The sequence below is a fragment of the Quercus lobata genome, chromosome 11 (assembly GCF_001633185.2).
Source record: "Quercus lobata isolate SW786 chromosome 11, ValleyOak3.0 Primary Assembly, whole genome shotgun sequence".
In the NCBI taxonomy this organism is placed as follows: Eukaryota; Viridiplantae; Streptophyta; class Magnoliopsida; order Fagales; family Fagaceae; genus Quercus; species Quercus lobata.
Window position 1 is genome coordinate 14,921,567 of NC_044914.1, and position 72,089 is coordinate 14,993,655.

General features: G+C 34.5%; 5 protein-coding genes across 6 annotated transcripts in view; 2 read left to right on the forward strand and 3 right to left on the reverse strand.

The window, feature by feature from the left end:
- The first annotated feature begins 6,061 nt into the window (after positions 1 to 6,061).
- Positions 6,062 to 6,997, forward strand: LOC115967395 (ankyrin repeat-containing protein ITN1-like). Its single transcript, XM_031086481.1, has 2 exons — positions 6,062 to 6,318; positions 6,391 to 6,997. The coding sequence occupies exons 1-2, from the start codon at positions 6,091 to 6,093 to the stop codon at positions 6,799 to 6,801; spliced, it is 639 nt and encodes a 212-aa protein (XP_030942341.1). The 5' UTR covers positions 6,062 to 6,090; the 3' UTR covers positions 6,802 to 6,997.
- A 20,118-nt stretch (positions 6,998 to 27,115) lies between these two features.
- On the reverse strand, positions 27,116 to 29,460 carry LOC115966438 (zinc finger MYM-type protein 1-like). The gene is made up of 3 exons (XM_031085673.1): positions 29,263 to 29,460; positions 28,888 to 28,957; positions 27,116 to 28,512 (listed from the first exon to the last, which is right to left on the reverse strand). The coding sequence occupies exons 1-3, from the start codon at positions 29,458 to 29,460 to the stop codon at positions 27,116 to 27,118; spliced, it is 1,665 nt and encodes a 554-aa protein (XP_030941533.1).
- A 3,188-nt stretch (positions 29,461 to 32,648) lies between these two features.
- On the forward strand, positions 32,649 to 35,964 carry LOC115966439. Its single transcript, XM_031085674.1, has 4 exons — positions 32,649 to 32,830; positions 32,964 to 33,069; positions 35,179 to 35,358; positions 35,428 to 35,964. The coding sequence occupies exons 1-4, from the start codon at positions 32,649 to 32,651 to the stop codon at positions 35,962 to 35,964; spliced, it is 1,005 nt and encodes a 334-aa protein (XP_030941534.1).
- LOC115968787 (pentatricopeptide repeat-containing protein At1g05600-like) lies at positions 34,330 to 45,543 on the reverse strand. 2 transcript variants are annotated; one of them, XM_031088286.1, is made up of 4 exons: positions 45,335 to 45,543; positions 39,543 to 41,064; positions 36,717 to 36,883; positions 34,330 to 34,563 (listed from the first exon to the last, which is right to left on the reverse strand). In XM_031088286.1, the coding sequence occupies exons 2-3, from the start codon at positions 41,010 to 41,012 to the stop codon at positions 36,860 to 36,862; spliced, it is 1,494 nt and encodes a 497-aa protein (XP_030944146.1). In that variant the 5' UTR covers positions 41,013 to 41,064; positions 45,335 to 45,543; the 3' UTR covers positions 34,330 to 34,563; positions 36,717 to 36,859. The 2 variants fall into 2 exon arrangements, with proteins under 2 accessions (XP_030944146.1, XP_030944145.1); XM_031088285.1 differs by lacking the exons at positions 34,330 to 34,563; positions 36,717 to 36,883 and adding an exon at positions 38,499 to 39,111 and having other exon boundaries at positions 45,335 to 45,542.
- A 23,662-nt stretch (positions 45,544 to 69,205) lies between these two features.
- Positions 69,206 to 72,089, reverse strand: part of LOC115967589 (probable LRR receptor-like serine/threonine-protein kinase At3g47570) — a 6,272-nt gene continuing 3,388 nt past the window's right edge. Inside the window, exons 3-4 of the mRNA XM_031086710.1 lie at positions 69,982 to 71,979; positions 69,206 to 69,838 (exon numbers count right to left, since the gene is read on the reverse strand). Coding sequence (XP_030942570.1) covers positions 69,483 to 69,838; positions 69,982 to 71,979 — 2,354 coding nt within the window. The 3' untranslated portion in view covers positions 69,206 to 69,482. The remainder of the gene's footprint in view (positions 69,839 to 69,981; positions 71,980 to 72,089) is intronic.

Consider the following 72,089-nt stretch of genomic DNA (forward strand, 5'->3'; position numbering starts at 1 on the left):
AACCTCAATCCCCAGTGGGTTACCGTGTAGCCCAGAAACTTGTCTGACCCCACACCAAAAGAGCATTTGGAAGCATTAAGGCACAACTTATGTTTCCTTAGAATTTCAAAAATGTTCCCGAGATCTCCCACATGCTCGAACACTACTTTACTCTTTACCACCATATCGTCTATATAGACCTCAATACTCTTGCCCAACTGTGGTTCAAACATCCTAGTCATCATCCTTTGATAGACAAACCCTACATTTTTCAAACCAAATGGCATCACTTTGTAATGGTAGTTTCCAGTGGGAGTGAAAAAAGATGTTTTTTCCTGATCATCTAGGGCTAGTGGTATCTGGTGGTACCATTAAAAGGCATCTAAGAAGCTCATCTGAGGATGGCCTACAATTACATCTACCAGCTAGTCTATCCTAGGCATAAGGAAGGGATCTTTTAGGCAAATCTTATTTAGATCTGTGAAGTCCACACACACTCGCCACTTCCCATTCTTCTTTTTCACCACCACAGTATTAGCCAGCCACTTAGGGTAGAATACCTCCTTGATAGCCCCTGCCTGCTTAAGCTTCATCACCTCGTCTTTGACAGCATCATAATGATCCTTGGACGAGCGCCGAGGTGGTTGTTTCTTGGGGGTGACAGATGGATTAACATTTAAATGATGACAGATGAAGCTCGGATCCACCCTTGGGGCTTCATAGGCGTTCCATGCGAACACATCAACATTTCTCCTAAGGAACTCTATTAGCACTTCCTTCTCTTGAGGAAGCAGCTGAACTCTGACCTGAAAAAACTTCTATAGATCATCACCCACAACAAACGTCTTTAAATCATCAAATTTCGCCTCCTCGACTGATCCATTGACAGGCAACACCAAAGCTTTTAATTGCTATAAGCCCCTTTCAGCAAGGGTCGAGGACTCTACTTCGGGCTGATGTAATATGGCAGCCACTAGGTATTGCCTAGCCGAGGACTGACTCCCAACAATCTCTTCAATCTAACCTCCCGACTGATATTTCACCTTCTGGTGCAGAGTAGAAGAGGTAACTCTTAGGGCATGAAGCCAACGTCTAGCCACAATAGTCATGTGGGGGGAATAATCGTCCACCACGAAGAAGTCCACCTCTACCGCTTTTGAACTAGCCCACATGGGTAGTCTAATTTGACCCCTAAGAACAACAACCTTTCCATCAAAACTCACCAAAGGAGAGTTGTAGGCTGTTAAGTTCTCGGGTCTTAAATTCAGCCCCTTATACAAGTCGAGATATATAATCTCAATGCCACTGCCTTGGTCCACCATCACTCTCTTCATGTCGTACCCTTCAATCCTAAGTGTGACCACCAAAGCATCATCATGAGGCTGTATGGTTCAAATCTTATTCTCGTCCGAAAAACTTAGTGATAGTTGGATATCCACTCTAGCCCTTTTTGGCTCTGGATTAGTGTCCTCAGCGGACAGCTGAGCCACAGACATCACTCGGGAGGGATAGAAACTAGTCCTCCCTGGAGTAGCAAAGATGACATTTATCGTGCCCAATGGAGGTCTTAAAGAAGCATCTCTCCAGGGTTCTGAATTTGCCTAGCCCTTCTGACCATTGGAATGATGCAAAAAATGCCTCAATTTTCTTTCTCGGGTCAATTAGTCCAGATGATCCCACAAATTTCGATAGTTCTCTATGGTGTGCCCCTAGTCTTGGTGGTACTGGCAATAAAGACTCTGATTACGCCTCAGTTGTTATTGTATCGGTCCAACCTGAAATTCCTCCTCTTTTGAGGGATAACCTTACCCTTACCTTTCCCCTGCTGCTGGTCTTCCTCAACCCTCTTATACTTGTCAATCCGGTCCATGAGTTGGTGCACATTGGTGACAGGCTTTCCCATCAAAGACTTCCTTAAACCATGCTCGGCTGGAAGGCCGACCTTGAAAGTACTGATGGCCATGTCATGAAAGTCACCATCTATCTCATTAAATATCTCCCAATATCTGTCTGAGTATGTTTTCAGGATTTCCCCCTATCGCATGGATAAGGATAGTAGGGAATCCAAAGGCCGGGGAACCCTGATGCAAGTAATAAAACGAGAGCTAAATGCTTAGGTGAGCCCTTTAAAGGAACTTATGGAACTTGCCCCCAAGCCATCAAACCATCTCATCACCACGAGTCCTAGACTAGATGGGAACACCTTACACATCAAGGCCTTATTCTTGGAATGGACGACCATTCTCTAGTTAAAATGGCTAACGTGCTCCACAGGGTCTGTTCGACCATTGTAAATGGTGAACGTTGGCTAATTGAATCATCGAGGAAATCTTGCTCCTTTAATTTTGTGTGTGAAGGGCGATTTGGAAATCTGGTTCAACGTCTTGCTCATAGCATCATTTTCCAGGCCTTTGCGAGGCGAGCTCTTATACCTACGTTTATGATGGTGCTCCTCATCGTAGGAGAAAGACTCGCTAGGTGGGGTTCTTGACCTTCGTCTATAACTAGCATCCTCTCCATCATCAGAGGAAACATCAGAGTTGGAGGGGGTTCGCTTTCGTTATGCATGGCGCAACTTCCTCTTTAAATGGTCAATTTCCAGTTGCATGGCTCTGTTATTCTGTTCTTGAGAGATGTCACTTCCAACTTGAGAATGGCTTCTACTTATATGTGTAGTATGCACACTACCCTTTCAATCTCTCCTGTGTTCAAGATTAAGGAAATCATCTTGTTGTTGGAACCCTATGGATTTTTACTGATGGGGACCTGGTTCTACCATAATTAACCATTACACTCACTATCACATAAGTTACTTCCCACAGACAACGCCAATTGTAGGGACTCGTTTGGATCTTAGGTCCAAGGTATGATTGGATTTAAGCCCAATAAGCCCAATACAATGAATTTGTAGAGAATAGATTGGAAAACCAGGTTCTAATGAATAGGACAATAGTTAGAATGGAGTTTAATGGATAATCAAACAAAAATGGACTAGATTTCTCAAAGTAAATTGCTCATTAGCACAATCCGAGGAGGATTGTTCTAGTATATATTAATTGGAAATAGTTACAAATATGGTTCAAGCTGTTACAATGCTTTCTCTTACAAATTTCCGATCCTTTCTCTATAGAGGGTCTCTTGCATTATATAGTTCCCTTTGGATGATCTTGACCTTACACTTGTTGATCATTTAAGCCACTACTTAAGTGTTTGTCCCATCGGACACTTCTTCAGGCCTTCTGTGAGTGAGGTAGCCAAGGCAGCACTGTTTCAGGGGTCTTCTCCATATTAATGCAACTAGAAAGTTAGTTGCAGAGCATTTAATGCGGTGGCAGCAACCTTTCCTCAGATATTTCTGGATTTCCATTCCTCTCATAAGTTCATTATGCACTTCCCCATCAATAGAGTTTTCCTGGAAGATCACTTTGGACAAAAGGATATGCATTTGATCTGTGCTTCACTTATCTGAGAAGACGCTCCTTCTCGAACTATTTCCCCCAACCTTTCTATTTGCAACATACTTAAGGGACTCTAAGCTTATCACCCTCACTACCGTTTATTCGTCCTCGGATCACCCCACATTCTCGCCCAAGGCCCAAGGCCCAATATATAATTTAGGCCCTCATCCCTACAGCCCCTGTTTTGAAACTCTATTTTTTAAAAATCAAGTTTTAAATGTATAACTCAATTTTTGGAATATCAAGTTATAGCGAACATGGACTTAGAATTTATTTTTTATTTTTTTCCTGGAACTTAAGTTCCATGTAAAGTACTCGAGTTCATGGAACTCGAGTTCCACTTAAATTTTTTTAAGGAACTCGAGTTCCAAATTTTATTTATTTATTTTTTTTTTAATTTTTCAGTTCGCTATAACTCGATTGTCCAAAAATCAAGTTTTAAATTGAAACTCGATTTTCTAAAAATCGAGTTTCAAAACAGGGGCATTTCCCTAAATAGTTTTAGATATGGGCATTTTGCTGGATATTTTTTTTAAAAAAAAGTGTAAAAGCTCATTTTCTCCGCCTTCTCACTATTTTCCTGTATGGTAGACAGTGATTGAATATCAATCACTTTTACACAAACTTACCAGTTTTTCTTAACTACTAATAGTTAGCCACATAGGATAGTTGTGACAAATGGTGTAAACTTGTATGGTTTTTTTTTTTAAAGGTTTTGTGTGTGTGTGTGTGTGTGTGTGTGGAAGGTTTGGATTTCTTCATGTGCATAAATCTTTTTAATTTCCTTTTCTTATTCATTCTTTTTCTTATTTGAAAATAAAGTAGTCACTAGCATAGTTGTCAAATCATGAATAGTATCGTTTTTTTTTTTTTTTTTTTTTTTTTTTTTTTTTTATATATCATAAGATACACAAATACTCAATAAATTTTTAAAAAAATTATAGATACACACATACACACACATAGGGTATATATTCGTTATAAAATTTGAAAATATTTAAATCATGATTAATTTATTCATAACTTATGTAATAATATTTTATAAACAAACTAAATAAATCAAACTAGTATGTGTTTCTAACATGCACATTCAAATTGATTAAACTCGAGAGTAATAATACATTAAAAATGACCCAAAGTAATAATTTATTTTCATCATATTCATCATCTTGCCTTATAAATTATATCTAAGTCAATGTTATCATCATGTTCATCATTTTGCAAACTTATTTCTTCATTGAAATTTTCTTCATTGTCATCAATATTTTCTATCTCTTCTTCTTCTTTTATTTTAATAAATTTAAAAAAAAATATATATTTCCTTTTGGCATTCTAGCTTTTTAAACTTATAACAATAATGATTAGAAAAAAATTATATTTTCAGATAATACCTTATTCATAGTATAGAAAATATATTTGTAAATACGAATAGTCCAAATTTTGTAAGAGAAAGAAAGAAAGAAAGAAAAACTTATGAACATGTTATTTTATTAATTAGGCTAAATTAAGTAACTTAATAATTTTGTATTTAAAACAAGTCTAACAACTTGTTAGATTCAAATAAAAATACAAATTTTAACCAAAAACTTATTTTAAAACATATGTTTATGCATAGTGCGATATATACAATTTTACGATATGATACGATTTATATAATATGCACACTATATTATATGATTCATGAGTATTTCTCATACGCCCTTACGATACAAAACTTTTTACACGATACAATACGTATCATACGATACTGACAACTATGGTCACTAGTCATCCAATTAATTAGCACAACCAACAAGAAACGAACTTCTAAACTTAGTTTTTAATCTCATTGTGCTTTGAAATTTTATTTTGAAAGATCAAAATAAAATTTACTTTAAGTTAGAATATATATATTTATTTATTTATTTATTTATTTGAGAAACAAACACACACACAAGGGAGACAAAATAAGGTTCAAACATAAATGCATACCACTAATTCCACGAAAAAATCATTATAACTTTTATGGGAGAGTAAGACAACTACACACAGCACTATCTTTTATAAGCAATGTGGGATAATTGTTTCTTCCTTTTTCTTTTTTGCTTTTTTTTTTTTTTCTTTTTCCTTTTCTTTTTTGAGAACCAAACATACACACAAAGTAAAGGAAATGAGATTTTAATACAAAGGCACACTACAAATTACACTAAAAAACCATGATAACTTTTGAAAGATAATGAGGCAAGTTATATTACATACAACACACTTTTCTTAAGTTTTAAGCAATGAGGGAATGAGGGTCAAATATTTCATTTTTTTTTTTTTTTTTGATAAAACAAATCTTTCAACATTATTTTTTGATATGGATTTTAAAATAATCTACCCAATGTTTCCGTCTTTTCATAGATTATATAATTAATATTTCTTTTAGACTGAATGATCTTTAAATTGATTTTTTAACCAATATCTAGGATTCAAAGGTATCCGTGACAAAACTAACAGAAAAGCATTAGTCCATGAAATGGTTACTCGCGTCTGGATTGCGGTTCAACAATTCAAGGGCAACCGGTTCTCAAACATTTTTCTTCGAACTCCACTTTCTGATGCTGCAGAATTTGGGAATGCTGAATTTCTCATTATACTTATTCGTACTTATCCTGATCTGATATGGACTATGAACAATTTCCATCGAAGTTTATTTCACATTGCTGTTATAAACCGGCAAGAGAGTGTCTACAAGTTGATACATGAGATGGGCGCTATCAAGGAAATAATTCTAACTTCTGTTGATGCCTATAAACAAAACATCCTGCACTTAGCAGGAAAATTGGCTCCGAAAGCCCGATTAAAACTTGTACCAGGAGCAGCCCTTCAAATGCAACGGGAGTTGTTATGGTTTAAGGTTGGTGTTTGTATTATTTAAATTTCTTTTTGTTTTGGTTACACTTGTCAATTTACATGTCCAAAATTGTAGGAGGTAGAAAAGATTGTGCCGCCTTCATACCCGAAGATGAGGGATAATAAGAACCGAACACCGTGGGAATTATTTACAAAGGAACATAAAAAACTAAGGAGAGAAGGTGAAAAGTGGATGAAGGATACAGTAAACTTTTACATTATTGTGGCAACACTGATTACCGGTGTGGTTTTCGCTGCAGCTTTCACTGTACCGGGTGGCAGCAATCAAGACACAGGGATCCCTATTTTTTTGAAAAGTATTTGGTTTAGGGTATTTTTCATATCAGATGCAATAGCACTGGTCTCCTCTTCGACGTCAATATTAATGTTTTTGTCAATTCTCACATCACGTTTCACGGAAATGGATTTCCTTGTGTCATTACCAACAAAGTTGGAGTTGGGAGTCAGCGCACTCTTTCCTCTATAGCAGGCATGCTGGTAGCCTTCAGCGCAACCTGCTGTTTGGTCTTTAAAAGTGAAATGACGTCGCTTCCGATAGTTATAATTGCTTTGGCTAGTGTCCCAATTATTTTGTTCGTTAGACTACATTATCAATTCTGGGTTGATATCATACGCTCAACATACTCTTCTAGGTTTCTTTTTGGGCCACTTAATGATCCATTTGAATTGAAGAGAGAAGGGTTTGAATTGAGAAGAGAAGGAGAAGGAGTAGAGGAAAGTAAGGTAAAGTTGACTGAAAATTAATGTAGACTCTTTTAATGGAAGATGACAACTGGGCAATTGTTTGTGTTTCTCAAAGTAACATCAAGTATGCGCTTTTTAATGTTTCAACCTTCAAGTGTACCACGGTTTGATAATAAAACTAAATTCGTGTGTTGAGATTGTGTTCTGATTATCCTAATCAAATTTCATTATTGTCCTTTTCTTTTTTGTTGATTCATGTTTATCAAATTTCAGTTGTATTTTAGGAATTTTAGGGATGACAATACTAACATATCTATGGGTATGGATGGTCAAAGGTCCGATTTGCTGCATGGTCCAACAACGGCATAATTTTTTTTTAAAGGGGCTGCGGGGGGTGCTCAGTCATGTTGAGAAACTTTGAGATATAAAGATATAAGACCATAACTTTAAATGACGTCGCTCAAAAAATAAGACAAAAATACTTTCTATTTTTTTTTTTATTAAATCAATAATATCATTTTGGCTCTACATTTTAGTAGTAATTAATTTGGTCTATATTATTTTCAATGTGCAACTAATTTGGTCTCTAATGTTAACTCATTAATTGAAATTGCCTAAATGACAAACGAAGTGTATTACCGACACACTTGAAGTTTATGTGATTACTAAATTAACAATTAAAAAATAAAGTAAATTACAACTTACTTACTTATGATTTGACCGAAATTTAAGTTGTCTACCTGTAATTTAAAAGTTAGCACTTGACACTTTGCTTATATAAGGTTCACTCTGTTAGGCTTTCGTAACCCACCTATGTACTTTCATCATTAAAAACACACAAAAATAATAATAACAAACTTAAAATTAAAAATTAAAAATTAAAAAAAAAAGATCAAAAAATGTTTTTTTTTTTTTTTATATATATATATATATATATATATATATATATATATATAAAATGGGAGCTTCAAGAGTTAAAACAAGAACACAAAAACAGGATCAAAATTTCTTTTTTCATGGTGCTTTGCTCAAAAACTTTTATGCATCTCCTTTACTCTCTATTTCCTTTCTCCAACCCCTGAATATGGATCAAGGCAAGCAATGATGGTACTTTTTTTCTTTGGCGTTCAGAAATTCATTTTAGATCTTGGAGTTTGTTTGAGTTCTGATATGATATGGTTTGATGCGTGTTTATTGTGGCTAACTTTACTTTTGCCTCGGTTGAACTGCAGAGAGAGGGTTGTTGTTATGAGCAATGAGGCGGTGGTGTGACAGTGGAAGATTAAGACTTGTGGGAGAATTGTTGCTGTTGTTACTAAGTCTGACAAGGCTCCTGAAGGGCTTGTTGAGAAGGTTACTGCTGATGATGTCAATATTGGGCTTAGCTATGTCTGCGTTAGGAATCGGATAGGAGAAGAATCTTATAAAGAGGCGCGAGTGGAAGAGGTTAGACTTTTTGATTCACATCCTCTGCTTTCCAAGATTGATAAATCTATTGTGGCGATTTCTATTTTGGCACAAAAGCTAATGCGAATTCAAGCAGTTAGTATAGCGAGAAATTTGCCTGCTACTGTGAAGACTGAAAGATTTGAGCTTGGATTGTGTATAACAATTGTGGAAAGCGAGAGAGAGCAAAAACTGAGTAATTCTGAAATTGTATTTTCCAAGCTCTCAACTATACAAGATACATTAGATTCTATATATATACATTATACATCAGGAAAGGTTCTAGAAAATCCTACTCTAACTGAATTGCAATAGACTCATAACAAACTGTCCAGCCTGGCATAACCGTATCTTGATCATCGTGAAGCTACCAGAGAGTAGAGATCAGAGTGAATCCAGGCCAAGTCTCCTTGAGAAGATATTTTAAACACTATGCTCAAAACGTCACCGTTTCTAGGCTAGTGTTTTTATGAATTTAACTTGATTAAAATGACGCTGTTGCCACTAAACCAAACGTCATCGTTTTGATCTAGATGACCGTTGGTTACTAGCCGTTGCTGCTACAGCTGTCTCTTTTTTCCCCATTTGAATTTGGGTCTTCTTCTTTCTTCAAATCATTCAACTGAAACCCAATCTTCTTCTCTCCATTTCCAAACTCAGAATCTCCTTTAACAAAGACAAGTTGAACTTGAACTCTGCTGAAGCGAAAAGAATGCCCCAGAAGATGTCATCTCTTAGTGATAGTTCACCCATGTCCTCTTTCAATGGTACTTTTTGTTTTTGGTTGATGCAGCTGAAATGGATAGTCATGTGTTGCCCTGTGGCTTTATTCTTGGGACTCATGACTCGTATGAGTGGGGGCGGGGGTGTGGCTGTTGAAGTAGACAACTTTTACATTTCGGCAAGCGTTGAAATTAAAAAAAATAAATAAATAAAAAATAAAAAGAATCCTAAGGCTGAGAATAAGGAGTATTGGTATGTTGTATTTTAAGAGTTCTCTGCCACCATTCCTACAAAAGCTTTCTTTTTTGCTGAGCTCATCTCCCAAAAATTTGTCATAGAATAATTAGGAGAGAAACCCTTTAAACAGCTCATTTTATCTTTTTATTAGATGTGAATTTTATAAATCCACTCTTAGATTGCATTTTCTTCTTATATCCTCAATACTTGCAAAATTTCAAAAATATCAAAGATCAACAATAGCTATATTATTAATCAAATATTTAAATTTCAAGTTTGTATTATCTTAAATTGTGCAAAAAAAAGAAAAAAAAAATACATTTATGGATCGAATGCTATGTAACATTCGATTTGAATGATATTTGACATATATGTTAAGAGCATATATAACATTTAATTTAATGGGTAGATTTTCAAAATATATAGCTATGTTAATTTTTTAATGGAAGTTTGTAAAGTTGCTCTCGAAATTAGTTTGAAGAGAAATTTTGTTTATTTAAAAACAGTAGACTTAAGTGACTAACATGCCGATTGACCATCTAAACCTCGGGCAAAAAGTGCAAGAGAACAGGAGAGACATAGAAGACAAATTTATATATATATATATATATATATATATAAAAGTTGAAGCGTAACATTTATTGTTGCTACGCTCTTGTTGAGCCACCTCTTCGTCACGTCATTGGCCACATAATTAATCTTTTTCATTTTTATTTTTTACCTTTAATTTTTTTACAATATTAAATATATAAATATATTGGCTTTCCAAATTCATCTTAGGCGGTTTTAACTTTACATATTCATTTACTTTAATTTTGATGTTATAATCTATATAATATATCAATGAAAAATCAAACAAAAGTATTGTTTATATATATTCATCTTTGGCGATTTTAATTTTACATATTATTTTGCCCCTTCATCTTTCTTTATTTTGGCTCTTCTTATTCTCATCATCTTACTATAAATTTGCCACTCTCCCATTCTATACATATTTTTCCCATACAAAAAAAAGGTTATTTCTCTCACTCTCTCTCTCTCTCAAATTTTTTTTTTTTTTTTCATTTTTTGTTGATTTCATTTTTTTTTTCCCTATATCTTTACCTTAGATTGATGAATATTTTTTTTTTAGAATTCTACTTTTTAAAAATTTTCTATAAAAAAATATTCAGTGCCTATAGGAGGATCTCCTACTAGAGGTTCGTTTCCTTGTTGTCCTATTATTAACTAATTCATATGTGTTCCTTGATGCAAGTTTTTTTTTTTAATCATTTTATTTACAACACTAAATACTTTTAATGAATGGTGTTTGATGTTGATCTGAATTAGGGAAAAATCATATCAGTGACATTAAGAGAATACCTCCAAAACATCCCTTTTGGAATGGCCTTTTTGTGCCCATTTGAATATACTTCAGCATAATAAAAATCATATAGATACAATGAATGAATGAAATAGTACATCATATCACCATAAACAACTGTCCAATTCACAAGTAACTTTGAAAATTATTTTCTTCTTTCATGGGCTATTTTGATGACCACAACTTTCCCCCTCATTTAAGATGATTTTTTTTTTTTTGTACTTAGAATGCAGTAAAGTTGATATTTTTTGTATTTACGTATTATTTAAGTAAAATAGTAGACTCTAGAAGAAAAGTCCAACTTCACATTTTAATTAACAATTACTTCAAAGAAATTTCATATATCTTAAGATAATTTGTAATTTAGATATACCTAATAACTATGGCTGTAGCAAATAATATGCAAATTCACCCAAAAAAGAAAAAAGAAAAAAACATTGAATTTTTAAAATTTGGAGCCTTACCTGCTTGTTATCATGTAATCAATGCAACTTGAGTCTTGAGGTTACTAAGATCTTTTGTTAAATAGGTCCGAAATGGTCACATCGTCAACCCCCAACCCCCAACCAACTCAAATTACACACAAATTAGCCACAAACCAATAAACAGCCCAATAAGCTTCATCTAAAAAAAAAAAAAGTTCCCCAAAACTATGCCAATAGACAACCATAATAATACAATAGATTCAAAAATAAAGAATTAAAGGCTCAACCTATATGAAAAATATACATAAAAATTAAAACAACAGTGGTCTTTCTATAAACAATTATTGTGAATGTTGAAATTATACTGGGCACATTGATAGATCACTTTTTACATTATCATTGGTCTTTATTTTGTCAGTGAAAGTAAATTGTGTGTGGGTGAAAGTCAAATTATTGTGTAGCACCTCCCAACTGGTGGTCATTATATGTGTTGCTTGACATTTGGATTTTCCCCAGAATACAGTCATGATGAGCAGGAAAGCTACACTCTGCACAATAGTAAAACCATTGCTTGGGATCTCGTTCTTCTTCACAGATATCACAATAATATTCACCGAAGTCATCTTCAGGAGTATAATAGAGAGTGAATGGATGTTCATGTTGGTTGTACCATGTGGTTAGTGGTAGTGTAGCACATTTGAAGTCAAGAACAAAATCACAAGTGGCACAACGAAATACTTTATACATTTCAGAACTACAACTACTACACTTTTGTCTAATGCTTGTGCTAGAGAGGTAAAGACGATGCATATGACAAGCATGAGTAAGGGTGTCTGATAATAAAATACATTGAACATTGTAATTATACTCGCATATTTGACAGTTGTATTTTAAGCCATTGCAGCACTGGGCACAGGTAACACAGAAAAAAGAATCTTGCTGATAATTGAGGGTGAGAGGGTGAGTATGAATAGGGTGTCGTTTTATTTTGGGTAATTTAGAACAAGATTTATGAAGAAAGAAGCTACATGGGGCACAACTATAAAATGGAGAAAGAATGGATTGTACGCACCCGTTGCATTTTGTGTTATTTGGTATCTCATCAGTAAGCTTCAAATTATGTTCGTGACTGAAGTGTTTGATTTTTGTGGCTATTTCAGTTCCGTCCTCCCCCACAGTGGTTTTTTTGACTTTGCAAATTTCTGAGTCAAAGGATTGATGGAGCTCTGAATCTTCAGATTTTGACTCAGTGGTCTGCTCCTCTTCAAGTTCTTGCAAATTTATGTGCTCCCAGTTCCAGGAGAGCATAGAACAATAGAGGTGGGCAACAAAATCGCATCTTGAGCAATAGTAAAGCCAGAGTGTATCCACTTTTTGAACACAAAGTAGGCAAATTGGAGAGTCGAATTGATGGACTTGAAGCGAAGGGGTGAGGTGGAGAAGGTGGTTGTGACGATAAACTTTCAGTATGCGTGGGCAAGCAGCACAACGTGAATGTATACCGAAATCACATTGGACACAACAATAAGGCAGATTGCCTTCTTTGCCACAGAAGTCGCAAGTGAACTTCATTAGCTTCCAAATGCTACGGGTCAATTGGTGGTCATGGACTTCAGTTTGGATGGTGAGTGATAAAGACGAACATTTGATGTGAATGTTGAAGTTGCAACGGTAACAGCAATAACTATATTCACTACTCTTTTCTCCGCAGACGTCGCATTTGCTGAATTTGTCAAATTCTTCTTTGTTTTGAAGATATGTATTTATGCCAAAGAGAATAAGAGGATGATTTGGGTGTGAGGGATGGTGCAACCCAAGGGGTAGTTCTGCACATGATTTATGATGAATGTACCGCCCTCTACATTCTTTACAACTGTAGCTAGGACCAAATACTGGTTCGAAGCACCCATTACAAGGTCGTCCACTTCTTTCGTCTTCATTAAAGACCAACAGATGCTTCCAATGCCACCAATGTTGAAGCTCCATCGTCTGGACAACATCAAATTTGGTTAGAAAATAATGACAGTGCAAAACAAACTAAGAAAGAGAGAGAAACACATGAGATGCTTGATTGAAGTCTAGTAGCATTTGTTTTCGGTCTAACTATCATCAAGTCACATGGAATGATTAGTAAAGTTTTATAAAAAAAGTAAAGACCAATACCAAATAGACAATCTCGCACTTCTCCACTAAGCTTAGACGCTAATGCTCTCGCTGGCTGGGCTTGCTCAAATTTGATTTGGAAATCCAATTTTTAATGTCAGCTTATGAGATTAAAGGTGTGAGGATTCTGGGATTTAAAGAAAGATAGGAGACATTTTGGTTCATTCGGAAGTGGATGCTCTCAGCATTAGGGTTCAAGTGAGTGTTGCACTTGCACGCACATTAGGTGTTTGATTTAGGTCATGTAAAAGAAAAGTTGTTGGATTTGAAAGAAGTGATTAATTAAAAATAAAGTTTATAAAAAAAATTAATTACAAATAAAAGGCCGTTAAGAAATAATTAAATATTAAATAAAGCTAGTGACTTGCAATGCATATAACTTAATTAATCCAAACAATCAAGTAAGTCATGCGCAATACATATGACAAAAGGTAAAGTATAACATGAATACTTCCATTAAAAAAAAGTATAACATGAATATTTGATAAACATAACAGGTTTAAGTAACCCTTTACAAAAGAATTTGGATTTGAATTGGTCTCCATCTAAAAGTTTTGAACCAAATATTCCCTAATTTTGGTCGTCTCACACTCCAATATAAAATTATGGAATTAAAGAAAAAGTGCCTAAAGGGTAGGGATAAATAATAAGACATTAATTCTAAGGAAAAAAAATAGAGACATTATTCTTGCACAATACATGTTCCAATCATGTCATTAATTGATATCACAATTATTATTATTATTATTATTATTATTATTATGTTAGAGAAGTGGAATTTGTTTCATTTTCTTTTGTTTATGTCAATAAATATTCCCCCTCAAAAAAAAATGTCAATAAATATTCATTATAATTAAAAAAGTTAGACTTGGTTAATTTTACAAAAGTTGTTCTACTAAATAACTTTATTTTATAATAATAGCTTTTTAAGCCTAAGTAAATATTCTACATGTTGAGAGTAATGTTCTTTCCACTTATATAATAGAGGGTACTACTATTTAAATTCATGGTAGGAACCCACCATTCTTGAGGGAAATGATTATTGCTCCATAAGTATTCAATATTTTTCATCAAATCTAATGTTAAAATAAATTTCTTTGCATAAGTAAGATGGAAGGCATTTGGATTCATTTGGAGGTGGATGCTCAGTCTTTGGGCTTGGTTGGAGTTCTGTAAAAATAAAGTTGTTGGATTTGGAAGAAGTGATTAATTAAAAATAAAACTCATGGTTTGTCAAATTTGGGGGTGGACCGGGTGGAGGTGTATTTTCACTATCTTGTCACCTGTTAATAAATATTAAATAGAGCTAGTGATTTAGTTCCCTAAAGTAAATGTTTATTGCTTTTTCTTTTCTTTTTTTCCAATGTAAAATGTGGAACACAATATTGAAAAGTTTTAAATATTGAGATAGAAAAAAGTTCTTTAAAATGAGTAAAAAAAAAATTATAAATTTTCAACTAAGATTATTAATAATAGATAAAATGAATATTTAATAGGCACTATGTATAAGTTTTTTCTTTTTTTTTGGAATAAAATGTATAAGTTATTCCTTACATTACAAAAGGAATGAGTTTTTATTAGGGTCCTCATGTCAAATTCTTTACACTAAGGTTAATGTTCCTTCCTCCCACATAATAGTAGGTCACGCTAATTAAATTCTTTGTGAGGATCTACATTTATATGAGAGGAGGGATTGTTACTTTTGGAATATTAAAAATTTTCTACTTAACTCATGGTTGGAATGAATTTCTTTCCAAACTATCAGGTTTACCAAATAGTATTATGATCTATCATTCTTTCTGAAAATCGTAGCAATTAGGCATTAGAAACCCATTAATTTATAAAGAGATCTTATGGTTTTTTGAATTATTAAATATATTAAACAAATAACCATATAGATTTAACAGTAGATCGCAACTGATTGTTGTGAATTCTTGCATGTGATTAACCTATAATAGATATTTAATAAGAATGTGAATTCAAAAAAATAGTAATTTAAAAAAAGTAACTAATTGATGTAATTTTTATGAAAGCAAAGTCAAATGTAGCATGAACCAAACCCATTTAGCAATGATATATGTCTCACAAAATATAATGTTAATCCAGGTACTAAATAAGCCAAAAATTATACTTTATTTAACATCTATACAAAAAAATTTAAGCAATCAAATCAACATATTATTTATGAAAAGTAATAGAAAAACACACATGCATATAAATAAATTTGCAAAAACAACCATCATTACCTATTGTAAGAATAATCCAATATTAACTTCAAAACACACCTAGGAAAGCTTCCAAATTAGTATCAATATCAATTTTGACAAATATATGTTCATGTGAAGGTCATTCATAACCTCTTCTATTTATAGGCTTATTATGCTTTGGGCACATAAAACACCCTCCAAAACAAAAGAAAGAACATGAGAAGAAATTGGGCAAGGAATTTAATGCTTACTTGTTTAGATGTTTATACTTATCTTTCTCATATTCTCTAATCATTTATTATTATTATTATTATTATTATTATTATTATTATTATTATTATTATTATTATCTTTTCTTTATCATATCTAGACTTCATACTAACATTTCCTCTTTCTTTCTTTTTTGTAAACATGTCCATACAATCAATTTATTTCTCATTCATTTATTATATTTCTTTATGCATCTCTATTTAGGTTATACACGCACACATGAAACTCTATCTATTTGTTCCTTAGATTTATTCTTTGAAAACATCAAGATGTGCTAGTTGAGATGCACACCTTTTGGCGATAAGATAGTAATTTGATAATGATAGATCAATCCTAATTATGTCATATATTCAACACCCAAAAGGAGCATCATATATTGTATTATATTTTATTAATTATATGTGTAACTATATTAAAACATAGATGACAATCTGTTAGTGGTTCTAATCTGGACCATCAAAGACATCATTTATTTACCAACTATTAATAGTGTACCACCTATTGTGAATATATTGTGTGCCTAGCTTTAATCATACGACTTAACTAATTGAATTTATTTTGTTATCTTTTATATGAATTAATGTATAATTGATTTCTTTTAGATAAGTAGATTAGTAACTGTAATAAATATGTAACTTGGGTTCTAGTACAACGCTTTTGCTTCAAAAGTGTAATAGATTGTTTTCCTTTTTGTGTGTGTTTCCTCTTTCCATTTCCTTTGTCTTTGAAAAACATAAACATTGAGGCCAAAAAAAGAAAAACACAAACATTAGATTGGCGTAAAAGAGAAAAAGAAAGAAGATTGAAAAAAGAAAAAAAATAAAGACAAAAATACTTTAAAGAAATGAACTTCTTTATCTTTACTGTACATTTTTAGACCCCTTAAACACAAACAAGATTAACCTAGTTATTTAGCCAAGTGATTAACTTAGGTAAATTATGTAGATCTCGGTTAACATAGATAAATCATATCATTGAAACAGTGCGGAAAAATAAAAAACACAACAATATGATAACCCAGGAAAACCAAACCCGTAAAAAATCTGAGGAGGATTTAATCTAGCTATCCTCAAGGTAAAACAGATCCACTATGAAAGAATTGAAGTTTTACAATAGCAACTTAGACCACTAACACCCTATTGCTACCTTGAGTAGAAAACTTACTACCACGACCACGTGATAGCTCCAAGTCTATGGACTACTTCTTTCTTGGATTCACAGCAACCACAAGTACACCCACTTGTGTTTCTCTTTAAGCTATTTGTGCAACAACTAAAACAATCACCAAGCTCTCGACATTAATCTTGATCTTGATAACCCTAAGTATGTATGAAGGCAAACACCTCCAGATCTCACAAGAGATTCATACACACAGCATAAAAAACAACAATAAAACGTGGCTATGATTTTTCCTTTTATTCTTAAGGCAAAACATAAAACCCTACACGTCATATGAGGTTGGGCTTGAGTTGGAAAATTCTGCAGAAAAACAATCTACACGAGCTTCGATCGATCGAGCCTTGCTTGCAGTACACTCGATTCCAACTTTACACAAAAACACACTTTGAGCAGCCTAAATCTAGACTAAATGTCTTGATCATGGTTTGCCAACATTACACATTGAAGTTCTAATACATTAGTTCCTAATTCTTTAGAACCTAATAAACTCCCCCTTTGGCAATCCGTGACAAAACACATAATAAAACAAAATGCTCAAAGTTACAAAAACAGCCCAACCAATCAACAATTCAACCTAACTACTATCTATCAGTTGCAACTGATAGATAGATGAAATGTGAGAATCTTGTTTGTTTTGTTTAGGGGGAGTTGATATTGTTTTTGAAAGGAGGAGAAAATAAATTTTTTTTTTATGTATCTAACTTAGGAGGAGAGTTAGTTTGCATATTTGTTTTATTATTTTTGTTTTACTTGTATTTTCCACACATGTGTTTATATGTTTGTTAAGTTTTACAGGAATATACAAGTTGATTCAGTCATGCTGCTGTCTACACTTGCAATTGATAGATAGTAGTTAGGTTGAACTGTTGATTGGTTGGGCTGTTTTTGTAACTTTGAGCATTTTGTTTTATTATGTGTTTTGTCATGAATTGCCAAAGGGGTCTAAAAACATACAAGTGGTATCAAAACGGATAGCTCTTTCGTTTTAGATCTTTTGACCTAAGAGTTGATCCTTGATCCTTGTTATCATAGATAATTTTAAGTGTCTTATTGTTTTTTATTGTGATGGTTTGAATAAAAAGGACATTGTTGTTTCTGTTGATCTTATTGATGCTTGTGAAACTCTTTACAAGGAATTATTGAAATCTATGAAAATTGCTAAGAAATTTAAGGAAGAGTTAAAATTGGCTAATCTTGAAAAAGAGGAATTGATTGTGAGATTAGATGAGTCTAATAAAAAGAATGAATTTTTGAGAAATCAAATTTCCTCTCAAGATGAGAAGATGAAAAGCTTGGAACAAGAGTTAGTTGAGTCTAAAGCTAAACTTGAAAATTTGACTAATACCAAGCTTGCTGTTGTTAACAAAAGTATTTCTGGTTCTGTTAAGCATAAAGCTGAAAAAGTTTATATCCCTCCTTTCAAGAGGAATAATAAAGAAAATGCTTATTTTGCTAAGTTAGACAAAGGTAAAAGTTCTGATGTAGACGCTGAAATTTCTAAACCTATGTCTAAACTTACTGTTAGAGAGCATAATAAATCTGTTTTTGTGCCTACTTGTCACCTTTGTGGTGTTATTGGTTATATTAGACCAAATTGTTCTTTGTTGAGGCAAAAACCAAAATCTAAGACTAGATTTGTTGTTAGGAATGCTAATGTTCCTAAATTTGTTCCTATTTGTCACTTTTGTGGTGTCTCCGGTCACATTCGTCCTAATTGTCATAAATTGAAATTTAAAAATTCTGTATTTCAATCTAGGATACGTGATGATATTTCTTCTGCCATAAGTCCATACAAATTGTTTCATATTCTTTTGAAAAATTTAAGCTTGTTGGCTTGTGAAAGTAATTTACAAGATTTTAGTCTTTCTCAGAAGATTAGCGTAATCCCTCAAATACACTCTGCTTCACATGGATTTTCACCTACAAAGCCGAAGATGCATGCTATATGGATGAGAAAAGATTCGCTAAGGTGAGTGTTGTTTACTTGTCCCTGATTTAATTCTTTCAATTATTTGTGGACATGTTTTGTTTCTGTTTTTGGTTGTTTTTTTTTTTTTAGGTTGTTTTTTTTTAATTAAAAAAAAATCCAAAAACATTGAAAATTTTTCAAAAAGACAAAAATATTTTATTTTGAGTCTTGTTTTATTTTTCTTGAGAATTACATGAATCATGATCTCTCTCTCTTGATTTAGAACATGCTTGACATTGTGGAGAAACTTGAAAAGTATATGTTGTATGAGTGCTAAGCTATTTCTAATTTTGTGTGAGTATGTACTAGTTTGTACATGTTCTCATGGGTTAATTAAGAAATTGATATTTCTTGTTTGTGTACCCTCTATAGCTTAGTTTTGCATTGTCATGCATTGGTTTTGCATTTTATTAATTAAACATAATATGTGCTTTTAGTTTTGGTCATAAAAAAAATTAAAACCAAAAAGATTTTTATGTGTTTTGTATTACACATCATGAATATGTAATTGAGGTTGGCCATTTTGTCTTTACATAACATGTTTATGTATTTTGTTTAGCTTGGATGAGCTTATTTTACTGCACCTTGCTAGTTTTAGCTTTGTAGTACATGTTGTGTGGGAATTATTTATAGTTTTTGATCATATGATCTTGATCTTGAAGTCACATGCTTTTGATTGTAAGGACTAAAAAATCCTAAGAAAAATGCATAAATAATCATCTCACTACTGTTTATTAGTTAATCATGAACACCTTAGTGTATATCATATGATTTTGTGCTCGAGAAAGTGTAGCAAGTGCACAAAAAGAACATAAGGTGTAGCTTCAGCTTATAATAAAATTCAAATTAAAATAAAATTGGTGTGTACATTATCTTGGCTATCTGAATAAGTTTCAAATCAAATAAAATTGGTGTGTACATAATGAGGCAAATCAAGAAACTTACATGATTGCAAGCTTGTTTTTTAGGAGATGTGAGAGTTATATGATGTAACTCTTTAGGTGATAGTCACTTTCAAACTTATGTGATGAATTTTGTAAAAATTGTGATTGATCACAATTTACTTATCATCTCACATGTATCTCAAGCTTTTCCTAGTTGCACACACTACATAAATTATTCTTTGCTAAGCTTAGTACATGATATGGTGTGTGAATCTAGTTTGGCCATCCAAGATTATGTTTTCTACGGTATTTGATGCAAAATATGTTTAAGGGTTGGCAAAAATTGTGTTTTTGTTCATTAAAAACCTTGTTTTGAAGTTCTGGGTTGAAAACTCATGTTTTTGAAAAATTTTGGAATCATTCTCATGCATTACATGTCATGAAAAATCTTTTGAAAATTGGTCCTGTAGAAAAATTTCTGGTTTTTCAAAAAATTAAGTTTTCCAAAATTTCGATTGATCGAATCTAATTTTTGATCAATTGAAAATTTCCAGATTTTTCAAGTCTAGTTTCTGCCTAACTCGATCGGTATTCGATCGATTGAAATTGAAAAAATCTTCAATTTTTAAGTTTTTGATCAATTTTTTTTCATGCATCATTTATGTTTAGGATTCACATACATTGCATTGTTTTCTGTATCCATCTTGCAGTTTTGCAGTCATATCTCTCATTGTTTTCACACATAACATGCATACACTTTGCTAAATTGGGTACTCAACTTGATTTAAAAATTGATTGATTAATTTTTGAGTCTTTTGTACATTTCAGTATATGCTATTTTTATGTGTGAACTACAGAAAATATTTTTCTTAAGAGATATGATGGATAATCAATGTGCAAATATTTTCTCTACTCATGCAACTGTTTATGGGTCACATAGTGTCAATGTGCATTTATTAAAAGAGAATTATTTTTTCATGTGTATCCTCAACTTAGTTTTTAAGGTTGGTTTGAGTCTTTTTATTTATCCGCACCTCCTAAATTTTCCTCAAAACTATTTTTCCCAGAACTTGTTTGTTTTTCCTATTTTTATAGGGGGGAAGCTTTTTTTTAACCTTTGTTGTCCATAGGGGGAGTTGTTGCTCTTCATAGGGGAAGTTGTCTCTATTTTTTATAGAGTTGAATTGTTTTGTGTTCCCTTAATTCTCTATTTTCTCTTATTTTCTGTTGCGTATGTTTTTCGTTTACCTTCTAATTGGGTTGTCTTTGTCAATACGTGACAAAAAAGGGGGAGAAATAGATGAAATGTGGGAATCCTATTTGTTTTGTTTAGGGGGAGTTGATATTGTTTTTGAAAGGGGGAGAAAATAAATGTTTTTTTTTTTTATGTATCTAACTTAGGGGAAGAGTTAGTTTGCATATTTGTTGTTTTATTATTTTTGTTTTACTTGTATTTTCCACACATGCATTTACGTATTTGTTAAGTGTTACAGGAATATACAGATTGATTCAGTCGTGCTACTATCTACACTTGCAACTAATAGATAATAGTTAGGTTGAATTGTTGATTAGTTGGGCTGTTTTTGTTACTTTGAGCATTTTGTTTTATTATGTGTTTTGTCATGGATTGCCAAAGGGGTCTAAAATTGTACATTTACTTTGATTCTACTCAATCATTTTAAAAAATTGATTATTCAAAACTTGAATGCTATATCTTGTGAAACTTTCACTTCTTTATCTTTGCATAAATTCTACTCAATCATTTTAAAAAATTGATGATTCCAATCTTGAATGTCATCTTTAGTGTGACTTAATCATGTCAAACGTATTGATGATTCCAAACTTGAATGTTATCTTTACTATGACTTAATCTTATCAAACATTGCCATTAATATCTGGTACCTCTAATAAGCATAATATATTAGTTAGTCCATTATATTCTAGTTTATTTACACCTATTGTAATTCTAAGTAATGTTATACCACTTAATAAAATTAAAATTTTGAAAATATGAGTATTAGCTTACATGTTTTTTTATGTTTTTAATATGCATTGAACTCTGAACATTTTTGTTGGAAACACCAGCTAGTGTCAATTGAACTATAAAATTCTTGACGCAAAATTATGATTTAACAAGAAACATAAATGTTATATTCTCATGAATTTGATAGGAATGCATCTAACAAACCAAACTTGATAATTCTATATTTCTATGGATATGATTTCAAGAATGAAAGATTCCACAAGCCAAATGGTCTCTAAATGTTTAAAATTCAAGATTTGCCTTTCACATTCCCTAAATTAGGAGGTGAATAGGTGAATAGGTAGTTTCTCTTCAAGTGCAAAGCCAAGTTTCAAGCTATGGTTATCAATCCCGCATCAGTTTTAGAAAATACTTCTTGGATGATCTAAGCTGCAAAGATATCTTGACTTTTGGAAAAAACCTTGCTTATTGTAACAATCAGTCACCAATTAGTCTAGCACTCAGTGCCACAATTTGATGGAGTTGATGTTTTAGAAATTATTTTGCTTATTCGAACATGGATTGGTGCTGTCGTATAGGCATGCAAAATCCTTTTTTTTTTTGTTGAAAATGGATTCAATGATGCTTGAATTTCTTCAAGTGTTCACCCCTTGGTCTCTAGTACCAACTTTGCTATGAACAAAACAGTTAAGCCACATATGCTTGAGAATGTGAAGAATGCTCCTGACAAAAGGTAAACATAAATTAAAAGCTAAAGTGATCATATTGCAGTTTGCATCCAATATAACAACAATATTGAGAGATAAGACTAGCTTGGCATTACCTACTGAGCTCCAATCCATTAGAAAGTTAAAAGCAAATGATACAATCCAAGAACCTAACGAGCTAACCAATGTAACAAGGCTTCCAGCTGAACCCTTCATGTTTATGGGAAATATCTGAGATAGAATCAACTCTATTTCAACCAACCAAAGGCCTTCATGGAAATTATTTTGATAATAAAAGATGGTATTTCAAGTATGATAAGGTAAATCCACCTCTAACATTATAACCCAAGGAATTCCTCCCATGCCTAATGAGAAAGATCCTGTGTACACCTGATTGCAGAACCAAACAGATAAATTCAACTTAACCAATCTTTATACCACTAAGAATTTGGCTCAAACCAAAAGTTAACATCAAATGGTGTACAATGTTGGAATTGTGACCCTTAAGCCAATTGCACCATGAATATAGATTCAAAGTTGTAATAGATGACCAAAATCAAATCATAAAAATCCACAATTTTATGCAAGACCTTCTGAAATGCTCATGATTTCAAAGCAGCAAAAACTATTTCCAGATTGCTACTAATTGGTTGAATACAACCAATGGTAATGGTATTAAACAACATTCATTTTATGAGCTTTTAAACTTAATAGGATTTCCACACTCAAAAGTGCTCAAAGACCATGGATAAAATGAGGAAAGTTGGAGATTAAAGCTGTTCTTTCTTTGGATGTTTTATAAGGAAAAAAAAAAAAAAAACTGTCATTGGGATAATTGCAATACTAGTACCCCACCCAATACTACTTATGAGTTACCTGCTAAACTCCATGCTATCATAAACTTGAAGACGTATACAATAATCCAAGCGAAGGACCAGTGTGCTGAACTCACTAGGCTTCCAGCTGTACCCTTGATGTTTATAGGATATATCTGAAATGAAATCATCCTTCAAAGTTCAATCTTATGTATAATCTTGCTTGTCCTTTGAAACTTTTATACTTCTATACTTCTAAACTATCATGAAAAGGGAATTCTGGATTTTTTTTTTTTTTTTGCCCGCCCTTTTTTGTCATTTTTCTAAATGGCCATAAGTACCCAATTTATAGTTACATCTTGTGTGGTTTTGTACTACAGAAAAGAAAAAGGATAGAAGGAATCGAACTGTGACTGTGAGTTTTATAAATTTATGATCCTTGCAAATTCTTTCTTACCTTACATGTTATTGAAGCATTGGATGATAATAAGAGTTAAGTTCATAATCCACTTCAAGGAATGTTGCTATTTGAGAGAGCCTAATGCCGTCAAAAATAGTTCAAGCCAATTTTCTCGTACAATATGTAGTGATCATTGAGAGCAACTTTGGACATGCAGAAGTCTATTAAATTTTGAGTTCTGAGTTTAATAAATTACATACCTCTGACATTATAACCCAGGGTAATCCTGCCATGCCTATTGCTTGAGCCATACTAAATGCCTTCATAATTTTTTAATTGGTCAAATAAATACATGTCATCTGATCTACCAGTACATGACAACTTGGCTAATAATTAAAGAAAAAGATCAATGAACACTTACCTGTGGCTTCTAAGGATCAAGTGGAAAACAAACATAAGAAATTGCTTATTTTCCTCTGCTAATACGTTATAAGAGGGATTCAAGTCCTAGAAGACTACAACTTGAATCCATTTTCATCCAACATAAGCTCAGAACTTAGAATGTGCTAAAGCATTTTAAATCCCCACAAATATTCTAGTTGGCACTTGTAAGTAAATGAGGAAAAATGTAAGAAGTTCAACAGAGTTTTTTTCAGTTCTTTTCTTGATAAGGGGAACAATTGTCCTGCAAAATATTGTATTACCGATAAACGAATTAGCACCAAAATGGGAGTGAGCTTCTTCAACAGGCTAAAGTCCTGCGCATAACAAATTTAAGTTTGTTACTATTGAATATGGAAAACAAAACCATGAAATAAGAAGTGTCTACATATGGTTTTGGTAGAAACCTGAAAGATGTATGACAAGCCTACAAGTAAGCAACTCAAGCTCAGTCCACTGGCAGAAACCTGAAATCATTGGCAAACTTGATCATCAATAACTGTTGAACTGTATGGCAAACTTAAAGAGAAATATTATTTGCCATTATCACCATTAGAAGTGGCCGTCTTCCTAAATTATCAGACAAGAGTACACTGATAATGTTGGCTGGAATCTGCACAAAATATGTACACGTTTGGGAAATGTATCAAGAAGAATCCCACATTCATTTAAGCTAGAGTGAGTCAAGTTCCTGGATAATAGCCATAGTTGTAGTCCCAATGCTACTTGAAAACCCTATATAGACCAGAGAGTTGTAGTGTTCATAGTTATTCAAAAAATATATAGTACCACTAGTTATATAAAAATAGTTCCATGTTTTACCAGCTTCTGTAAATAAATAGCTTGCATGGTAGGCAACTGCACTGCTGCCTCCAAGTTGATCAAGCAATATCAGCCCAAGTCCGGCCTAAACCAATTTTAAAAAACACTTCACACACACAAGCAATTTACGGAAAAGAGGCCACAATAAGAGACACTCACTGTGAGTGGAGAGACATATCTACTATGGACAAAATGTAGTTTTCCAGTCTCTAAAAATTGTTGACATATTTTTGTATAATCCTGTCAAAAGCGCATGTATCATTCTTTTGTTGTCAAGAAAAATAAAATTGTTAAAATAAAAATAAATGAAAAAAAAAATCCTCTAATTGAGGTTACATAACAGTGACTCTAATAAAAATACTTGAATTGAAAACATTACTTTTATATCAGCTGCTTCTTGAGAAATATCAGGATTCTCCATACTTTTATATTATGCTTTCATCAATGCATAATAGGTCAATGAGTTGATAAGTATGGAGCCCAAATGCCTCATGCAAGCTAAATGGGTTTAGTTGTAGAATGAATTCCCTAAAACCCACTAAACATGCAAGAGATAATGTAGACAAAAGTCACAAAATATAAATAACAAAAAAATTACCCAAGACCATCTACGAAGAAGAGGCAAAGATTTACGGTTGGCACATGACCACCCTCCCAAAACGAGCCCCAAAAATCTATAACACAAATGGGATTATATCTATCTGTTAAGACTCATTTTCGCGACACATTTCGTCTAAGCCAGACTTCTTTGTAGGCTCAATTCATGTATTATATTATATTTTATTCTTTTAAGCATGACCCAAGCCCATGCAACTTATGAGGAAATTGAGGAAGTGTGGTTTGGAGGGTATGGGTTCAGGGACGAACGCAGGATTTTAAGCTGGGGGGGGCCGGAGATAAGCAAAATTTTTTTTTTTCAAATATGCATCCATATATTATTAATAAACTATCAACCAAGACAAATACCCAAAAATCATTGTTTCTTAATATATTAAGATACAATCTACTAACAAAAACAAAAGATACGAAACACTATTGTTTCTTTATACAATCATCTATGAAAAGGGAACTCGACGCTTTTTCAAATCTTCAAAATCATCTACTATTCAATCCAAACTAAATGTCGAAACTATATCCTTTTCAATGTATAATATCAAAGAGTCATTCAAAAAGTCATCTTCCATTTTGTTTCGAAGTTCAGTTTTGACAAGTTTCATAGCTGAAAATGCTCGCTCTGTAGTAGCAGTAGAAACTAGAAGAGTAAGCACAAGTCTCACCATTCTATAAACAAGTTTGCAGTGTTCTGAATTTCCAGTTCTCACTAACCATTGAGACAACTCAGATAAACTTTTCAATTTTTTGAACTCTGGATCTTGGACTACATTATGCTCAAAATGATAAAGCTCATTCTCGAGCACTTGTTTGTCATAATCTGTGAAATCTTGTGGATAGAAATTCTTTACCAACAAACAAAGATCACTAATTCTAAAAGATTTTAATGCCTCTCGAGGTTCTAAAGCTGAGCTAAGCCTAAGTAACTCCATTGCATCTTCATTAAACCGATAATTTAGTTCCTGTAGTAGAGAATCTATTGTAGCATAAAAAATATTTACTCAATAATGATGCTCATTTGTAACGTTATCTTTTTGATTACGAGCTCGACCTCGCCTCGCAACATAACGAGCATTCATATCCAGGACATCAATGCGATGCTTTTCACAAAATGATATCACAGTGGTGAGTAAGCCATCCCATCCATCATCTCTAAATTTTTGGATAAGTGCTTTAGTAGATGAAACTAAATGCATGGCATTTAAAATGTCTTGAGATTGGCTTTGCAAAGCTTGACAAAGTTTATCAGTGATCTCCATAGTTTCCTTCTCAAGATGCAAGATGAAAACAAATTCAAATGAAGTTAAACCTGCATAAGCTGACTCTCCTTCTGCTCGATTTTCTCCATCAATTGCACCATCAATTATATTTTGTAAAATTTCAACAGTTGAACTAAACATCCTTAATAAGCTAGAAACTGATCTAAAATGTGAACTCCTACGTGTTTCTTCAGGTCGTTGTAAAGTGCCAATTTAAAGTGCCAATTTGATTAAGTCCACTTCCAGTCTCAAGCTCTTCAAGATCAATCAAACATGCTATTTCATTAGCATTCGCAACTTTCAATTGCTCATTGCGCTTGCATGAAGCATTAACAATTTTGATCAGAAAAAGCAATGTAAGAAAAAAATGACTAATGGGAACAACTTGTTTTGATGCTTTTACTAATGCCAATTGTAAGCGATGTGCAAAACAATGGATATAGTAAGCATATGGGCAATCATTCAAAATCAAAGCTTGTAATCCATTCCACATACCTCGCATGTTGCTTGCTCCATCATATCCTTGCCCTCGAATATTTTGTATATCTAAGCAATATTGAGATAACAAAGAATATATCCCCTTCTTTAGAGTCAAAGCTGCAGTGTCAACAACATGAATAAGCCCAAAAAAGCGTTCTTTCACAAAGCCTTCTGCATCAACATATCTAAACACCACAGCCATTTGCTCTTTCATGGACTCATCACGAGCTTCATCAACCATTATGCAAAACTTTGCATCACCAATTTCTTCCCGAATGGCCTTCTTCACTTTGGCTGAGAAAACATGTAGAATTTCCTTTTGAATCCTAGGTGATGTGTAGGTTGCATTTTTTGGAGCTTTTTCTATTATTTCAGCAACCTTCTCATTCCAAAAAGTCACAATACCCAATGATTCATGAAAGTTCCCACGATTTAATGAACTAAAACTTTCATCTCGACCTCTAAAAGCTATAGCTTGAAAGGCAAGATATTGGACAATAAAAATTGTGGCCTTCAGTTGCAACCGATTATTTGCAATTTGTTCAGTAGTGAAATGATCAACTACCCTTTGCAAATGCTGCGATTGGTTCATCAAATCCTTACACATTTGCTCAGTAACTCTATGAGCTGAGTTAGGATCTTTTCCTATATGAACTTGAAAAGAACAATCTTTGCCCCCAACCTTTTTCCAATTTCTAAATCCACCAACAATGAATGTATTTTGTCCCACAACCACATTTGGATTATGAAAGACAAAGCAGGGTAGACAATAAGCTGCATCTGTTGTAGGAGAATATTCAAGCCATTTTGAATTATTTCTATACCAAGAAGCTTGAAAGCTACGATTGCGCTTTCCACTTTTTTTGAATGTCTCTAGAGGAGGTTGGTGCGGACCTTTTTTAATGTAAGCCCGTCGAATTTCATCACGTTGATTAACATGATATTCCCATATTTGTTTGCGTGTTCCGGGATCATAATCCAAAGAATCAAGGTCAATTCTTTGAAATTGTGTTTGAGAGATTGAAACATCCGCATTTTCCGGAATTGGAACATCCACATTTTCCGGAATTGGAATAGCAACATTAGTTGTTGGCAATTCCACGTTGACTTAGGAAGAATTTGAAGTTGAACCTTTTCTTTTGAAAAAATCAAGCATTGTAGTTGATTTTTTCATGATCTACAAATAAAATAAAAATTATATAAGAATTACCGTTATTTTTTTAAATTTGTGTGACAATTTTTTATATTATATGATTTTTTTTTTCTTTTTGTCTTTGGTCTGCCTTTAATGTCTTTGTGTTTGGACTGCCTTTATTTATGTCTCTGTGTTGTCTCTTCCTTTATTTATGTCTTTTATGTCTTTTGTATCTTTGTGTTGTCTCTTGTCTTCATCTTCCTAATTCTGATCCACTAACCCAAATACCCAATGAATCCCACTACAGACAGTCAAGCACTACTAACAAAAACTTTTCTTAACTTTACCTTTTTTTTTTTCCCTTGTCACTTGTTGTTGCCCAACAGCAACTCCACTTTTCCCTATTATTATGTCCAACTACCAGTCAACAAAGAAAAAACCATCTGACTATCACTACAATCTCTACTCTATCTATCTATCTCTTTTATCTATATAATGCAAGAGTCAACAAAGCCAAAAAGCCAAAAAAAAAGAAAAAAAAGAAACACAAACAGTTCAGTTCAGTTCAGCCGCAGCACAAGCACCAAATCACCAAATCAGTTCAGTTCATCAGTAAAAACACAAACAAGAAACACCACAAGCACAGTTTCTTTGATTCTCAGAATCTCAGATCACAAGGTTTTGAAATTTGAAGGAAAAGATAAGAGTTAAAGAGTAAATACCTGTGAACTGTGATTCTGTGAAGGCTCGAAGCTGGGCTGGGCAGATCGGGCAACGGCAACTAGCGGCAGCGGCGGCAAGTGGATCTCGTCTCGCGTGGCAGCGTGGGTCTCGCTCTCGCCGACGTGGGTCTCGCTCGAAGCTGGGTTCACACTTCGCACTCTCTCGCTCTCGTCTTGCTCTCTGTCTCTCTCCGTCATAGCGACACCGACCCGGGCCTCTGAACTGATCACTGTACTCTCTATCTCTGTCTGACTGTCTTGCTCACAACTCTCGCCTCTCAGTCTCTCACTTTCCTTTCTTTTTTTTTCTTCTTTTTTTTCCTTTGTTTTTTGCTTTCTCTGTTTGGTTTTAGACTGTTGAGAGCTGAGATTTTTTTTTTTTTTGGATTGACATGGGTTATGGGCTCTGCTCTGAGCTGGCTGGATGATGGGCTAGGGGAAGGGGGGTTCCTGATTTTTGGGAGGCCGGATGATGGGCTAGGGGAAGGGGGGTTCATGATTTTTGGGAGGGGGGCCGGAGCAAAAATTTCAGGGGGGCCCAAGCCCTTTTTTATTTTTTTGGAAAAATTTTACTTGCTAAAAAATTTTTTTTTGGGCCTAGGGGGGGCCCGGGCCCCCTTAGCCTTCTACCTGGGTCCGTCCCTGTATGGGTTGGTTCCTTTCGAACATTTTGCATGAGCTCAGCCCATGTGTGCTATCAAGTGGGCAAGGGACATTGGTAGCACCTCAAGCTCATAGAGGAGATCTTGTATCCAAAATTTCTACCTCAAAACAACTTTTATGCTCTGGGTGACTGCAGCCCAAAGTTTCTGTCAAAACCCTTTTTTAAAGCAAAGACCTCATGTGAGAGTGCATGAGGTTTTGTCACGTGGTACTCTAATGTTGCATTTAGCTTTTTTTACCTCTTTTCATTAAGTTTTTTTTATTGTTACCCAATAGATCATAGTAACTTATTTTTACTATTATATAAATTTAGCATTTTTTACCTCTTTTTATTAAGTATTTTTTACTGTTACCTAATAGATCATAATACTTCTTTTTACTGTTATATCAAATATGAGTTGTTCTTGACAATTAGACCAAAAGTGATTCACTACAAAATGGACTACCTTTTAAAAGTAGACCAAACCTTATGAAAAACTCAAGCCCAATTATTACCTTACATATTATGACCAAAGTTTGACCCTTCTCACGTGTAAATCAAAGCAAAAACTCTTACCCTCTTACAAACTCTCTTCTTCCCCTCCCCCCTCCCCCATGTATAGATGATACTTTTAGAAAATCTCATTCTCATGAAATCATGTCTCCATTTTTCGCCAATTTCAATTCAATATGCTTTTGTCTATTAATAATGTTCTATGTAATTTATGCAAACAAATTCTCAGTCATCAACCAATGCAACAAATATAAATATATATATATATATATATATATATATATATATATATAAATTTTGAGAACCCTGAGGTTGTTGAAATAATTGACAAATGCATATTTCTAAAATTTATAATAACAAAAATTCTAATAAATAGCATATACTATCTCACAAAATGCCATTAACTTAATATTTTCTTTTAAAAAAATTCAATGATAAGAATGGTAAAAAACATGATCCTATACAAAAAATACTAAAAATACATGCAAAATAATTTTCATAAGAGGATTTATCTTTAAATAATATGAAGACAATACTAAAGATAAAATGCATTCAATGAGATCCTACGAAATAGGTTTGTTAATAATTTCAAATTATACTCATCATTTACATAAAAAAAATAATAATACATCATATTATTTATATTAAAAAATAATACATATTAATTTCAAAGTTCATTGTAAGATGTGAACTGCTAGGGTATTGCAACAATAAGTAACACTGATACAACAATGAGTTGGTATTACATTTTGTGCGTACTTTGTGAAAGGAATGTCAAACCACAAGTAGGATCATTTTGGTGTGCAAAATGTGAAAAAACAAATCTTTCTATCCCAAAGTTAGAGGCAATCACATTAACTGCATACTTTCCAAATATTTATAATATATTTATCTCGCTATAACTACTATATATATATATATATATATATATATATATATATTCAAATGACAAAAAGGTATGGAAGAAAAAATAAATATACACAATCCAATATGCTATAATAATTCTTTTTGCTACACTATTCCAAAATTAACAAAAAAAATAAAAAATAAAAACATTTACAAAAAACTGTCACATCATTGAAATTTAATATAAATGCAAATACCTATGAAAAATCTTAGTGACAAACTCCAAACTTTGTAAGATACAATCAAGAATCTCCCGGTGCCAATTCATTAGTGATTAACACAAATAATGCAACAAAAGAAAAAAGTGATGAAAGCTCAAAAATTGAATAAATATGGACAGACTAAACTTCAAATGTTGAAGATGGCTGATGATGATAACAAGCGTCACCATACTACAATAACAAAGCATTGAAGAAACAAAAAAAAAAAAAAAAAGATTTCGTAATGAAGCTTTTTATTACATCACATAATAAAAATCAATAATATAGAATGAATTAACATGCTTTTATCATTTTTTTTTTTTTTTTTTTTGAGAATGTTGAGTATTTTTAACACACACACGGGGAGAGGGGGAGAAGGTCATTTAAAGAAACTTATAGTGGTGTATATCCAAAATGGCCTAATTCTTGGATACACAACACAGGCTTTAAACCTCTTTAACTCACACTCATTTTCCAATGTGAGATTAACCCAATGTTTTTTGTTTTGAAAATACTAAGCATTTTTAACACACACACGGGGAGAGGGGGAGAAGGTTTTTTTTAAAGAAACTTATAGTGATGTATATCCAAAAGGGCCTAACTTTTGGATACTTTTGGATACACAACACAGGCTTTAAACTTCTTTAACTCGCGCTCATTTTTCAATGTAAGATTAACCCACTGTTTTTTGTTTTAAGAGTACTAAGTATTTTTAACATACACACATGGGGAGAGAAGGAGAAGGTTTTTTTAAAAAAAACTTACAATGGTATATATTCAAAATGGTCTAACTCTTGGATACACAACATAGGCTTTAAATCTCTTTAACTCATACTTATTTTCTAATGTGAGATTAACATAGGCTTTTATCAACTTTTACTATACAATATTAATCCAAAGTTGTTTTAATTATTGTTCATTACTTGATCAAAATAATTATAATAGATATATGTATGTAATTTATAATTGTTACTTTTTATGATGAACTCGTTACTAACAAAGTTTTATAATAAATATGTTATAATATATGTATAATATTTTCCAAAAAAAAATTTACATAAAAAATTACAACATTATCCGTGCATCGTACGGGCAACTTACTAGTTGTGATAATTGCTAAGGAGATGGTGAAAAAGAGCGCGCATCTGCCATTGATCCGCAGTAATGAAGGAAGGACACCATTTCACAAGGCAGCTTTGCTGAGACGTAGAGACATGGTGTCGTATCTATTCTCTGTGACTCCTTTAAAAGATTTGACTCTTGATGAACGCATGGAGATCCTTGTTGCTACTATTACCTATGATATGTATGGTATGGTCTACATCTCAATAATTGAGTTTGAGGCAATTAATAAAAAATAAATAAATAAAAGAAATCACAAATTATGATTGGGGAGAAACCTTCTGTCAATAATCAAATGTATTTGTTTTTATGGACAGATTAGCACTAAAAATTCTGGACAAGGATGAAACCTTGGAAACTGCGAACAAGCGAACCTTAGCATTGCCTGAGTTGGCCAGAAAACTTTTGCAATTGGCAGCACAAGTAATCTATCACTCTGGAAAAGATGCCTAAACTCCTGTTAGTTTGACTCCAACCCAAATTTCCTTATTTGCATAAATATAACATTAACCAAGTAGGTGTTTAGATTACATTGATCACAATCTGATGAAAACTTTGCTCAAATCAACTTGGAATGACAAGTAGCTAAATCTCATTAAATTTTAGATGATATGTACTTCCTTAAACCATTGGAAATTCTCATGAGGTAAACCATTGTCAATTTAAAATGTCTAAAATGTTGCAGCACTTGTACCTGTTTCCTTTATAGGCACATATGAGCATTGTAAGAGGTTTTTTTTTTTTTTTTTTTGAAAACAAAGTAGTCACAAAATTACCAGGACAACTAACCAGAAAAAACTCCTAAATTTGAATCTTTTAATCTCATTGTGCTTGAAATTAGAATAGTAAATGAGTGATGCTAGGATAGAACAAATTTTACTACATAAGTCTAATAAAATGTTAGTCAAGCATTTATTTATTATGTTTCTAAAACCCACCAATTACATTTATTGGAACATCGGTTTTAAGTCTTTTGAAATAAAATTTGTAATAGCTTTAGCATTGACCCTTATGATATAGTTATCTAATAGCTTTTCAAATTAGAATCCATTATCAAGTCCTAAAATTTTATATATTTTTTAATTACTTAAATCTGAATCAGCATCACAAGAAGAGATGCTAAGAGAAAATTCACTATTCAGATTCAAAACTACTTATCTTACCATTATAGCAATCAATTTTTATTTTTATTTTACTTCAAAAGAATCAATAATTTCATTAAAAAATAATAGAATAGAAACGCCAATACAACACCTAAGAGCATTAGTATTGGTGGTGCTAAAAAGCTAAATTGCTATTTTAACACCACCAACTACAAATTTGTAAAAGCTAATTGCACTCAACCAAGTACACCACCTACAAAAATAGAGAGCTGTAGCAATAGTCCAATCAACTAAATCCTACCAACTGAATTTAGGATTAGAGAGTAAACATAAGCTCATAATAGATTTCCATACCCCTTTAGTTAAAGAGCATTGAAAAGGAGATGATTTCTATCCTCAGTGTAGCAACCTGCAGAAACCACACAAGATGTCTTCATTTATTCCCCATTGAATCATTCTGGCTTTGGTTGGAATCCTGTTTAACATGACCATCCAGCCTATGAAAGAGTGCTTGGGAATAGACAAATTTAACCACAGTACCTTCCACCAATCCACATTAATCCAATTTTCTCTATTCTCATTCCATGTTTCAGCACACACAAACTTAGGAGTTGAGGACCAGAATGCTTTATCTTCTTCCTTTATTTCAACCGGATGTAGTTTACTTTGTATGTCCACCAACTGATGTGATCTTGCACTCTTCCAAATCCAGACTTTATCATTTAGCATAGATGCAAGCTTAGCTTCAACATGACTAGCAGCATCATAAATGACTCTAAGTCCATACCTTTCCAGCAATACTCCATCTAATATCCTTTAAAAGATTTAACAATCAATTCAATATAATGGGACCAGATTTTTCATTTGTAGGACTAGATGTTGTGTTATTTGATATCCTTTAATAGATGTACTAAAGGTGAATTGGGTTATTCAAAGACAAACCATACCAACCAAGGTCCAAAATTAGTATACAAATCACGTCTTATCTTTTCAAATCTCTCAATATAATTTCTTGTTATGGATGCTAAATTAATGTATTTGAGGTTTCCATCTTCATAGATTATAGAATTAATATACTTTTCTTTTACTAAAAGATCTTTGAATTGATCCCCCACACACCACCCACCCACCCCACCCCCCCACCCCCCCCCCAAAAAAAAAAAAAAAAAAAAAAATTACAGGGTTCAAAGGAATCTGTAAGAAAGCTTTGATGAAGACCTTGGCCTATCAATTGGTTGAACGCCTCTGAAAAGAGGTTCAACCATTCCAAGACAGACAATCCTCGTATGATTTTCCAACTGTACTTTATGATGCTGCAAAATTTGGGAATGCTGAATTCCTAACTATACTTATTAGCTCTTATCCTGATATCATATGGATAGCAGACAATCAAAATCGAAGTTTATTTCACATTGCTGTTTTAAATCAGCAAGAGAGTGTATTCAATCTAATATATGAGACTGCCGAAGTCAAGGAAATGATTTTGACCTATGTTGATGACAAAAACGAAAATATCCTGCACTTAGCCGGATATTTGGCACCTTCAAGTCGACTAAATATTGTATCAGGGGCAGCCCTTCAAATGCAACAGGAGTTGTTGTGGTTTAAGGTGGGTGTTTCTCAATTTCAATTTCTTTTTTCTGATTGCATTTATCAATTTACATCTGGAAAACTGTAGGAGACAGTAAAGATTGGGCCGCCTTCATACCTGAACATGAAGAGTTCTGGGCTAACACCAGGGGATTTATTTACAAAGAAACATAAAAATCTATGGAGAGAAGGTGAAAAGTGGATGAAGGATACAGCAAACTATTGTATGATCGTGGCAACATTGATTACGACTGTGGTTTTCGCTACAGCTTTCACTGTACCAGGTGGTAGCAGTCAGGACACAGGCACCCCTATTCTCTTGAAAAGTATTTGGTTTAGGGTATTTTTCATATCAGATGCAATAGCACTGTTCTCCTCCTCTTCTTCAATATTGATTTTCTTGTCAATTCTCACATCACGTTTCACAGAAATGGATTTCCTAGTGTCATTACCATCAAAGTTGGTGTTGGGACTCACCACACTCTTCATCTCTATAGCAGGCATGGTGGCAGCCTTCATTGCAACCTGCTTTTTAGTCTTTAAAAGTGAAATGATATCGCTTCCAACTGTTATAATTGCTTTAGCTGGTGTACCAATTATTTTGTTTGTTTTGCTACATTATTGACTTTGGGTTGATATCATCCGCTCAACATTCTTGTCTAGGTTTCTTTTTCACCCCCGTAAAAATAGGTTTCTTTGTCTAGGAATCCGCTTTTAATGTTTCAAGAGTACCACAGTTTGGTACATAATAATAAAAACTTCTTGAGATTCTATTCAGATAATCTTAATCAAAATTTCATTAATCTTTTTTTTTCGTTGATTCATCTTGATCAAATTTCATTTGTATTTTTTGTGGATTTTTTTTTCCCTAAGCTTTTCAGATGTGTTTCAGAAACAAAGGCGGGAACCAAACAAAATTTTTTCTGAAATCTTCTTTGTAGTGGTCCTTCATGTGTTTAAAGATGTTGGTTGTCAAAGTTATCCCAACATTGCATTCAATTGCAATCTGTCGAGCTTGGAGGACAATCATCTTCTTTGTTTTAACAGCATGAGGGATGATCATTTGGTTCTAGCATAATTGGAGGTTTTACGGTTTGAAGATGATGAAGGCTTCTTCTTAGGTGCCATAAGAGAAGAGTCTTTAGCAAGAGGGAAAAAGAAAATCAACTTGTGAGTTTTCTTTTGGCACATTACACCAACCTCCCATGAGGTTCACAAATTAAAATTTTTTTTAAAACACTATCATTTTTCTTTTTTTTAAAGAAACATAAAACAATTGTTTTGGAAACCACTTCGATCAGGTATTTACCAAAAGCCAAGACCCTTCATGCAATTGGATTAAGACAAAGATTGTACTTGACATGCAATTGAGAATACCTGCAGTGTTTGAGGGAGTTTCTTTATGGAGTTTGGAGTCTTGCATTTGACACTTTGCCATGTAAGAAGAGGCTAATTGTGCAATCCAACATGCAAAATAGGAAAGGTCAAAGGCCGAAGTTTCAACAATCGGTGGTGCCTTGTCAGCTTCCAGGGATATTGTTAATCTGTGTATATAGATTAAATTGAAGCAGAATTTGAAATTTTGAAATTGACTTTAGGCTTGACATTTGATGCAAAATTTGCTACAAAAATGACATTGAGAAAGTATAGTATATACATCACACAGCATTTCATATCACTGGCTAAAGACAGACATGTTAGGGCTGAAGAATAGGGAAAAAAAAGCAAAACTAAAATGTAAGGAATAAGCAAACAATGTGGCATATATAGATGTATATAAGCAGAAGCAAAAATGAATGTCAAATTATGAGATTAGACAGAAGCAAAACTACAGCACTGCTGTCTTCAATAAAATATTCATTTAGAGGCCTTAACAGAATACATGAAAGATGTGAGTAATGTAATTTAACACCAGCATAGTTTTCCCCTAACCAGACTGCCCATATGCATGTGTTAGTTTTGTATAAGCTTCAATTTTACGAAGTAGAAAATCTTCACAGAAGACATAAGCATTCCAATAGTAAATATGACTATTATAATAATTGCTAACTTAAATTTAAGTCCAAAGAAAGTTCTCCGTTCATAAGCTCTGAAATAAGTATATAAAAATGTATGGAAGTGACAATTCACATAAAAAATTGTATCCAAAATTTCAGATATTGACAAGATATCTTGGCTTATTTTACTCTTCCAATCCTTCCAAAATCTCTCTTATATTTTATCTTCTCCTTTTTTTGATATGATTTTAGGGAGTCAGCCTCACCAAAAAAAAAAACAAAGGGTGGGAGGTATGGTTTCCTACCAATAACCTCTCCCAAACCTTGCAAAAATGGGTGCCTTATGCACTTGGTACTACCTTTTCTGATATCATTTAATTTCCGCTTGTTTGTCTTGGCTTTTAGCTTTTAGGTTTTTATTCTTTGTTCCTATTTTTCTTCTTAAGAACCAAATAAAAATAAGAGAAGCAAAAAGATAAAGGATGAATCCATATGTTATAAAAACTCACAAGCCAATTCCTTTACCCCCTCTAGCTAGGAAGTCAATTTTTTAAAAACCAAAGCAAACAAAAAACTGCAAAGGTAAAAGATTTTAAGGTTGGATGGGGTTCAAATAATTAATAACAATTTAAATAGGATAAATTTGTAAAAATTAGCCATGTTGACCAAAACTATACCTAAAGAAATTTAAACAATCTTTAAAGATACTTTCACAACTTATATTGGAAAAAAATTGAACCTCATGAAGCAGAGGTCACTTCCTTTAGGTGCCAAAACTTATTGAGATTTAAGATGAAAAAAAAAAAAAAAAAAAGAAGCCATAATACTAAATCATAAATAAGCAAACTAATAGGATAAGTGTAATTAATCCTTCAAGTACAAAAGCATAGTTTCATAAAGAAACAGGATTCCGAGTTTCACATTGTAACATCACAAAAAATAATAATAATAATAATAATAATAATAACAACCAAAGAGCTTAAATTTAAAGCAATACAAAGAGAGCGGATCATAACTTACAAAATTCTCAAAAAAAAAAAAAAAAAGCACGGCCCTTTTCTTAAAAGCAGCACCCATTCACATGCAAAAGTATACTTATTAAAGCTTATCAAAAAAGAACACTTCTTAAATCTAAATTCAACAAAGAAAGAACCAAAACATCAATCATAAACACCACGTTCGATAAAATTGATGCCGCACTGTCTCACAAATGATGGAAAGTATTCATTTATTATCTGGTTAACAACCACAATAACTCAAATGACAAATTTAGAATCAACCCCAAGCTTCTGGAGTGAAATGCATTTTAGCCTATTTTGTTTTTTTCCACAATTTCATTCTAACTTTACAATTGCTCATATCTATAATCTCTATGTTTATATTTATATTTATATTTATATTTATATTTATTGTCCAATTGCCTATGAGCTGTGGACAACGGTTTTGTTTATTTGGATTCTAATGGGTTATGCCAAAGAGGATTATTGATATGTTCACAGCTTGGCAGGGTTCTTTTGGAAGGCATAGAAATATAGCCTTTTGGAATTCTATGCCACATTGCATCTTGTGGTGTCTTTGGTGAGAACAGAATGCCAGAAGTTTTGAGGATGCAAACGGTCTATCCTTGAAGTTAAAGCCTTTCTTTTGTATCTTGTTAGATTGGAGTGTTGCTTTTCATTCTTCTCCTTGTTTTACTCTTTTAGATACGTTCAAGCACTGTAGTTTGAGAGTTTGATTGAACTTCATCGTGAGTACACTCCCGATATACTTGGTATCTGTTTTTATAAAAAAAAAAATGTTACTTATCAAAATAAAATAATAATAATAACTATTATTATTATTATTATTTTGGCAATGCAATGGCAGAGATCCAAAACCTAAGACCTCTAGCATTGGATGAATCCCATTTTTTCCAAAGGAGTTTGACGACTCGTGCAAATTTTAAGTAATAACTTTCTATCAAATTTGTCTAAAATACGCCTGTGAATAGTTGCTGCCTAAAATAGATATCAGTGTGACAAATTCTATTCATGAAAAATGAATTTTTCAGATTGTGCATCTCTCAACTGAAAAATCTTCCTCATTATGTTCAGATACTACGCAATTGAGAAAGAAAAATATGGCTATAAAAATGGTTACACCATTATGACTTCTCCAACATGAACAACCAGAATCTAATAATCTAATTAAATGTCTGAGAGCACACCTCAATGTCAGCCATGTTGGAACATACAGAAGCTGCCAACGAGTTCCATACAGAAAGTTCTGGCTTCATACCCTGGCTAATCATCTCCTCCAACCACAAAACAGCTTCGTATTGCCTGCCCACAGAGCAAAGACCCCTGATAAGTATATTATAAGTATCAACACAAGGCCAATATGATTTTATTAACATCTCCTGCAACACGTGACTTGCTTCAAGATATCTACTTTCACAACATAACCCATCAATTACAATGCTGTAAGTTTCCTTGTCTGCATTGCAACCCAATTTCTTAGCCATATTCTTCAAATACCCAACAGCAAGCACTGATTTCCTCTCATTACACAATCCTTTCAGCACAATATTATATGCCATAACATTTGGTAAACAATTTCCCTCCATTTCCTCTTCAATTACCTTCACTGCCTCATCAACATTCCCTCCCCTACACAATGCTGCAACCTTGGCTTCAAAAATTATGTTTGTTGGCCTAAATCCTCTTTCTTTCATTTGAATGATAACTTTGTTAGCTTCACTAATCTTACCTTCATTGTAAAGATCAATAGCCATAGCACTATAACTAGCCAAACTGGGAATCCCACCTCTGATCAAGGCCTCATTAATCAAGCATTTGGTGCCTTCTATATCTTCACCACTACTACACTGACTGAGATCAAGATGCTGGAAACAGCGCTTAGGAGCCTTCAGCCCCTTCCTTAAAATCTTACCAAGAATTTCCACAGCCTTTTCAACTTGCCGATTATCACATAAAGCATATAACAAGGTTCTATAGACTACAATATCCTCACCACTACCCTTCTGAGAGATCCTCCAAAACATTGAATACAACAAATGTGTGGCCTCATTCATCCTCCCGTCTTTACACAATCCTTTCATTAGAATCCGATAGCTTTCCTTATTTGGATAGCAACCTTGATAATTCATCTCTAAGAAGATTTGCAATGCAAGATCAGAATGACCCCTCTGGCACAGAGCATCCATGAGCAAGTTCAAAGATCTAATTCGAGACTTCACTTCCCACCCATAAGAGCTCTCTAAGAACAAATGATGAGCAGCTTCAAGCTTAGATTCATTGACCAATATCTGCAACAGGGTATTGAAAGATTCTGTCTTATTCACGCAGTTGAACTGAGGAATTCTTTTAAAAAGAGAGATTGCTTCATCTAGCAATCCAGCTCTTGCATAGGTTTTGATTGCATTAACAAAGACAGAATCCTTGCATTCACATGAGTCCTCTTTCATCCAATCAATCACCGCTTTCATCTCACAAATCTGACCAGCATTTCCAAGGATGCCAATGATGGTGGCATAGACTGGACCATTATGACAGTAACTGGGGTACTTGTATTTGGCTTCCTTGAAGATTTGAAGTGCCGTTAATGGGTTTTTCTGGTTCCGAATAATTTGAGAAAGGTGTGTCGGTGTCAAAAGTCTTGGCCATCTCACAGTCATAGTGTTTTAACTTTTAACATCTGCTACACCTACTCAATCATAACTCCAACATCTGCTACATCATTGAAAAAATTAATCCTCAAATACAAGCAAATAAATTAGCAATGAACACATAATATATAAAAAAGCCAAAACTCAAAAGTGAATCCCAGGCCTGTATTGTGCGTAGGCTTGTGATTGCATTCTTTGTGTAAATAAATAATAAGGATTCCTTCTATGAGTTCACTTATATTGAAATGCTATGTTAGGCCAACTCTTGCTTTGGAAAAAATTGAACCATTAACGCACAGAGTCTTTAAGTCTTTATATATCGGCTGTGTTGGAGCGCACTTAAGCACATAAGCCTCTTGGAGCCTAAGAGCACTTGACTCTGACATAATTGCAGGCATTTGGGTAACCTTAGTAGATTTACCATGTTGTTTTATTCTGTTATATGTTATAGAAACTCACATGCCACTTCTTTTGCTTCCTTTGGCTCAGGTGCCAATGTTTTAAAACCAGACCAAACAACCAGTCTGAAAAGGTTATTTAAACTGGGATGACATCCAAACTAAGTTAATTATTAATTAAATTAATAATAAATAAAATAAATTTGGATTAATAGCAATGATAACTAAAAATATTTTTAGAAATTTTAATAATTTTTAAACAAAATTTCACAACTTTTATAAGAAACATAGTCAACAATAAATCTAAAACAAGCAAAATAATATTAGACAAGTGTAATTAATCCTTCAAGTACAAAGCATAATTGCATAAACAGAAGGAAGTGATAGCTTCTGTTAGTTTTTTGTGCCATTGAAATGGTTAAGGCTGAGAAGGCTTTATGTATTAAAGATTGCATTGTTCCTAATTGGGGATTCATTAACAATTATGATTTCCATGAGCTAGGCAGATCTGGTTTTGTTGGAATCGTGATACTATTGAGGTAAAATTTGTCCATAGCTCTCATCAAGTATTTCATTGTGAAATCACTATAGTTAAGGGGCAGTCTTTTTCTGCTTCTTTCATTTATGGCTCCAATAATGGAGATACTAGAAGCCTATTATGATCTGATTTATGTAACCTGAAATGTCTTGTGTGTAAGAAGCCCTGGGTGCTTGGTGGTGATTTTAAACCACGTAAGGGGTGCGGGGGAGAGATTTGGGGTTAGAAATCCTCTTTGTTTGAGGATGAGTTTTGTGAAGGATTTCAGGAGCTATAAGTGTTAGATATCATCCTTACATTGATGCACTATACACTTGGTCCAAAAAGGAAGCATGATCACTTTCTAGACAGGATGTTAAAGAGTGTTTTTTAATTGTTATTGGTTTGACTGTCTTCCCCATACCGGGGTTGGATTCATTTTGCCAGTTGTTTCAGACTATGTTTCTGCTTTTAATGTCATCAGTTATGGCACCAAGCCATTCAAGTTCTTTGATTTCTAGACAGATCATCCTAAGTTTCTTGCACCAAAAAGGAAGCAGCAACTAAGGGAGTAGGGAATAGGGAGCATAAGCAAATAACTAGAGCTGTTTGGAGCAAAGAAATTAATGGTGTTCCCATGTTTAGATTGTGTGGGAAGATGAAGTTGCTTAATGTTGAGCTGAAGAAGTTGAACCAGAAATTTTTTGGTGGTCTTCCATTAAAAGTCCAAAAAGCTAGAGAGGATCTAGAGGATGTACAAATAAGACTTCTCCTCTCAGGTCAGCAGGCACTATTACAGAAAGATAAGGAGAAGCTTCATTGTTTCATAGGTTTAAGTACTGCTGGGCCCAAAACAGCATACTTCCACAGAATTCTGAAAGTTAGGAATGCAAAAAATCAAATTAGGTGCTTATATGACTAAAAAAGAATGAGAGTGGAGGATCCTCATAGTTCAAGAGTTGGCTATTAGTTTCTACCACAAATTGCTTGGGTATCCTGCAAGGACAGATGAAAGAAAATTGGAGAGCCTTTCACGGCTCATACTAGATAGTATTCCTGAGCATAAAAAGCAAGTGCTTCAAAGGGATGTTACTGTTGATGAAATCAAGTAGTCTATATTTTCAATGAAACGGGACAAAGCTCTCAGTCCAGGAAGCTATTCTGCTCATTTTTTCAAGCATGCATGGAAAACAATAGAGAGGATATGCTTGCTGCTGTCAACTCCTTTTCCTCAGGTAAACTATTTTGTGAGGTTAATTCCACACTATACCCATGGTCCCTAAGGTCCCAAATCCTTCTAGAATGCATCTCTTGCTGCAACATCATCAACAAGTGTACAAAAAAATTAGCTAACACATTAAAGTTGGCTTATTAGATGTCATTAGTCTTGTTCAGACAGCTTATTCCAGGTCATAGCATGGCAGAGACATTCTCTTGCAGGCTCAGGAATTGGTGAACTGCTATCTTTAAAAAGAGGGACCAGGTAGATGAGCTATTAAAGTAGACCTAATGAAGGCTGATGAGTGGGTGGACTGGAACCTTTTTCTGAGGTGCTTGTCTGCCTGCATTATTCTTGAAAATTGGTGCATCAAGTTGAGGTTTGCATCACTTCACCTAAGTTCTCTGTTGTCTTTAACGATAGTCTTGTGGGGTATTTCAAGGGTGGCAAAGGATGGAGATGGCCTGATCCTTTGTCCCCCTATTTGTTTGTTATTGCTATGGAGGCTTTAGGAAGCTCATGATGTCTAGAGCTATAAAAGCAGTAGGCTTCAAGTTTCATCCTAGATGTGAAAAGCTCCAATTAACCATTTTATGTTTTGATGATAATAAGATCATCTTTACTAGTGCTGACCTAGGCTCTGTTAGCATCACTAAAAATGTGTTCAACAAATTCAAAATTCTTTCATGTCTTCAAGCCAATACTGGTAAGAATGAAATCTTCTTTAGTGGGGAATTTGAAGGTACATGCTTGCAGTTTGTTGAAGCCCAACTGCATCTTAGATATTTAGGCTAGCATTTGATATCTGGAAAACTGTCTTGTAGTCACTGCAAGCCTATAATTGCAAAGATTTCAGCTAGAATAAATTCCTTGTGTGCCAGAAAACTTTCTTTTGCAGGGAGTATACAAGTTTAATGGACTAATATCTTCATTCTTCTAGTTAAAGTGTTCAAAGAGATCAAAAGGTGCTTCAACAGATTTTTGTGGACAGGTGCTCATTCTATGGTCTCTAGAGTCAGAGTAACATGAGATGTGGACTTCTCTCCTAGATCAGGAGGATTGGGGCTTAAAAAGCTCCAGGACTGGAATAGGGTTGATATTACTAAGCAATAAGCATATATGGGATCTCTTTATAGATGCAGGTTCCTTGTGGGTCACATGGGTGCACACCTACCTCTTACAAGGCAAAAGCTTTTGGTATGTCCCAATACCCAATAGTTGCCCATGGGGTTGGAGGAAGACACTAAAGCTTAGAGACATGGTTAAGCCTTCATTCAGCCATTCTATTGGTAATGGAGTAAGAACTGTACTTTGTCATGGTAACTGGAATTCTAAAGGTGCTTCATTTCCAAAGTTTGTATTCAGATTGGTATTTGAAGCAGTGTATAGTTTTGATGCTAAAGTCTCAAGTACTCAGAAGATAACTTGATCTATCCCCAAGCTAGAATAGCATGTGTTGATTATGTTCACTGGATCCCCTCTAACTCAAGTACGCTTTCATGTTCTTATGCTCAGAATAAGATTCAAGTTAAACATGAGATAGCAAATGGGGATAAATTGTTTTGGCACCCTCTTTGTACTCCTAAACACTCTTAAACAGGGATATGAGGGTGATATCATATTCTTTTTCTATAGAAACTTTAAACAGAGTCATGATCATTTGTTCTTCGAGTGTTCTTTTCACACATAAAATTCAGAGCAACCTTATGCATTTGTGTCAGTCTCACCAATTAGCATGTTCTTGGGATTAAGTTCTCAAGTGGGTATTGATAAGTTGAAGCGTGGGCTGCTGCTATCTACCATAAATGTATTCAGAGAATTGCAAGGTCATTCAATTGGAAGATTTTTTTTGTCAGAGAGAATTGCTACTGTGTATTTTGTTATACAGAGCTTATCATGATATAATATCTCACTTGATTCATTAAATACAAACAAACAAAAGTTCTCCTAGATTCACACTGTACCAACTTAATCTAAAGCAAAATAAAAAGATGAAATCACAAGTCATAACCTAAAACACACAAACAAAAGCACTGCCCAATTCATAAAGCAGAACATATTCCTAAATCACAAATAAATTCAGCAAAAAGAAAGAACAAAATGAATGAATCATAGTTTTCAAAACCCAAGTTCCCAAAAATCAAAGGCACCATACCATATTCAAATAAATAAATAAAAAGTGAGCATAACAACTTACCGAAACTGTGAAGGAGTGAAGTGAGGCAGAGAGAGAAATGCGAAGAATGGGTCACGCACTCACACCACAAAACTGTGACGTATTCCCTGCAAAGAACTGCAGTGAGACCAGAGTCCAGACTCAAGACTGTGGATTATATTCTTTTACTAAATATTCGAAAAAAACATAATGATCCGAGCCGGAAAATTTCCGGGTCCTCTACAAATTTGCTAGTGATTTATTAGAGAAGAACCTGGTTTAGGAGGACGGTCTGGTCCGGTTTTCTACTCTTTTTTTTTTTTTTTTTTTTTTTTTATTATAAATTAATTAATGATTTTTGGGTTTTTTTTGGCTGAATAATTGTATGTGAAAACATGAGGAAGATTGGCCCTTTATTGACTCGGAGAAAGAGAAAAATTAAGAAGAGTGAAAAATAAAAATAAAAATAACTGAGAAGGTAAGAATCAAAGAGAGAATATTTTGAGAATATGATTGAAAATAGCTGAGAATGGTGAGAATCAACCTAACCTATCATTTTAGTAAGTTGGGTTTGGATTGACCTATTTTTCACTCGTACTTATTTTCATTTTCTAGGTTTCAATTTGAATCTAATTTTGTCCTCTTTATTTAAACCTCCACAATTCATCCCACTCTTCCCATTTCAACTTCTTTATATATATATATATAAAATGATTTTTTTTTTTTTTCGGAGAAACTATATAATTACTTGTTACCGATTAATAAAAAGCATCATCCTATCGTTTTTTCCTATGTGATTTAACATACTAAACTAGAGTAGAACATTTGGTTGTTAACTTTGAGTCATTGCACTATTGTTATGATCCTAATATTTCACATGAATTAAATATAAATTTAACTATGTATTTATAAGTTCTTGAACACCCTACCCTTGTAAGCCAATTTTCAAAGATAAGTTCTATCCAAAAGTTTATAATAATTATCTACTACCATTATAGGTTAAATTAATGCCTCCAATATATATAGTCAAGGGCAAATTAATGCCTCCAATCTATATCTATATATAATAATAGGTGAAGTTGAGAGAAACTCAAATTAGAATTCCAAATTAGAATTCTAATTTTACGTTATGTGTCCTAAATTATTTATTCTTAAAGAATTTTATTTCTTAATTTTAGAATCAAATATAGGACCACATTATAAATATTCATCTAAGTAAGTTATTAAGTTCAAAAACTAAAGAGTCTAAAATAAATGAATTGTAAAAAAAAATAAATAAATAAATGCTTCACAATAAAATAAAATGGAAAATTTACATTTTATACCTAATAATATCCTTATAAAAAATTTTAAAGAGCTAATAAAATATAAAAATGACTACTAATAGTATTTAATTATATATATGAATCATATTATGCATCTTATTGTATATCTTTAAATATATTCATGCATATGCATGGGGTTATAAGCTAGTATATATAGTCAATCATGCATCTTTCAGCATTACTCTAATCACAAACAAGGAAAAAATATAGATAAATTTCTTAATTTCCTGTTGTCAATTTGCTCCAACGTCCTTCAAAAACTTCAATGTGATATTTTTGAGTGTTGTTGCAACAACTCTAATGTTTAACCCTTCTTCAGGTGCCATTGTTGAGCAATCCATAGCCAATTTCATAATGAACAACATACAATCCAACTTAGCATTAAAATTCTTTTCGCCTCTTTTTAGCAAATTAACATCTATAACTTCAATTACTGAATCAAGTAGTGCCTATTTTACCCAACCTTTTAGGCTCATTTCTCCAACAAACATTTTATCTGTTGGATTATTTCTTGTGAATGTTTCCATCAACAAAATGCCATAACTATACATGTCGATACGTGTGGAAATGATCTCTTGTGATCCATACTCTACAAGTTTGATTGAAAATTTATTGTTAGAAAGTATCCAATATCGTTTCTTGATAGTAAAAAGAAAAATACTCAATACTTTTTTGAGACAAATTTCAGTTTATGTGTGTGTGTTTGTAAACATAAAATTGAATTGTAAACTAGAAATATTACCTAGTGCCATGTAGCCAATAGAGGCCATTTTCATAGTTTGTGTCATAGAGTCTTCATTGCCTAAAAATTTTGAAATGCCAAAGTCACTCACATGTGCAACCATACCTTTGCTTAGGAGAATATTGTTGGGCTTCAAATCACAATGAACAACAGGTACAGGACAACCATGATGGAGATACTCCAATGATGATGCAACATCTATCATCATCAGGGCTGGCTCTATGGTGGAGCAAAAAATGCAACCGCCTAAGGCCCCAAGTAAAAAAAAGGCCCCTAAATTTTAACCAATAGGATTATTTATAATCAATAAATAAAATAATTTTTTTTATTAGATGAAAAACAAATAAAAAAATAGAGAAAAATGCAACGTCGTCCACAATATTTTTCACAACACTTTTACGACTAATATTAAGTAACAAGTTATTACAGCCTATTGTTGATGGCAAAAAAATAATTATAGTGATATTTTCAAATAAAAAACAAAAAGCAGTTTAAAATCTAGGATTTGTTGTAAAAAATATTGTGAATGTTGCACTTCTAAAAAAAAAATAATAATAATAAGAGTTTAATTAGCAAACTTTTACTAGTTTTCATCTAAATCTACCACTAACACCACTGTTTTACTTACCACTATCAATCTACCATATCAACAAATATAAAAAATTTTGTCAAATTTTTTTTTTTGTCTTAAAAATTCAAAAAAAAAAAAATTCTATGTAGTTCATGTTAATTAGTAGTAATTTTGCATCTAAATAAGATGATTAATTTTCACCTTAGGCCCCCAAATGCATCAAGCCGCCCCTGATCATCATGTTCAATCTTTGTAGCATATCCAATTCTTGGTTATGAGAATACAACCACTTCTTAAGGCTCCCTTTGGGCATGTACTCCAGTACCAAGGCTTTAAAATCAATGCTACTACAGCTACTAATGATTTTCACAAAATTCCGGTGGCGAATACTGCACAATACATTACATTCAGCTTCGAAACTCTTAAACCCTCCTTCAATATTCAAATTAAAAACCTTTACGGCAATACTAGTTCCATCTGAAAGTGTCCCTCTGTACACCAAGCCAAAACTCCCTTTCCCAACTAAGTTACTTTCACTGAATCCATTTGTTGCTTGTTCAAGTTCTAGATATGTTATTCTTCTCCATGTTGCTAAGGGTAACAAATCTCCTTGACCTTTTTGTTTTGCATCTCTCTTTCAGTTTCTCAATAGAGCAAATATGAGGAATAATGCAAGTACTGTTGCTATTATTGCCAGTAATAAATACCTTACTATAACTATAATGGCTGATTGTCCAACATTACTTGTTTCACAGGGCGGAACTTTCAGTTATGGTGGACCACATAATGCTTGATTTCCCATGAATGATTGAGGATTTCCCATCAAACTGCAATTTGTCAAAGATGAAAGAAAACTCAACTCTAGACTTGAGGATTCTCTAGCCAAAAAATTGTTTTCTAAAATGAGATTCTCAAGACACCATAAATTTCCCAAGGTATTTGGAATAGTGCCAGAGAAACAGTTTGAATCCAACTCTAGTTTGGTGAGCATAGAAGCATTTGAGATAGAACTGGGAATTATTCCCTCTAGTATATTACCCCATAGGTAAAGCACCTCAAGATTTGGAAGCCAATGGCCTATGCTTGATGGAAGATGGCCTGAGAAATTGTTCATATATAGACTAATGACTTCAATCTTTGAGCTATTGAAAATTGCACTTGGGATGAGACCAGTTAAGCTGTTATTGGCTAGAGTTACTTCCGTTAGATTTCAAAGGGTCATAATCTCCGGAGGTACTTCACCTGCAACAATAACTCAAAAAAAAATTCAAACCTCATTATCCACAACACACACACACACACACACATATTTATATATAGTTTATCCAAATACATTCTATTTAGATAATGAAAGAAGGTTCATTTTTTCTAGCGAAGGTGGAAACCCTGCCCATTATATCTTTTCTTTAAGGGTAGAACTTTTAGTTTTATCAACTTGCTCTATATTACCAATCTATAAAAAGTATATAATATAGAATGATGCAAATCAGTTTAGGCCTGTTAAGCCTTTATTCCATTCGTGTGAAAGCTTATTCTCCACCAAAATGCTTGTTTACAGGATTCACTATAAACAAACATATCAGTTTGTAACAAATTTGTAGTAAGACAGTAAAGTCTTTTAATACTTACAGAATTTACTCAACATAAATAAAGGTGATGAAAATGGAAATTGCACTTTTCTATATACTGTGGTCTTTATAAACCCACCATGTGTACATAAAATTCATCATCCTCTTTGCCTGAGAAATTATTCCATTTATTTGGTGTATTACAAATTTTTCTTGTACAAAAGTGAATCTCACGTACAGACTTACGTATAAAACTCACTTTTATATGAGAAGATAACATATAGTATATCAAATACACTAAATAACTTCACTTAATGGATCCAAATTTTTAAAATTTCTAACATTCAATTGAAGTGGTTATCGCCGTACCTGTAAAGTAGTTATCACCCAAGCGAATTATCTCGAGCGATGTACAATTTCCCAGACTTTTTGGTACCTCTCCTGAAAATTTTCAAAATGTATACAAGTGATTAAGAGCTAGCAAGCATAGCTTAGCTAGTGTTAGATTACTAGCTTTTATTTGAAAACTAAAATGATCGTTTTTTAAGGAGTAGTAAAATGATTTATTCTAAAATGCTACATTTTTGGTTTCTATGAATTATTTCAAGAGTAAATTTTCTAAAACCCCCTATAGCTAGATAGCTCAATTAATTAGGAAGCAGGCATTATAAAATGAAGTTTCTAGTTACTATCTCCCTTATTCACCCCTCCCCACTCTCAAGAGCCCAAAACTCATTAGAAGAAGAAAAAAAAATTTAGAATCCCAAAGTCTTATAAATATTAATAGGAAACGAAAAAGATTTTTTTTTTTTTTTCCCCGGTTTTATATCAGGAAAACAATTCCCTTCAAGTACTTAGCTAATGAATACTTTTTCCGTCTTACTTTTATACTATAACAATCAAGAAAAAACGCACATTGAAAACACACAAATAGCATACACAAAGAAGAAAAGAAAAGAGAAAGCAAACAACTAGTGGTTGCTTATGTTTATGTGATGTCAAAGCAGCTGTTTATATATATATATATATATATATATTGAGAGAGTTTCAACTTATGACGTTCGCTTTTGATGATATTTTTTTATCATCAAACTAAGACACCAATCAATATTTGGTGTAGACGAGAATTGAATATCAAATCTCTTATTTGATCATCATAAACTTTACCAGTTAAACAAACTGGAACTCACCTATTTATCTATATATAGATTATACTATTGTGTGACTATGTTGGAAGATAATTGTATCATACAATAAGCCTACACATTATAATTTTCACACCTTTTTTTTTTTTTTTTTTTTTTTTTTTGAGAATCTTATAATTCTCACACCTGTATTTTTTATTTTATTTTATTTTTTTTGAGAGAGAGAAGCCAGCTTACTGATTTTATTCATTATTCCAAAATGTGGATATTAGCAATTACAAAATCGACAATGTCTGACGGAACAGACTCCATCCAAGCAAAAAAAGGAAATAATAATCTTGCTCTTTGGACTAAAGCATGTGCTACCGCAATACTTTGCTTTATAACATGAGTGAAAGAAAAACTTTGCATGGAGCTAACATGAAATAAAATGTCTCTAAACAAATGCCTTATAGATGAGGATTGCATACCAACCCCCCCCCCCCCCCAAACAGCCCTTTAATGACTGTTTCTGAATCACCTTCAAAGTGGGATTGTTGTAACCCAATTTCTTTTGCAAAAATCACCGCACGCCTTGCTGCCAACGCCTCAAGACACTCCACAGAATGCGGCTTGATTATTTTTTCTGCCATTGCCGCCACAACTAATCCACCAGAGTCACGTACCACAATGCCCAAACCTGCTTCCTCACATTCATTAAACATTGCTCCATCAAAATTGAAATTATACTCACCTGGCTTTGGAGGTATCCAATTGAACGTCTCTGCTTCTTCGTACTAACAAGTGGGTCACGGCAAGACTGAAACAGTTGCAGAAAGTTGCGGATTGCTTCTCCACTACCATTGAGTGGAGTTGTTTTTTCATTCAGCCTAGACTTGTTTCAATGTACCCATACAAACCATGTTGTAGTTGCAAAGACTTCACTCACTCTTGGTTTTGACAGGACCTTCTCTACCAAGTCTTGAAATGAGCCATGTGCCGCTTCAAATCTGTTCACCCAATTGAAGTCACGATCCCATACCTGCTTGACAGCCTCACAGCCCCACAAAGCATGGAACGTGTCTTCATTAGCTTGGCCACACAGATGGCAAACCGGGCCACTAAGGATCTTCCTCTTCATCAGATTAATTTTTGTTGGCAAGCTATCTGTACAGGCTCTCCGAAGGAAATGTTTAACTTTCCCCGGCGCCCCCAGCTTCCAAACTTTCGACCAAAACCCAGCTACCAGCCCCGAATTTGAACTTGAGGCTTCACTACTCCTTTCTTCCTCACATAGAGCATAGTACCCAGATTTAACTGAATAAGCACCATTCCTTTCACAAGCCCAATATAGCATATCCAGTTATGGTAAGTCAGATGGAGGGATTGCCTTAATCCTTGTTGCAACCGAAGGCATAAAGCATGAATCAATTAAATGATTTTTCCAACATCTCAGTCTAGCATCAATCAAGTTAGCCACCTTCATGTTTTCATCCACTCCTTGTACCATACCAATCACACACCCACCCAAAGCATCAGGCAACCACTTGTCTGAGGTAATGTGCAAAACAGCAATGCAAAAGAATTGTATATAGTTAGTTAGGCAACATTTGAAACAATAAAGGAAAGTAGCATCTCGAGTTTTAGAAACTCGAGATCCATATTATAAAAAGGCTCCATAGATCTCGAGTCTTTAAGACTCGAGTTTCATGCGAAAAAAATTTCACCTATAGTGGCGTTTTTAAGCCTTTCAGTGACGTTTTAAAGTCCTATAGCGGTGTTTTCCTGGAATTTTTTTTTTAAGTACAGATTTATGAAGTCCTATAGTGGCGTTTTTAAGCCCTATAGTGACGTTTTATAGACCTATAGCGGCGTTTTTATTCAATTTATGTAAATCGAGTCTTTAAAACTCGATTTTCAGCTTAATTTTTTTCCACTTTAGACTAATCCACATACAAATCAAGACTTAAAAACTCGATTTATATCTTGGAACTCGAGTTTTAGACACTCGAGATGCTAGTTTTCAATATTGTTTTGAAACGTGACAATTAACTAAATTTTTTAATATTTATTGTTATTTAGAAAAAAAATTCCCACTTGTCTTTTAAAACGTTTATGGACAGCCCATCCCCAACTCTCCATTTTGCTCCCATGGAAATTACTTTTCTAGACTTTAGGATACTCTTCCAAGCAAATGACCCCGAGGATTGTTTAGCATAAAAAATGGTACCATTTGGAAAGTATTTTGACTTAAACTCGCGATAAAATAAGGAGTGTTTATCATGGATAAGTTTCTATACCTGTTTTGCCAACATTGCATCATTGAACTTTGCTAACTCCTTAAAGCCCAACCCACCTTCTTTCTTTGGTTTACAAAATATATCCCACTTTTTCTAATGAATCTTCCTTCTTTCCCCCCTTTGACCCCACCAAAAATTTCCAAATAAGCATCTCAATATCCCTACATAATCCCACCGGGAGCTTGAAACATCCCATAACAAAAATAGGTATAGCTTGTACCACCGCTTTTAATAACACTTCTTTTCCGGCTTGAGATAAGAGTTTTTCCTTCCACCCTTGCAATTTGTTCCAAATTCGATCTTTTATGTAATTCAAGCTTGCTCTTCTGTTTTTCCCAACAATTGTTGGTAAGCCCAAATATTTTTCACATTGTTTTATCCCCGGTACCCTAAGGAGTTCTTTCATGGAATTCTTTACCCCTTCACTAACAGATTTGCCAAAGAAAAGAGTGGTTTTCTCCTTATTTATTTGTTGACTAGATGCAAATTCATACACCTCCAAAATATTTTGAATGGTTGTGACATCCCCCAAACTCGCTCTACAAAATAGCAAGTTGTTATCTGCAAAAAACAAGTGAGAAATCTTTGGACTGCTCCTACAAAGAGAGTAGCCCTGAATTTTTCCTTCATACACCGCATTATTAATCAAGCCATTAAGCCCCTCTGAACATAAGAGGAAAAGATATGGAGATAAAGGATCCCCTTATCTCAATCCCCTAGAGGATACAATACGCCCCCAAGGCTCCCCATTCACCATAATAGAGAAGGAAACAATACTCACACATTCATAAATCCACCCTACCCACTTTGGATGAAAACCCATCCTCTCCATAATTTTTATCAAAAAATTTCACTCAACCCTATCATAGGCTTTACTCATATCCAATTTCATAGCCCTATAACCATGTTTTTCGGATTTCTTGGTTTGCATGTGATGTAAAGTTTCAAAAGCCACTAATATATTGTCTGAGATAGCTTTATCTTCTTGTAAAGCAATTTGAGACTCAAAAATAATTAGAGGCAATATTTTTTTCAACCTATTTGCAAGCACTTTGGATATTATTTTGTACAAAATATTACAAAGATCTACAGGTCTAAAGTCTGAAACTTTCTCAGGACTCTTCACTTTTGGAATAAGAGTAAGGAATTTCTCAACCCCAAAATCTGATTCCTTCTATATCTTTGGGAAGCTCTATGATGAAAATACTTAAGAATTTTTATCCTCCTCTTTCATCCAATGAGTTTTAGAGTGTTGATGCCACAATTTTTCTTCTTTCACCACTAAACCTGCTAACTCTTGTTTCAATTTGACCAAGGCAGCCCCATCCCCCCCACTAATCGCTGCTCTCTCCACATGCACCATCTATTTCTTTTTTTTCTACAATTTCCCATTTGATATTACTAAAGCAACACCTGTTCCATCTTTTCAATTTTTCTTGGCAGCTCTCAACCTTCCTAATCACCCTACCCATCGGCACATCTCCCTCACCCACACTCCAAGCTGCTGCTACTGTGTCATAACACCCATCATCCTTAAGCCAAACTTGCTCAAAACGCCATGGCCTGTTTAATTTTATAGGCACCCCATTCGGATAGATGAGAATTGGTTTGTAATTTGATGAACCACACTCCAAAACATTAACTTGTGTAGCTGAGTACTTGTCTAACCACTCCGCTTTTGCTACCCCTCTATCTAATCTTTCCCACACATAAACATCATTTGCACACTTCTTAAACCACATAAACCTACTTCCCACAAAACCCATGTCCATCAACCCACATTCATCCAATGCATCACGGAAATTTTGCATTTGTAAGTAGGGGCGTAACCTTCCACCTCTCTTTTCCGAAGACTTGATAATCTCATTGAAATCACCTACAACAAGCCAAGGAACCCGGAATCGATTATGTAAGCTTCTTATCAAATCCCACGACTTCACCATCTTTTGAGTTTCTGAAGCACCATAAAAACCCGTAAACCTCCACTCATCCTCTTTCCCTTTATTGATTAAGACATCAATATGGTTTAACGAAGAAGATTCAATGTCCACCACAACATCCTTTTTCCAAAATAAGGCCAGACCACCTCCCAATGAAACTTTTGAAACTCCAAAAAAATCCCCTATCTGCAATGTTTGTTTAATTCCTCCTAGCCTTGCATTAAGCAACCATGTCTCAGCTAAAAACACAACCGCAGGATCTTGTGCTTGGACCAAATCCCCGAGCTCTTGAACTGTCTGGCGGTTCCCAAACCCCCGATAGTTCCAACATAAAATACTCATTGTCCTTGGCAGGGTTGGACACCAACCTCCACCACTTCATTATTCAAAAATTCCTCACCTCGAGTGACTACCTTCTTCTTTGATTAACTCTCAACTTCACAAAAGGTTGTTGGCTTACCCCTCTTTTGTCCTACCACCACTCCTAAAGAAACGTTTTGGTCACCTCTAGGCTTTTGTGAATGAGTCTAAGGACCTTTTTTTCGGGTTTGAGTAGTTTACTTCTCCACCTCACAGTCCACTACCTCAACGTGCCCACTAAGTTGATTATTATGGCAATCACGTGACATCCCAAAGTGTGTAGCCGAGCCCCCATCAGTAGACAATACCTCCCCCTTATTTCGTGAAATCAATTTCTGATTATTTCCTTCCAAAATACTCCCCATATCACGTTGATTATTCCTTAAACCAGCTGTGGGATTTATTTGAGGAGAATTTAATGTGTGAGGAAAATAGTCCCCCTCATTAACCTTCTGACCGTTATCGGTCTGTAACTGAGAATTCAAACCTACCATTAGTTGCTCTAAAACATCTACATTAATGCCCTCTCCACCATCCTCAGCCTCCATCGGAGCAATAACCTCCACCGGCTCTGCCTGCACACTGATCTCCCCCTCCGTGATTTCAACATTACTCCCCGAACCACCACCCTTATCTTCCTCTAAACTTGACTTATCATAGAATCCAAGGAGCATTAGGAAGAACTTAGCAGCTAATACAAACTCGTTAACTCTTAAAGCTTTAGGAAGAATAGTACCAGCATTTTCTTTTTCCGACAGAGAGAGTTTACCCCAAGACCTTGAGAGTTCATCCATAATGATTGTCCCCACCAACTGCAAATCAAAAAAGAAAGGATTGTTTCCCACCAACCCACAAAAGAACCCCACAAGCTTCACAAGTACCTTAGCACTTGGAAGGACTAAACACACCTACGTAGAGGGACTAAACACACCTACGTAGAGGGACAAAATTTTCCACAACCTAAGAGAAGATGAGAGCCACCTTTCTTAGTGACAGGGAAGCTCTTTCTTAAGTTGCGTTGGATCAATTTCGGGCCTTCTTCTTACAAGCACACCTTTTACATCATTATATTATGTATACATCATTATATTACTCTTAAAATATTGTATAATTATTTGAAAAAAAATTTTGAAAACATTATTTGCTCTTTTTTTTAAGAGGCTAAGGCTAGCAGAAAGCGGAAGCTTAGAGAACTAATTAAAAAAGGATACGGAGATTGCTGATTGTGATTTATTTGTGAAGCTAGCCAAAAAAGGGGGAAAAAAAAGAAAAAAAGAAAAAGAAAAGAAGATTTGAGCTTTTTCTACTCTTTACTTTTCAGTGAGAGGAGGGGTACGAAGTGCACTAGTGAGAACAATAATTTATCGTATCTATTAAATATGCACCTTTATATTATTTGAAAAGATAAAATAGCTCTCCTTTTGTAGGAGTATTCTCTCTCGGATGGTGCAAGACCTCTTTCCCCTCTAAAGTAGAATAGGAGCTCTCCCTTGGATTACTCTTCCCACTGAGGAGTATCTACAAGAAACCACATAGACTATGGAACAAAACATCATTGAAAGCCTTCAGAGTTTACAACTCACAAAGGAAGAGGAAGAAGATATTCAATATTAAGTGCCTATATACCAAAGGTTGTTGAAGAATGCTCATTAAGTCTTTTTGGGCATCTATTATCAAATCAAAAACAAAACTTGCGAGCCCTAAAAAGTACTCTAAGATCAGTGTGGAAGATGGGCTTAGACCTTCGAATCACAGAAGTGGGGAATAACACCCTTCAGTTCAAGTTTAGTTCATGATATCAAATGGAATGGGTAGAAAAAAGTGGGCCTTGGAATTTTGACAATAATCTCTTTCTTCTATGCCGATTGAGAAAGGGCTTAACGCTAGCCAATATCAGCTTCACACATTCCCCTTTTTGGGTTCAGACTTGGGGTTTGCCTTTTGAGAATATGACAGATGGGGTGGGGAAGGAGATTGGAAACAAACTTAGCCATTTCATTGAAGTGGACAAGCAGTCCTGGCAAGAAGATCAAGCTAAATTTATGTGAGTTAAGGTGGATATCCCTATTGAAAAGCCTTTAAGAAGAGGGGGGGGGGGGCATGTTGCGAATACAGAAGGGGAAAGGGTGTGGGTCACATTCAAGTATGAATAGTTACCCACTTTCTGCTTTGACTGTGGTGTAATGGGGCATGATAACAAACATTGCCACATGAAGAGAGATAGGCAAAATGGTAATCCCCCATATGGGGATTGGGTGAGAGCGGGAGGAGCAAGCAAAGGGGGGCTGGACAGAAAAGAACCACCCATCAGTAAGAGTAAGAGAGCCAGTGAAGAGGAAAATAGTAGGGGAATGGTTCAGGCGGTGGTGGAGAGGGGCAAAGTTGATGCCCAGACTGGAAGTGAGCAGTTCGAAACACCAATGGGAAGTCAAAGCTTTGGGGTTAAAGAGATGGAAATGTCAGATAATCCATCGGTGAAAAATTAGGTTGGATGGGACAGAAGAGAAAAAGATGTACAGGAATCAAGGCAAAGAAGGGAAGCACGTGAGGGGAAAGAGGGAACTAAATTAGACTTAATTAGGGACTTGTTCAAAACAAATGAGGAGGCTTTGTCAAGACTGGGCTGAGTGAAGAAGCCCACAGAAAAAATAAAGAAAGCTAACAGCCCTATTGAGAGTAAATCTGAGCCCAAGGAAGATGAGTTAAGGAACTCACCCAAGATGGAGACAGAAAAAGGAAAGAAAGCCCAAGGTAAGAGGAGGTGGAAACAAGTGGCAAGAGGAAAAGGTAAAGCCTAGGAATTAGTAATATCAGCCCAAATTCTTTTAGTTGGCATGAAAAGGGGAATAGAGTTAGAAGAGTTTGAAGATCAACATGAGAAGCCTAATAAATGTGTATGTGGTATGCTCTCTTGTGCTGGTGACTATCTTGGTGATTTATCAGTGGTGGCTGCAACGCAGCACCACTAGGAGCAATGAGAGCTTTAAGTTGGAACTGTCAGGGGCTTGGGAACCCCCGATCAGTTAAGGCATTGCAAGAAATGGTGCAACGCTAGGATCCCAACATAGTCTTTTTAATGGAGACTAAATTGAAGATGAGTGCCATGAAAAGAGAGAAGGAGAATGCTGGTTTTGTTTTTGGTTTGATTATTCCAAAAGCTGAAAATTGTGCTTGGTTGTTTATTTTTTCAGTTTCTTCTCTCTTTTTTATATTCTGGGTTTGCTTTTTTTTTTTTTTTTTCTTTTTTTAGAAAATAAATGATAAGGAACCGAGACCGACTGAAAAACCGACCGAAACTGAAACAAACCGAAATCGACAGTTTTTCAACTATTTTGGTCGGTTTCGGATGAAACTTTTAGAAACCGAAAATTTCGGTTTCGGTTGGCCGGATAAAAAAAACGACCAAACCGAACCGATTACAACCCTAGATTTCAGCCAGATAAATTCCTGGGGTGCTAGAAAAATTTCTTTTGCAGAGAGGTTACAACTCATACAATCTATGCTCTGTGGTATACAAGTTGAATGAACTAATATCTTCATTCTTCCAGTTAAAGTCTTCAAAGAGATCAAAAGGTGCTTCAACAGATTTTTATGGACAGGTGCTGGTTCTATGGTCCCTAGCATCAGAGTTGCATGAGATGTGGATTTCTCTCCTAGATCAGGAGGATCAGGGCTTAAAAAGTTCCAGGACTGGAATAGGGCTGACAACTGATGTTTCTTGGCATATATGGGATCTCTTTATAGTGGCAGGTTCCTTGGTATGTCCACATACCCAATAGTTGCTTATGGGGTTGGAGGAAGATACTAAAGCTTAGAGACATGGTTAAACCTTTGTTTAGCCATTCTATTGGTAATGGAGTAAGAACTATACTTTGGAATGGTAACTGGCATCCTAAAGGTGCCTCGTTTTCAGAGTTTGGATTCAGATTGTTATATGAAGCAATGAGTAGTTATGATGCTAAATTCTTGAGTATTCTTCAAGATGATAACTTGATCTATCCCCCAGATAGATCAGATGAGGTGATAGTTTTTCAAGCCGATCTTTCACAAGTTAGAATAACAGGTGTTGATTATGTTCACTGGATTCTCTCTAAATCTAGTATGTTCTCATATTCTTCTATTTGGAATAAAATTCAAATTAAACATGAGATAGTAAATGGAGATAAACTGATTTGGCAACCACTTTGTATTCCTAAACACTCTTTTATAAGTTGGCTATTGCTTCTTAAACAGGGATATGAGGGTGATATCATGTTCTTGTTCTATAGAAACTTTATACAGAGTCGCGATCATTTGTTCTTTGTAAGGTTGAATTTATTCAACCATTTAATTGGCTTTATTCCGTGCCAAATTTGCTTGTAATTCAGTATTTAGTAACCCTGTATTTAGGTGGGTTTGATGTAAGGGTAGTGAGTGAGATAGAGTGAAGATTGCTCAAGAGTGTGCAAGAAAACAGAGACTCGCAGCTGGGACTAGCGGGTGACTCGCGGCTGCAAGCCGCCAGACGCAGCACACGTGCCAAGCATGCTGGAAGGTGAACAGTCATGCAAGCTGGAGCACTACAGGACAAAACAGGACAACTGGCCATACGGTTATCTCGCGACTGGATCTCGCGACTTAGTCAAGCCGTGAGGTCAAGCCGCGAGCCACCCCTGTTTTGTAAAACCTGACGTTCCACATTCCTCTCCCACTCCAGTATAAATACCCCTTTTACCCACGATTGTGAGAGAGCTTCCAGAGAGATTTTTGAGAGAGAAACCCTAAAGAAAAACAAGATTGATTCACCTACAATCTATACTTTAGAGTTTCTTCAAATTCCTCAACTCTCTTCCTCTCCATTGTCAAATCCTTGAGAGGCATTATACCAAACCTGGTTCTCACCATCATCATCACTGTGAGATAGCTGTTTGGATTTCTGGGAAGCAGTTAGGAAGGAACCAATCTTCATTGGTTGATGCTACGGTCTAGTAGCGGAATCCGGAAAGCTAGAAAAGAAAAAGGTTCGGCACAACCTCGTTGGAGCAAGAAGCTTGGAGGGCTTAGGTGCACTGGGTAGATTAGGCTTGGAGGGTCTATTGCTGTCCATGTATCCCAACTGTATTTTCTAGTGGATTGTTTACCGCTTGGAGGGCGGCGGAGAGGTTTTACGCCGAGGGCTTCGATTTCCTCTTCGATAACACATCGCGTGTTGTCTTTGTGTTTGCATCTTCCTTCCTCTCTATCTTTGTCTTTTTATTATCTGCTGTGAATTATATTTTGTTTTGGCTTAGATAGTTTTTACCAATTCCATATTATAGCATATGTTAAATTTCCGCAAACTTGTTGTTTGACATATTGCTTGAATTGGTTAAGTTGTAATTTGGGGGTCTAAACGTTCAAAGGTGTTTATACACGTTTTTGAACTTTCAATTGGTATCAGAGCGGGTACACTTGTTGTGGTTTAAATACCTAAGTGTGATCCTTGACCCCTTGTGTTTATTTGCCATGGATTGTGGTTTGTATGACTCTTTGCATGATTTGGTTGGTGATGAATGTAACATGCCACGTGTTTGTGAAAATACCTCTATGAGTGTTAATCCTCATAAGTGTGATGACATGTTATTTGAATCTACGGGTGTTGTTGACAAACTCTTGAAGAAAAATGCTAAGAAGTTTCAAAAGAATTTAAGCAAGTTGTTTTGTGAAAAGGATGATTTGATTGCTAAGCTCAATGAATCCAACAAATTGGTTGAGAAATATAAAAAACTTGTTGAAGATTCTCTTGAAAAGCTAAAAGAGTTTGAATGTTTGAATATGGACTTGGATGCTAAACTTGTTTTGTCTAACAAACTTGTTGATGAGTTAAAATGTGAAAATGAATCTCTTAAGATGCATGCCAAGTGTTTGATTGCTGAACCTATTGTTAAAAAGGATGATAATATTTGTTGCAATCATGTTGTGGTACCCGATTTTGTGCCTAGTGTGTGTTCTACCTTAAAGGAAAAATCGGTGTACATTCCTCCACATAAAAGAAATCAAAAGGTGGAGAGAAAGGCTGTTAAGTCAAAGACTCCGTTTAGGTCTCAACCTAAGGTTTTGAATGGATCTAAGTTTGTTCCAACTTGCCACCATTGTGGTGTGATCGGTCATATAAGACCTCAATGCTCCAAGTTGAAAAGGGAACAAAACAATGTTGCTAGATCTCTTCCTAAAAAGCCTAGTAGACCTAAACACATTGTTTGTAACCATTGTGGTGCCTTTGGTCATCTAAGACCTCAATGCTCTAAGTTTCATGCTTTTAAAAGAATTAAAAGAAAAGAGAAACTTGAGCTTCATGAAAATCGTGCTAAAAAGAGTAAACTGGTTTTGAGTGAAAATAGCATGTTGTTAAAGAAAGTGTTTAATGCTCTTAACTCCTTAACTATGTGCATCTCCGGTTCTCATTCTTCTAACCCTCGTCTCAATTCTCTTGAGACACTCATTCCAAACCATCATTCCGTTTGGATGAGGAAGGGTTCCTTTGGTTGAGCTTTTGCTCTTTTGGTCCTTGATCTAATTCTTTCGATCTTTGTAGGACCCTTCATGCATTAAATGTCATAACTTCATGCATTTTGTGCATCTTGCATTTATTTATATGCATTGTTTCGTTTTTTATTTTACTTTTATGTTTCTGTTTTGTGTGAGTAAAAATCCAAAACCACATAAAAAGTGAAAAAAAAATTCAAAAAGTTTGATCGTATTTGTTTGAGCGCATATCACATGTGAGTTTGGCCTTGTACCTTTGTACAAATGGCTTTGTGCATTTACGAGCTTAGCTTGTTATTCTTGCACTTATATCTTTGTGGGAAAAATCTTGACATCTTTGTGTGATTGTTGTAAATCGATCTTCAAGCTTGTCATGAATGATTAGTCAATAGCCATGTTGGTTTTGACACTTGCGTAGACTTGTGCTTATATCTCTTCCCACTCTTTTATTTTTATTGCTTAAAGAGCTAAATAAATGTGAATCTCAAAATGAAAAAAGATAATGAGCTGCAAAAGCCGTCGCACATACTAGTATTTGACTAGGAAAAAGGGAAAGCGACTTGTATTGAAAATGTCTGATGCCAAAAGCCAAAGGCTTGTTCATCAAATTGAAATATCAAAAATTTCAGGCGTCAATTTAAAAAATGAGATGTATTGCTCAAAATGAGTTGTATTGATTCAAAATGATCAAATGATATGGATTGTAAGAAGCCAAATGAAAAGCTTCAATCTTATGTAATCATTTTCTTGTGGGAAGTCATATATGTTCATTTCTATAATTGAGATAGACCACTTGACTTAGTACTAGTTGTATATGGCTTGATTGAATTGATCATTGAAGCTTCACTCTAGACTAAGGACTATTCCACATTTGATACACACACAACACACTTGCCTAATGTTCAATGAATGTCTTATTCATTTGTTAGATTGTACTTGTCTAAATGTGATGTGTGTGTGCTCAATCTTATATGGATTAATCCAAAAATATTTTTGATCATTTTATATGTTGTTGGAAGTGATTTTTATCACTTTTTGTGTTTATGTTTAGTGCTTACTTTGTTTTTCAATGTTTAAACATGTTTTGTTTTGAAAAACGAGTGTCAGAATTTTTGGCCACTCATTTTGGCTACTTGCGTGAGCTGCCAGCAAGCTGCCAGTTTTGGCTACTCAGTTTGGCGACTTGCAAGCCGCGAGTTTAAGCTGCGAGTTCATACAGAGAGGTTTCGCTGCTCACTCGCGACTTGGCTCGCGACTCGCCAGTCGCGAGACGCCCAGAATTAGCTTTTTAAACAGCTTTTTCGTGGGAATCTTGTTTTAAACCTCTCTCATCCTCTCTAAAACACCTCTTTCAATATTTTTACATCAAAACCCAACCAATTTGAATGGTTTTTCAATCCATTAACATCTCTAAGGTAATTATAAACTCTTTTCATTGATTTTGATCCTTAGATTATGTTTTGGAGAGTTTTGTGCTCTTGGTTGGGATTTTCATCATAGGGGTTGGGAAAACTTATTTTTTTTGTCAATTTTCTTCATGGGATTGGTTTCTTTTGTTGATATGCATTTGGTTGTTGGCCCCTTGTGGCAGAAAGAACATGTATTAAGGGTGGATTTCATGATGTTCATGCATTGTTTCACATTTTTGTTCATAATGTGCATGCTAGGTGTTTGATAAAATGTCTCTTAGATATTTTCTCGCCTGTTTGGACTCTGATGAGTACCAAACTTTGGGTTTTCTCATGTTTCCTCATTAGGATCATGTTTGGTTCATTGGTTGTGTATTTAACACACCTTGGCCCACATGTGCATTTTTCATGCATTGGTCATGCATTGCACTTAGCCACCTCTTGCACACACCTTTGCTACCCTTGTCATGCATTGGTCTATGCTTTGCTTCTTCATCCTAGCATGTCATGTCTACCTTATGCTCTGTAGCATTTTACATTGTCTTAGGTTTGAGCTTCATTTTCTCATTCATCTCGCATCCCTTATGCATCATTAGCATTGTTCATACCTTCATCTCTTGCCCTCGTTTCTTCTTTACCCTTTGTCTATTCCTGACAAAAAGGGGGAGAGTATACTCTAGAGAGTATACCGGAGTGTTTTGTCATTTCTATATGACTCTTGTGCATATCCTTAGGGGAAGAAATTCTATTTCTCATGCACATTTGTAAGGGGAGAGATATTCCATAGGGGAGATGCATATACCAAGGGGGAGTAAACATTGAGATAATAAGAAAACTTTGTTCTATTTGTTTTCTTGTTGGCTTTATGGTGCTTTGAGTTATGCTTTGTGGTTCTCATTGCATCATGTTTTTGTTTTGGACATGCATATATCCCTATGCTATTGTGCTCCATTGAATGCATGTTCGAATGATCATTTGCTTTGCTATGTGATCTTTGTAGTCATTTCTATATGACTGTTTTGGTGTTTGATCAAGTTGTTCATATGTTTTACATCATGTTTACTTGATCGCAACTTGTTACATTATATTTGTCCTTTTATTACTTGCTTTACCTTGAGGGTCTAATGTGTTTTGTGCAAGTGTTTCAGGCTACAAGTATATATGTTCCTAGTGCATCACAGCTTCTCATCATTTTGAAGGGGAGAAACTTTAAGCACTTTTAGTTTATATTGTTTAAGTTTTTATTCAATATAATGTGCTTTGTACCCATGTGCTTTTGTAAGCTTTTAGGGTTAATGTTTTATGCATAGTTTGTAGGTTTTATGGTATGTACCTTGCTTAAATGCAGCCTTTATGCTATGTTGAAATCAGTACTTTTATCTAAATGTCTTGCATTTTGATTTATGTACTGTCACTCTTGTGCCTTTGTAGGATTGTTCCTAGATGCATATACCTTGTGTATTATGCATTGGTTGAGTGTTGAGCATACAAGTGTCTTGCCTTGTGCTTGTTAACTTGTATGTCCTTGTGTTCATTCCAAGTGTGAATGAGCACTGTGATCACTACCTTGTGGTGTTCACTTGGTTGATCAAGCCATGGTTTGTTTCTTTACTCCATCTTTACTTGATCACATATTGCCTGTTTCATATGCATTTATAATTTTCTGCTTACAATTATCATGGTGTATTGTTGTGTTTCAGGAGTATTATGTCCATATGATTCAAGTGCTTCACAGCTTCTAGAGTTAGGTGTGAGTGAGTTTTGTTCAACTGTTCCCAACTCACATGTTAAGTCTAGAGTCTGTTTTAGGGTTTTGTCACGGAATAGCCAAAGGGGGAGATTGTAAGGTTGAATTTATTCAACCATCTAATTGGCTTTATTCCGTGCCAAATTTGCTTGTAATTCAGCATTTAGTAACCCTGTATTTAGGTGGGTTTGATGTAAGGGTAGTGAGTGAGATAGAGTGAAGATTGCTCAAGAGTGTGTAAGAAAACAGAGACTCGCGGCTGGGAATCGCGGGTGACTCGTGGCTGCAAGCCGCCAGACGCAGCACACGTGCCAAGTATGCTGGAAGGTGAACAGTCATGCAAGCTGGAGCACTACAGGACAAAACAGGACAACTGGCCAAACGGTTATCTCGCGACTGGATCTCGCGACTTAGTCAAGCCGCGAGGTCAAGCCGCGAGCCACCCCTATTTTGTAAAACCTGACGTTTCACATTCTTCTCCCACTCCAGTATAAATACCCCTTTTACCCACGATTGTAAGAGAGCTTCCAGAGAGATTTTTGAGAGAGAAATCTTAAAGAAAAACAAGATTGATTCACCCACAATCTATACCTTAGAGTCTCTTCAAATTCCTCAACTCTCTTCCTCTCCATTGTCAAATCCTTGAGAGGCATTATACCAAACCTGGTTCTCACCATCATCATCACTGTGAGACAGCTGTTTGGATTTTTGGGAAGCAGTTAGGAAGGAACCAATCTTCATTGGTTGATGCTACGGTCTAGTAGCGGAATCCGGGAAGCTAGAAAAGAAAAAGGTTCGGCGCAACCTTGTTGGAGCAAGAAGCTTGGAGGGCTTAGGTGCACTGGGTAGATTAGGCTTGGAGGGTCTATTGCTGTCCATGTATCCCAACTGTATTTTCTAGTGGATTGTTTACCGCTTGGAGGGCGGCAGAGAGGTTTTACGCCGAGGGCTTCGGTTTCCTCTTCGATAACACATCGCGTGTTGTCTTTGTGTTTGCATCTTCCTTCCTCTCTATCTTTGCCTTTTTATTATCTGCTGTGGATTATATTTTGTTTTGGCTTAGATAGTTTTTACCAATTCCATATTATAGCATATGTTAAGTTTCCGCACACTTATTGTTTGACATATTGCTTGAATTGGTTAAGTTGTAATTTGGGAGTCTAAACGTTCAAATGTGTTTATACACATTTTTGAAATTTCATTCTTTGAGTGTTCTTTTCACTAGTAAAATACGGAGCAATCCTATGTGTTTTTGTCAGTTTCACCAATTAGCATGTTCTTGGCATTAAGTTCTCAAGTGGGTTTCTACCATATATGGATTCAGAGAATCACAAGGATATTCAATGGGAAGATTTTTTTTGTTAGAGAGCATTGGTATTGTGTATTTTTTCGTATAGAGCTTATATCATGATATAATATCTCACTTGATTCATTAAATATAAACAAACAAATGTTTTCCAAGTTTCACACTGCACCAAATTAATCTAAAGCAAAATAAAAAGATGAAATCATAACCTCAAACACACAAACAAAAGCACTGCCCATTTCATAAAGCAGAACATTCTCATACAAAATGATAGTTCCTAAATCACAAATAAATTCAGCAATAAAAGAAATCATATTTTTCAAAATCCAAGCTCCCAAATGTCAAAGGTTCTATATTAAAAAAAAAAAAAAATGAGCATAACTTATTGAGATTGAGAGAGAAACATGGTTGTGAGAATGGGGGGGTCACGCCATTATTAGAATTACTGAGCTTTGAGAAGAAGTAGAATGCTAGTGGCAACGGCACTGTCGGTGACAAAGAGAAGATTCACTGATTAACATGCTATTGTTTTTAGTTTCATTTTACAGTATTTTAAAACCTAAAGATATAGGTTGTGTTTAGATATCGCTTATTTTACTGAAATTGAAAAATTATTGCTAAAAATAGGTAAAAGTTAGTTGAAATAGTATAGTGAGATCTATAAATAGTGTCAAAAGTACAGTAGACCCATAAATAGTAGCAAAATTAAGCTGAATACTGAAATAATTTTAATTTTTAATCTTAATCCAAACGCACACATAGTATATTCATCTTTCTAAAATTTTATTTATTTGGCATAATTTTAATAAAAATATTGTTCATGTTTTGATTAAAAAAAAAATGAAAAAAAAAAGCCAATATAGGAAACTAACTTCTATGGTTCTACTTATGGCCCAATTCTTTTTCTTTTCTTTTTTAAATTTTGATAATTACTATAATAAGGAGAATTCAAATCTCAATTCTACTTGTAAAGGACAACATATAATCTTACTAAATTATGAATCCTAAACAAGTTCATATATTCTACAAGAAGTTACAAGAAGTTAAAAATAAAATAAAATAAAGGGCAAATTACAACTTACTCACTTGTGGTGTGGTTGAAATTTAAGTTATCTATCTGTAGTTTGAAATTTGACACTTTACCCACTTGAGATTAACTTAGTTAGATTTCCTTAACCCAACTCTGTTAAAAATAGGACTAAATATGTAATTTCGCTCCATTTTTATGTCTCTCTTCTCCAAAAAAACAATAAATATATAAATACAAGATCAAATAAGATAAAAAAGAATCTAATAGAACACTTGCATCATGAGATTTAAACCACATATAGGCAACTTAAATTTTGGTCAAACCTTGGTGGGTAAAGTGTCAAATTTTAAACTACATATAGGCAATTTAAATTTTAGCAAAACCACAAGTGAGTAAATTGTAATTTGTCCTAAAATAAAATAAAATCACTACGACTCAAACAAAAGTAAAAAAATTAAAATTGGCCATTCAAATGGTTTTTCTCATGAACCTATTGGTGTTAATTTACAGATTTTTATTTTAAAAAAGTAAAATAAATTATTAAAGAATAACCCGGGGGGGGGGGGGGGAATCCTTCCCCTGTCTAGCAATAGTGGCAACGGGTCGGCTTTGGGGCGGGTTTTTTTATGCTCAAACCCAACCCATAGGTCCTCCCTCGTTACCCAAACTCGACTCGTTTAATAAATGAGGTTTTGTTTTTTTTTTTTAAACCCCAAATTTGCTCGGTCGGGCCGTTGTAGGCCTTGTCCAGCCATTTCTAGGCCAAATCTAAAGCCATGGCCCAATCTAACCTAATCTTAAATAAAATAAAATAAAATAAAATAAAAATCGATTTTACAACCAAAAATCAAACCCAAACATAAACAGAAACACAAATCAGCTTTTTTTTTTTTTTCTTTTTTCCTTTTTTGCTCTTCTATGTTAATACAAATTTTTCACTCATAAAAAAAGAAAAAAGAAATAAGAAAAAAAGAAACACAAATCACAAACCCAAACATAAACATAAACATAAACACAAATCAGCTTGTTTTTTTGGCTCTTCTTTGTTAATACATATTTTTCACTCATTTAAAAAAAAAAAAAAAAAAAAAAAAAAAAAAAAAAAAAACACACACACACACACACACACACACACACATACACACAAACAAATCACAAACAGAAAACACAATCCCGTCCTCTAATCATCTCATCTCTCTTCGATCTAACAATCCCATGCTCCGATCTAACAATCTCGTGCTTCTTCATGAAAAATGGCAACCACCACGTGATGAGAGTGAGGGTGAGGGTGGGTCTGTGAGTGAATGAGGGTGACTAGGTAAGGGGCGGCTGAGAGAAAATGAGAGTGAGAGTGAAAGAGGTAAAGGGCGGCGAGGCTGAGTGAGGCCGTGGGGCTGAACAAGGTCTTGAGGGGAGTGTGAGGCTGAATGAGGCCAGGGGGCTGTGAGGCAGAGTGAAGTCGTGAGGGGAGCATCTAAGGGTGAGAGAGAGTGGCTGGTGGTGAGAGCTTGAGAAAGAGAGAGAGAGAGGGCGGCTGAGAGGTGAGGGTTAGGCTTAGAAAATGAAACCTGAAATGAAATAGAGTATTTATACTATGGTTTTAATTTAAAAAAAAAAAAATTTATATATGTAAACGGGTCAGGTTTGGGCCAGGTATGCATAAACCTGGACCCGACCCTATTATTTAGCAGGTCGAGTTGAATCGGGTATCTGCGGGTCGGGTTATATTTGCCATCCCTACTGTCTAGTACAATAAGAAGGATATTGGACATGGTGCTAGATCCCACAAAGTTATGTATAGAAGTACAAGAAGCTAAAGAGTGAGCTAGCACATTGGCCTTAAGAAAAACAAGCAAAAGCAAAACAAACCAAAAAAGAAGAGAAGATAAAATAGATCTAATATTGTCTACTTAATCTAGCAATAAAGTTCTCTCATAAGTTGGATGATGGATTTTTAATCTACTGTACTTGTTTTTGATAAATAACAAACACCATCTTGTTGTTTTTCCATTGTGATTTAACATGCTAAATTTGAGTTGACTCTTTTGTAGCTAACTTTAAGTTATTGCATTGTCTACCATCATTACTATGTAAATTAATGCCTAAATATATAAGACAATTCTACATCCTTCATCATTACTATGCTCTTACATTGCTTTGAGCTACTTTACTGCAACAAGTTTTTTTGAGGGAGTATCATAACCTACAAAATATAGTGAGCAAAAAGCACAAACAAAGAAAAACTTTAGAAAAATTTCCTGTTGTCAATCTTCTTCGACATCCTTTAGAAACTTCGATTTGATATTTTTGAGTGTTGTTATGACATCTCTCATGTTTATCCTTTTTTCAGGTGCCTCTGTTGAACAATCCATAGCCAATCGCATTATGGACAACATACAATCCAGCTTAGCATTGAAATGCTCTTCACCTCTCTTTAGCAAATTAGCATCTATAATTGTAATTACTAAATGGGGTAGTGATTGTTTTACCCAACGTTTTAGGTTCATTTCTCCAGCAAACATTTCATCTGTGGGATTCTTTCTTGTGAATGTTTCCATCAATAAAATGCCATAACTATAAACGTCTCCGCGTGTAGAAATGGTTCCTTGTGATCCATACTCTACAAGTTTGATAAAATTTATTGTCAAAAAGTATACAATAATTTTACTTGATGCTAAAAAGAAATATGATTCATATTTTTTTGTGGCAGCTTTGTGTGTGTCTGTATAAACATAAAATTGAATTATAAAGTAGCAACATCACCTGGTGCCATATAACCAATAGTGGCCAATGTCATGGTTTGGGTCATTGAGTCTTCTTCTCCTAACAATTTTGAAATGCCGAAGTCACTCACATGTGCAACCATATCTTTGTTTAGGAGAATATTGCTAGGCTTCAAATCACAATGAACAACGGGTAAAGGACAACCATGATGGAGATACTCCAATGAGGATGCAACATTTATCATCACGTTCAATCTTTCTAGCATATCCAAGAAGTGGTTAGGAGAATACAACCACTTTTTAAGGCTCCCCTTAGGCATGTACTCTAGTACCAAAGCTTTGAAATTAGTACTACTACAGCTACCAATGATTTTCACAAGATTCTGGTGGTGAATTCTACACAATACATCACATTCAATTTCAAAACTCTTAAACCCTTCTTCTATTTTCAAATTAAAAACCTTTACTGCAACACATGTGTCATCTGAAAGTGTCCCTTTGTACACTGAGCCAAGATTCCCTTTCCCAACTAAGTTACTTTCACTAAATCCGTCTGTTGCTCGTTCAAGTTCTAGGTGTGTTATTTTTCTCCACCTTGGTGGAGGTAACAAATCTTCTTCACCTTTTTGTTTTACTTGTTTCTTTTGGGATCTCATCAGAAAAAATACGAGGATTGATCCAAGTATTGTTGCTATCATTGCTGGTAAAATATATCTTACTACAACTGTAGTGGCTGTCTTTGATTGTCCAACATTACTTTTTTCGCAGGGTGGAACTTGCAGTTTGGGTGGACCGCATAATGCTTCATTTCCCATGAATGATTGAGCTGAGAATTGAGCAATAACACCCTTATATGGAATTTCACCTTGTAATCTATTGAAGGACACATTGAAATATTTGAGGAATTTGAGTTCCATTAGAGACTTAGGAATTTCTCCAGACAAGTTGTTATCAGATAGATCCAAGTGTTCTATGCTTATCAACTTATCAAATGATTGAGGAATAGGACCCTGGAATTTGTTATGTGCTAAGGAAAGGTTTGCCAAAGACTCTAGGCCTCTAATAGTAGGGATGTCACCTGATAGGAGATTCCATGACAGGTCTATATTTGTTACATGCTCCAAATTTCCGACCTCTAATGGTAGATGACCACTTAAAGAATTTGAGGACATGTTTATTTGCAGTATATCTTTAAGACTCCAAAAAGATGAGGGTATGGAAGTCAACTTGTTGGAATCCAAGTACAACTTTTGAAGTTTGGAAAGACCTCCCCAACATGTTGGTATTGGTCCAAAAAACTCATTATGATTTAAAAATAATTCTGCCAAGTTTCTTAAAAGACAAATACCATTTGGGATGAATCCTTGCAATCTATTGTGTTGAAGATACAAACCTTGGAGCTTTCTCATTCCTCCAACTGTAGTTGGAATATGTCCAACCAATTCATTGTCTTGTAAGTGTAAGGCCATCAAGTTGCTTAAATTAGCAATCCCTGTAGGAATTGTGCCTTTTATGTTGCAATTAAACATTACAAATTCTTCAAGAGAAGTAGAGAAATTTCCCATGGAAATTGGAAGGGTGCCATTCAATGGATTATCTGCTAGCACTATAGTTGTCAAATTTTTGCAGTTTGCCAAAGATGAAAGAAAACTTAATTCTAGAGTTGACGAATCTCTAGTTAAATAATTGTTGACGAAGTTGAGTCTCTCCAGATGCCTTAAGTTTCCCAAAGTATTAGGAATAGAGCCAAAGAAATTGTTTGCACCCAATTCAAGTTCAGTGAGCATAGAAGCATTTGAGATAGAACTGGGGATTATTCCCTCTAGTTCATTACCCCATAGGTAAAGTACCTTAAGATTTGGAAGCCAATTGCCTATACTTGATGGAAGATGGCCTGAGAGCTGGTTCATGTATAGACTAATGACTTCAATCCTTGAGCAATTGAAAATTGCATTTGGGATGATACCAGTTAAGCTGTTATTGGCTAAAGTTACTTCCATTAGATTTCTAAGATTCCCATTCTCGAGGGGTACTTCACCTGCCACAATATGTCAAACAAATTGAATCCTTGTTGACCGAAAAAAAAAAAATCATAACTTTTGGATTTACTTTAAAACATAACAATTAACGAATAAGTGCCTTTAACAG

What these genes read in the sequence shown, in the direction of transcription:
- LOC115967395 (XM_031086481.1), top strand. Translation starts at nt 6,091, where the DNA reads ATGAACAATTTCCATCGAAGTTTATTTCACATTGCTGTTATAAACCGG. An exon ending in GGGAGTTGTTATGGTTTAAG is followed by an intron (nt 6,319 to 6,390) that starts GTTGGTGTTTGT and finishes CCAAAATTGTAG; the next exon opens with GAGGTAGAAAAGATTGTGCC.
- LOC115966438 (XM_031085673.1), bottom strand. Translation starts at nt 29,460, where the DNA reads ATGACGGAGAGAGACAGAGAGCAAGACGAGAGCGAGAGAGTGCGAAGT. An exon ending in CACAGAATCACAGTTCACAG is followed by an intron (nt 28,958 to 29,262) that starts GTATTTACTCTT and finishes GTTGACTGGTAG; the next exon opens with TTGGACATAATAATAGGGAA. An exon ending in GACAAGGGAAAAAAAAAAAG is followed by an intron (nt 28,513 to 28,887) that starts GTAAAGTTAAGA and finishes ATTCTTCCTAAG; the next exon opens with TCAACGTGGAATTGCCAACA.
- LOC115966439 (XM_031085674.1), top strand. Translation starts at nt 32,649, where the DNA reads ATGGTGAAAAAGAGCGCGCATCTGCCATTGATCCGCAGTAATGAAGGA. An exon ending in GCTACTATTACCTATGATAT is followed by an intron (nt 32,831 to 32,963) that starts GTATGGTATGGT and finishes TTTTATGGACAG; the next exon opens with ATTAGCACTAAAAATTCTGG. An exon ending in TTTTGCAATTGGCAGCACAA is followed by an intron (nt 33,070 to 35,178) that starts GTAATCTATCAC and finishes GTTTTAAATCAG; the next exon opens with CAAGAGAGTGTATTCAATCT.
- LOC115968787 (XM_031088285.1), bottom strand. Translation starts at nt 41,012, where the DNA reads ATGACTGTGAGATGGCCAAGACTTTTGACACCGACACACCTTTCTCAA. An exon ending in CCAACATGGCTGACATTGAG is followed by an intron (nt 39,112 to 39,542) that starts GTGTGCTCTCAG and finishes TTATAAAAACAG; the next exon opens with ATACCAAGTATATCGGGAGT.